The following is a 72089-nucleotide window of genomic DNA, read 5'->3' as shown; positions in this document are numbered from 1 at the left end:
CAGTATACCTAACAGTACTACTCCTAAAAGCCATTTGTGAATACTGGAAATCGTAAAGTCATGACTTACTCTCAGATGACTTTTGTGACTCAGGCTCATTGTTCTGCCATATGCCGTTCATAATGGACCCACAGAAAAGACTACTTTCTGCATGTCCCGGAGGTTGAGTCTCCATGTACATGAACATATAATTCAAATGAAGCTGACAATCTTGCACTGCGCAACAAGTGTGCCAGGGTCTGTGCATTGTAGATGGACTCTGCGCCAGGAGCATGTGATATGCAGGGGCTTGATGGAATCTGTGGTCCCCAGCGCATACATCCATCTCCATAATGGATAACAGTTGGAAATGCAATATCCACTCAAGCCCATGTCCCTACGTTGTTTTGTAAATGGGCAACAATGTGCTGTCCAACTCCATGAGTCACACTTAAGATGTTGAACTTCACAAATGACTGTCCCTAGCCTAGGCCGTAAATCCTACGTGCCACCCTGTTATCCATGCAAGTTTACTGTGCTCACATCTAAGGTATCCTGACACAATTCATCATGCCAAGTTACATGTCATGACCACACTTACACATTCAACGGACTGTCCAGTGATGGTATGAGTTGCATACAAGGTAAAAAGCCACACTCCACAATATCACCCCTGACATGTGCAACCAGAAATCAAAACTAGTAAACATTTATTATTGAAGTACAAAAATTAACAACCCTAAACTGACACTAATCATCACTACTACTAACATTATCTAAAATAACTAGGAAAAACTGGTCAATTACCTAAACTATCTACCCTAACTAATCCTAACTAATCCTAACACGCAACAACATATCTAAGACATCAATCCCCCCCCCCCCCAACCCTTAAGGCACATCATGTGACAGGACAAAGACATCTAAGCTATACATAAACTAACTACACCGTTAACCTACACAAAGATATATATATATTTTGTTTTGTAAATTTTTATTAACAACAGACATCAACCCCCCACCCAAAGGAAATGGAAACTTATTCCCAAATACTATACAATAATAAATATCTTATACTACCTTAAAATCTAACACTAACTAGACCTACACTACAACTACACTACCTAACACTTAAAATCCTTACCTAACACTATCTAAAAGACAAGATGAAACATTTGGGGAAGGGAGGAGAGGGTAATGGGGCTCAACATGTCCAGTCTTCATGGGAGACCCAGGGCTGCCTTAATGTCCATCATGTTGCTGTGAAGCTCTGTCATGTCCTTCTGTAGTTCGGCTGGCATAACATTATTGTCCAACAATGTTCTCCGGTCCCGCGCCGTGAACGGCACCACCTGATCAGCATGTGCAGGTGGCATTGTCCCTTGGGAGTGTGGTGTTGGGTGGGTTGGTAACTGCCTGTCCACGCTGGGACCCACGGCCGACGCCTGAGGGGCCTGGGATTGCCTGTGTGCCACTCTTACTCCCACGTCTTATATCCTCGGGCACCGACTTCCAACTCCCTGCTGCCCGGTCATCCTGGTACCTCTGTGCCATGTTGCAGTACCCTTTAGCGGAGGTACCTGTCCTCCTCACCTGGAAGGCATGGGATGCCTCTGGCATAATATTGTCTGTAAAATAAGATAAAAATGTCAACATTTGAGGTCTTAAAAATATGTCAATGTTCTCCATTCAAATCTGAAACACAAGTTCACTGAAACAAGGGAGCCTACACTCTAGTGTAACAATGTGAAGTCAGAGAGTGACCTGGACAATGAAATGTAGATTCCAGGATCAGTGACTACATGCTGTGGAGACTGACATGGGACATGTACTCAATCACAAAGGAGGGACTGAGGGCTTTTTAGACAGGTCCAGCATACATGCCCTAATAGTAGTAAAGATACACAGGGTATGCTGTTCCTAATTATGAGTCAAGGGAAAATTGCTTTTGCTTGGTCATGAAGTGTAGGAGGATGAGCATTCCTCCTCTTGGAATATAGGGCCCTCACACACATGGCAAGGTGTCATGCTTCATCATATGGGCTGCTCCTCGTCAGGTCGGTGCTGCAATACCTGACGGGCTCCATGTGAGGGGCTCTTTGGCAGAGATCTTTAATTCCTAATTGCCGTTTGGTACCGTGGGGCAGAGGGGCCTGATCAGTGTAGATGAATGAGTGGAGGTGTGTAACCTGAAGGAAATTAAAAACAGGTAAGGGAGTACCAGTGAAAACTATTTTAATTAACGGGTCTCCCACCCTGATTAAAAGAAACAAAGGCGTATGTCTGAGATTGTGTCTCAGGTAGTGCGCTCTATTATGCGGGCCCATCAAGTATTGCAGCGCTGACGTGATGAGGAGCAGCCAATATGATGAAGCATAACACCTTGCCGGGTGTGTGAGGGCTCTATATTCCAAGCGGAGGAATCCTCATCCTCCTACACTTCATGACCACGCAAAAGCAGTTTTCCCTTGTCTCATAATTAGGAACAGCATACCTTCTGTATCTTTTCTAATAATGGGACATGTACTGCACAAGCAAATGAGACTGTCACTGTCAAATGATGTTGTCATTACATACCCTGACTGAGGGTGACATATAAAAGGAATGGGAGGAGGGAGGCATTAGCCATCCGTGTGTAGCGCCACCCTCATCCTCTCCTGTAACACAGTGCTGCATCCTGTGTACAATTCTCATTGGCAGGCCTGCATGTCCCCCAGCGATTGTGTCCAGTTCATCAAGTCTGCGCAAACACAGGCACTCTTGCACAAGAGTGCAAGGGTGTCTGTGTGAAGGTAGGGCTTGTTAATGTGTCGGAAGGTTACCCTACTTGCACATGAGCAATCCTGGAACAGCCCTACTCACAGTTTTATCTGTGCTGCTTCATGCAGCACACATGGAAACACGTCAGGTGGCTGAACACTCACTTGTACATGAAGCGCTGGCCCTCTCTCCACCACTACATCACAATAGGTGTCACGTTGCTGCCGAGAGGGAAAAACATTGTTTCCTCAAATTTGTCAACCATCCAAGTCTTGGATCCGCTATGATGACTCCGTAGAACATTTTAACTATGCAGGCCTCTACAACACAAACTGTTACAATGCATTCCCCATTGTAACAGCACCCTGGAGTCATAATGGTTACTGTGTTGTAACGGGTAATGCTTTCTCACCAATAGCATTGTAGAGCCCTGCATTGGAAAATATATGGCACAGCAATAAATGCAGGGCTAAAGCATGTAGTGTAAATGCATGTGGAGTAATGTCATCAATTCGGACAGAGGGGCTAGTGCACCTGAGCCTGAGTCAACCAGGGAATGACCCCAAGGAGACAGCTTGACAACACGATTGCAGTGGCCAAACATGCTTCATAGGCCCATCTTTGCTAGGTGTTTGGGGAACATGCCATTGATATGCTTGGCTCAAAGCTACACACTCCTACTTCAGTTAAGCTGATATGCAGCATACCTATGAAATCACACTGCCAACTGGTGTCTGAGAATGCAGGGCCTTAAACCGACTGCCTCCTTGTGCATGATCGGGCCCACTTGAACAGTCATCTCAGTCAGGGATGTACATGCATTTCAGCTCTGCTCATACTCATCAGGAATACCACTTACATGTCTCCTCTCCTATCTGTATGCTCTGTAATCCACATGCATGTGCTGTTGTGACAGAACCCATAGATCAAATGTACATGTGTATTAATTACTAGGGATATGCAAAGTTACACCTGGAAGACAAATGCATTGCTCTAACTTCACTTACATATTTGTACACACTTCTGACTTCCACAATACATCATCACACTGTAGTCAAGGTACATTTGATACACACCCATACTGCAGACCACAACATCTTTCATTTGACCCTGACATTCATGAAATGGCACTATGCCAATTTATGATGGTCAAACTCACTAATGGCAAGTGGCTCCGTGAAGCTGTCAATGTCCCCCTGTGTGATGAGAGGTCGTCCAGCTGCGAGACATGAAAAGAAATGTGTGTTGGTATCAGACATAAAATCTCGTTGGTTCCTCCCCCTACCTCTTCTACCTTGCCTCCGGCATCAATTTACCCTCCCCACCCTGCACCTGCCCGATTCTCTAACGCTTCCTCCTCCCCCCTAATCCAACCACCCTTTCCGCTCTTCCCCATCCCTCATCCCCTTAATTCTTCTCATCTACCTCCCTTCTCTCTTCAACCGCCCCTCCCTCTTCCTGTGCTTCCTAACCATGTCTCCTTCCTCGACAATTCCTTCCTCGTCTCCCCCTCACTCCACCTGTTGCCTGTACCCCTTCAATCGCCGTTCATAACTTACAGTACTTGTCCAGTACCTTCCTCTCTTTTCTCCCCATACTTCTGGCCTTCCTTGGATCCCCCTCCCTCCCCCCTTGTACAGCACCCTCTCCTCTCTTCTCCACGTACCTTTGGCATTCATCTAACCTCCCTTCCCTGTTCAGCCTCTTCTCCTCTCTTCTCCCCTTACCTTTGGCCTTCATTTGACCCCCTTCCGTCCATCTCACTTTTAAGCGCCAAGATGTCCCCCTTCCCTAATATCCTCCCGAGGAGTTCTGTGCTCCCGCGCCCCAATAAAGCAAACCACAGTCTGTCCTCTACAGACATCTCCAACTTACTAGCCAGCTACAAGACCACCATCGTCACTCCCCCTATACCTTCATCTCCCATTAATTCTACGCAGTGCACTATTCAGACCATCTCCTCTGTCAGAACCTACCAGCCTCCCTCTTACCGGGCACCCTCATTCAAGAATCTTATCCCTGTCTCCCTTAACAGCCCTAACACCCCCATCACTAAAACAGTTGTTTCAGAGTTGCACTGCTTGCTCCACAACTGCAGATCTACAATCAAACACAAATTGGAAATTTCTGACATTATCACCCTCCAGAATCTTGACATGTTCTTTCTCACTGAGACCTATTTTAATGACTCCTCTCATACTTTGTTTGATCTTCTGGTACCCACTGACTACTCTATCCTCAGAAATGACAGATCAGACAAAATTGGGGGCGGTGTCGCTATCATCTTCAAGAATTCTCTTCAAATGAGAGCATTCAAATACCTATCCCTAGAACTTCAAATACATCATGGCTCACCCTTTAGATTCCATGCCATCTACCACCCGCCCGGTAACTGCTCTTCCTTTGTGGAGGAACTCACTGACTTCATCAGTGACCAATTTTCTCAAAGTGACAGACAGATCTTCCTGGGTGACTTTAATCTCCATTGGGGCTCTTTGGAAGACTCGGCTGCCAACAAGCTTGCCACCTTTCTCTCAGCCAACGATCTCTTCCAACATTGCTCTGAAACCACTCATTCCAAGGGTTCAATTCTGGATCTTGTTATATCCAAAGCAGACATGCTGACTACTGCTCCCCCCATCCATGTAGACTGGTCTGACCACTTCCTCGTTCCCTTCCGTTTTCATCTTTTGCACGTAATAACTCTTGGCCAACCTAAAAGAGCTACTACCTGGTACTGCAAAACTAAAAACAATAATTTTGACACTTTTTGTGACTCTGCTATGCGGTTACTTCCTAGACTTGACCCTAACGTGGATGTCAACACTCTCACCACTCAGTGCCTCTAAGTCCTAGCAGTTGAAATCGACAATGTTGCTCCACTCCAAAGCAAAAGGAAAAGGCACACCCCCTCAGCACCTTGGTTCAATAAAGCTCTCTACAATGAAAGGAAAAACCTTAGAATCCTGGAGAAACATTGGAGAAAATCTCCTTCTACCGTCAATCTGTCTCTGCTACGTTCAGAAAGATCCAAAAACCACAACCACATCTTCCATGAAAAAGCATCCCATTTCAGAACACTCCTTGACTCAGCCAAAAACAGACCCAACAAACTCTTTGACCTCATCAAATACCCACACTGTTCTCCCCTAACTACTAAGCCTGAGGACTCCACAAAGAAGGCAGCCGATTTAGCCATTTTCTTTGATGATAAGGTCAAAGCACTGGTGGATCAAGTCGCCCACACCACCCCCTTTGAGGAGCGGAAATCCTTAGTCACCTGGCAATACTTTGACGTCATCTCAGAAGATGACCTCCTCATATGCATCCTTGAAACCAAACCATCCAACCACTCTTCTGACCCCATCCCTAGCATCATCGCCATTGATTTCTACACCCATACTCTCTCTTACTGGACCGGGCTAGTTAATCTCTTCCTCAGTCCAGACTCCCTCCCTGTTGCCCTTAAATCAGGACAGGTTACCCCTCTTCTAAAAAAAAACTCAGCTGATGGAACTGACCTCAACAACTTCCGCCCTATCACCAACCTCCCTTTTCTTTCGAAAATCACTGAAAAATGTGTTGCGAAACAACTTTCCCTACATATTATGGACAATAATCTCCTCGATGTTTTCCAATCTGGCTTCATCCAAAATTGCAGCACTGAAACAGCCCTGCTGCAAGTGATTGATGATGCGTTGCACATACTCGACTCCGGGGAATTGTGTCTTCTGATTCTTCTAGACCTCTCTGCAGCCTTTGACACTGTTAATCATAGCACCCTCCTCAACACTCTTCAACAGAGAATGGGATTGGATGGCACAGTGCTTAAATGGTTTGCCTCTTTCCTCTCAGACCGATGATTAAGATAGCAAACAGTCTTTCATCTCCATTGGCTGTAGGTCAAGGTGTCCCTCAAGGCTCTATCCTGGCACCCACTCTGTTTAATCTCTGCCTGGAACCATTAGGGAACCTCCTAAGCAAATCTGGGATCCATTACCATCTTTATGCGGATGACACTCAAATCTACCTCAAGGTGTCTTCCGCACACGATCTCTCTTTACTCGACTCTACTCTCAACTCCATCCACAACTGGATGTTAGCTCACCAACTCATTCTAAATCCCGCCAAAACTGAATTCCTCCTCCTTTCGATCTCTCTCTCACCTCCTCCTGTTCAGTTGTGGATGGATCAGCCGAACCTGCTCAACAACAAACCCATCATTGTCGACAGCGCTAAATCTCTAGGTGTCATTCTTGGCAAAAGACTCAACTTAATCTCCCACATCAACTCTATTGCCAAGAACGCACGTACCAGTTGTGCCTTCTATGCGGGATCCGTCGGTTCTTCCCGGAGAAAGACTTAAAAACCTTGGTACAATCACTGGTTCTCTCAAGACTGGATTATTGCAATTCTCTTCTGACGGGCCTACCCAAATCCCACCTCTCCCCTCTCAAATCCATCCTTCATTCAGCAGCTCGCTTCATTTCAGGGTCTAAACGAAGTGACCACGTCACTCCTTTCCTGTCCTCTCTTCGATGGCTTCCGATTGAGGCAAGATCTATTTACAAAACTGCCTGCATCACACACAAAGCCTTGCACACGTCCTCCCCTCGTTACCTGGCAAATAAATTGAAATTGTCCGGAGCCTCTCGACCCTCTCGTAATGCGGAAAAGCTTCTGCTTGAGCCCCCTGTCTTCGAAAGGGAAAGATCGATGGCGCAATCCTTCTCAGGCAATGCAGTGAGAATATGGAACTCACTTCCCCCATTGCTCCATGCCACCTCCTCTACCCGGATCTTCAAAGCTGAACTCAAAACTCTTCTCTTCCAAAGACACTTTCAGAACTAATACTTTCATACTCTGGCCACTCTTGGAAGTTCGCCCTTCAGTGTAAATTTGTATTTTTTCCTGTGCATCCCTCACCCCTGCGTGCTGTGTTGGATTTTGTGTTTGTGTACCCTTTATTCTCAGGCCCCTCTTGGAAGTTCGCTCTTTGTTGTAAATTTGTATTTTTTCCTGTACATTCCTCACCCCTGTGTGCTGTGTTGGATTTTGTGTTTGTGTACCCTTCATTTTTAGTCTGTGTAATGTTATATTCTGTACCCCTTTTCTCTTGTAACATAACTAGCTCTATTGTACAGCATTCTGACACCTTTGTGTAATGTCCGCACTTTATAAAAATGCACTAAATAAATAAATACATGAAAATGCTCTGTAACTGTACTGTTGCATTTCATGTTGGCTACATGATTGGGTCTACTTTGCCTGCCATTCACACGAGACCTGTGAATGCTGAGTTGGGCCAAAAAAGACAATGGTGCTAGAAAACTTGCACATACTAGTTGCATGACATATTCACAAGGCCCCATTTGTACATGCAACATGATATAACACATGCTCTTTGTACAATAGCATTGCACAAGGCTGTTTCACAGATGTTGGTGTTGTAAGACACTCTGGAGATGTCCTATTTCCTTTGATCAATTGTTCATATCTCATACATTGTTACACGGAGCATATGTAGAAGGGGTGCGTAGCAAACGTACCAAATAATGACAAGGACAGCATTTTTACACTTCCTTTTATGCAGCACACAGGTCCCAGAAACAATGCCTTGGATTGTTTATGTACATCCACCCTTCCTCTACACAAACAATCTTTGTAATGCATGCAGTATTGAGCAAGAGTGCCAGCCTTGGAACTACAGTGCTAAGTGTTGTGCCAGCACAGTGGGTAACAAAAACCTGCACCCTATGCTTGTCGATATGAAACAGCCTTGTGTTGCTGATGTGCCAATGTTAGGCGTGAACGCATGACATCTCACACCTCACTGTGCCACATTTTTACACTTGGACATCAGTGTGTCCACACGGCATTTATGGGTTTGCGTTACAGTGTTTATATTTAAAATTTAGAGGTAGAACTTACCACACTGTAGGCCAACGATGACTCCCAGGTGGTCCAACAGGTCACCCTCAGGGCCCAGGCAATCATGCCAGAGGTGCTTCCATTGGCGCATAGTCCGGTCCACGCCAAATGCACACAGCATCTGCGCCCGCACATGCTCCCACCTGACCTTCCGCACACTGACACCACATCCAGAGAGGATCCGGCCTCCCCTCTCCACCATGAAGGGCAGGTAAAACTTGACGAGCCAGAGGAAGCCCCCAAATGCCCCCTCTGACATCCTGCCCTTCCTGCCCACAGCCACCATCTGCCTGCACACACCTAAACCCACAGCCAAAAGGAAAGAAACCCAATAGAATAGCCCCAAAAAATATAAAGAAAGTTAACTACCCCAAGACAGACACCTGACAATATTGAGGACAAGAGACAAAAGAACACGTAAAAACAAGGACACCACACTTTACAGAGACACTATCGACAGGACACAGGACACAGCAACACTCTCTAAATCACCAATCTGCACCACACAGCACCAAATCCTCCAACACTCTCCACAATCACGAGCAACGTACTCAAAAGCGAAAGTGAAAGTGCACACTCACCTCCTGAAAACAGGAAGCATGCAGACACCTCTTCCTGTGTGTTTTTGGCCCATTCTTTTGACAAAGCGGTGAAAATCTGCACGCAAATAGGCTTAGGGGTAATATATAGTTTTGTTCAATGTGTTTAGAGATGGATTTTCCACTGCGAGTATGAAAAAAAATCACGTTGACTTTAATGCGGGCAGATTTTGCACGCTACGTGCGGGTTCTCACACAAATGAACAGTCTTACATGAAATTTCATTTCAGACCCCAAAGAACACCATGAAGATCTTGTTTTAACCCCAAATGACACCCTGAAGTTCAATATTTTGCCCAAATGACACCCTTAAATTTATAATTTGCCCCAAATGCCACCCTAACATTCATATTTTACCCCAAATGACACCCTAAAATTCATAATTTGCCCCAAATGACACCCTGAAATTCATATTTTATCCCGTATGACACCCTAAAATTCATAAATCACCCCAAAGGACACCCTAACGTTCATAATTTGCCTCAAATGACACCCTAAAATTCATAGTTAACCACAAATGACACCCTAAATACCATATTTTTGGACCATATGGCACACTAAAAAGTATATTTTAGTACCAGAATTGACACCCTACAAAGTCTAGTTTTGCACAAATGACACCCTAAAAAGCAACTCTCCGTACTGAGGAGACATACCCACCATCAAATTAAAATTGTGATATTATTACCACTTTATGTTAAACTTACACTTGTCAGAGTGATGTACTTATGCAGAGGAGAAACATGCACACAGGGTATTTGTGTGGTGTTTTTTATTTGCACATATTGTGCTTGGGTCGTTTCAAACAGATATATGATTGTTAAGGACAGTCACGATGTGCTGTGCTCAGGTGAAGAAATTGTTTATGATTCGGTTCCTTCTGGCAGTTCCTGCAGCAGAAGCTGTGGGGTGTACTGCACCTGCCTCATCTTCCTCATCATCCTGAGCATCATCCGGTGCATCTGGCACTTGGATCCATGGGGCATTGGTGCGTACACATATATTGTGCAATTCACAACATGCTATTATTATCTTGTGATGTCAAGGCACCGGAAACGTGACATTAGCACGCCAAATGTGCGCTCCACAATGGCCCTGGTACAGCCTCTGGGCCTGGGTGTTAGTGGCTCAGAGGGGTGTCATCATCTATGGGGTGAGTGCATATCCTTGATCACCTGTGACATATAATGGAGAGATGTGTCCATTAGTAGTTATGCATGCTGTGTTGGCATTGTTAATAGTTTTGTGGTGTGTGATTTGTGCTACTTTGGAATTCATGTTTGCCATCTGTAGCTTCTGAAAAATGACCAGCATCAATGCAAATTACTTTGCCTCACAGTTGCTCGTCCCTCCTCCGAGCCTATTTAATTGTGTGCGCTGCGCTTTTGCATCACCACACTCCAACAGCGCACTAATGTCAAGCCTGTCTGCACATGTCCGCAAGCCTAACACCAACACCAGCAGGGACCCTAGCTTTCCTAATGTCTTGCGCTACCACCCATCCGCCCTCCTCGCAGTCAATTCCAGGAGAATGTTTAAATGCCAATGGTCCATACCAGACATGGCTCACGTTCAGGTCTGCTGCTGTCACTGCCGCCAGACCTTCCCCATCGCCCACCAGCTGCACTTTCTGATCCAAACCTGCCACAAAGCAACAGTCAGCAGCACCCTCACCTGCAGGGCCCACAGAGGGTGAGAACGCTTCGCCGACATCATCCGCATCATCACACAGCACACCAACTACTCCATGGACCATGTACTAATTCCTGTGTGGAGCCTCCACCTCACATACCACAACAACTCGAAATCCATTACCCTCTGGCAGATGCTTGCTAACATCGAACTGAGCCAATTTTTCACCACACTGAGCCACAAGGCAGGGCACACCTTTGACCCCCATCTTTGCATGTGGAAACTGCATCCACTTCATCAACACCACTCAACGCCCATGGACTGACCAGCACTGCGTACACTTCCTCATTGAAAAACCCCATGACACCCAAACCCACAGCAGGCCACACACAAAGTTACTGGAGCTGAGTAAACGAGGAGCTGGTACACTCCACCATCAACAGCAACACACACACCGCTGCAGCCAACACCAATAACGCTGCTCGGGATTTCCACACATGTATCTCCAAATGCGCATACACACTTGCCCCAATATGCTACTCACCGATATTATTATTTTTCTGTTTAAAAATTGATTCTTCAGACTTATGATTGTTGATAGCAAAGTAATGGCTAATAACTGAATGAATGATGGATTGATAAATATAGGTATGTCCTTTTAATCTTTCTTTTCTTTTCTTCTCTTTGAATAGTGTGTTGGGAGTGAAATTGTAATGTATTTTACAAGCGCATTGAATGCAGGAAACTAATGTATAGACACTTGATAAAATGAAGACGCCTATAAGGTATGACAGAATTTATTAGTCACCACCATCTTAGTCCTATCTTACTGACAAAACCGCCTCGTAAGGAGGCTCACTTAGAACGTTGCATGACAAGGGCAAAACCATTATAGAGGAAAAGAAGGGGGAGGGCGGGACCAACCAAGATTACAACACATCTCCCTGGGCAACTGAAAACAACATCCCACAGGATTGTAAATGTAACAGGTACTTTACCAATTAAGTAATAATATAGTCTTTGTGCCAAACCGGACTAGTGGTGTTTCTTGTGGAACTGCGGACACTGTCCTGGTTAGTAGGCAAGGGTGCATCCCTACCACCACCATTGCGTGGAGGGTTATATTTGACCACTCTGTCCATTCCCCATGTTTGTCCATTATCCAAATGGACAACATTCCTTCCCACACTTGCAATCTTGATAGGCTCTGAAAACCTGGAAGAACTCCTTCTTCTAGCCGGTGGTAAGTCTATAAGGACCCAGTCACCTGATTCCATTGAGGGCACCTTGACGCTCTTTTTCTGGTCATACCTCAACTTATACTTCTCCTGCTGCTCCCCAATTTTCCTCGTAATGTCCATCCTGTCTACGTTGCAGTTATAGGTATTACCCAGCCACCCTGCTGTGAGACTGGTTTTAGGTTTCCTTCCCTTCAAAGATACAAATGGTGATATATGGGTGACAGTGTTGGGTGCCGTTCTATACGACCATATCATTTCTTGCAGTGCCTGTTTGGCAGCAATCCCAGTGGCTTCTGCTCTTTGTATGCACTCTTTAATAACTCTGTTCATACGTTCCACTAGTCCATTGGCTCTCGGACAATACAACGCTGTTTTCAAATGGCTGATGCGTAGGTCTGACAAAAACGTTTTCATTAATTCTGAAGTAAACTGGACTCCATTGTCCGTCACAATGGCATCCGGTATTCCTTCTTCATAAAAGGTTTCCCTTAAGAACTGAATTAAGGTCTTGGTATCAATCGTATTCACCCATTTAGTTACCACCCATCTAGAATGGTAGTCTATAAGGACCAGGATAAAACGGTCTGTGGCTTGTTTTAGATTCAACGGCCCAATAATGTCTAATGCCAGTTTGGACCATGGACGGTCAGGAACCTCAACTGGTGATAAAGGAGGTTTCCTCGTGGACATAGTCTTGTCACTCTTGGCACATTCCACACAGTTTTTTACTACTTCCTCTACCATTCTATCCATGCTAGGCCACCAGTAACTTTCTCTTACTTTGTTTTTTGTTAAGCTCCGCCCTAAATGACCCACATGTGCCAGAGTTATGATTTTGTTCCTCATACCTTCAGGGGGTACTATCTTCTCCCCCCCTATATATAGTTCCATTGATTTCAACCATTTCATGCCTAACCTCCCAGAATTTCGCAATCAGGTCAGTTAACGTGCCCTTCTTCTCTGGCCAACCCTCACGTATGAGTTCTTTAACTGTTTTTAAGGTGTTATCAAGTTCTTGTTGTTCTTCCCACTCTTCCTTAATCAAACCTGTTACTTCTAGCACTATTACATCACTCACTTTATCTTTCCCCTCATCACTCACCTTTAAAGGAGAACGAGAAAGGAAGTCAGCAATTACATTGGTTCTCCCTGGTACATATTCTACTTTGAAGTTGAACCCTTCTAACCCTATCATCCATTTAGCTATCCTGGGAGTTAACCTTGCTGACCCTTTGGTCGTGAATACGTATGGTAGGGGTTTGTGATCCGTCTTGATGGTAAACGGTATCCCCCAAAGAAAGAATTTGAAATGGTTAGCAGCCCAAAAACAAGCTAACGCTTCCTTTTCGATGACCGAGTAGTTTTGTTCAGCACCTTTTAGAGTTCTAGATGCAAATGCTATCACTTGCTCAGTGTTACCAACTTTTTGCGTGAGACTGGCTCCTAACCCTTTATTGCTGGCGTCCGTGGAAAGGTAAGTGGTTTTCGTGGGATCAAACCTTCCCAGGAAAGGAGCTTGGGTAATGCAATTTTTTATGTCTGCAAAAGCTCCCTTGCAGTCTTCATTCCACTCAAATGGTGTTTTATGTTTAAGAAGATTTCTTAGTGGTTCTACTCTACTTGCATAATTTTGAATACATTTAGCATAATATTCGGTTAACCCTAAAAAGGATTTCAATTCCTCTACATTGGTAGGAGCAGCTGCTTCTAGTATTGCTTCCACCAAGTTCATTTTTGGTTTGATACCTTCGCTGGAAATGGTATGTCCTAAATACTTTACCGACTTTACCCCTATTTGGCACTTGTCTCTTTTTAAGGTAAGGCCTGCTTGACTCAATTTTTCCAGGGTACCTCTCAACCTGTCATTGTGTTCCACCTCATTCTTGCCAAAAATCAAAATATCGTCCTGGAAGCACATTGTGCCAGGTACATTCTTGAGTACGTGCTGCATGATTCTTTGAAATGCAGCTGCCGCTGAGGCTAACCCAAAAGGCATACGGAGATACTGAAACGCCCCTAGCGGTGTAACAAAAGAGGTAAGATGTCTGCACTCTGGATGTAACTCTACCTGGTGGTAGGCTGATGATAAGTCAAGAACACTAAAAAAACTGGCATCTTTAATTAATGTAAGAACTTCATGTATTCTGGGTAGCGGGTGCCTGTCTACCCAAATTTCTTTATTTAAGTCTCTAAGATCAATGCAAAGCCTAATGTCTTTGCTGGCAGCCTTGGACGTGATTACAATGGGAGACAACCATTGGGAACACTCAATGGGTTCTATGACCCCTAACTCCAGCAGTCTGTCTAGTTCTTTTTGTAACGGTTCATGCATTAAATGAGGAATAGGCCTCACTTTATGCGCAATGGCCTTAGCCTTGTCTTTTAGTTTTATACAATGCTGGTAGTTCTTAAGTAGGCCTAATTTATTTGTGAAAACCTCCGGGAATTTTTCACAGATAGTTTGTCCACACACTGATCTATCCACTAAAAGAACTTGGTCAGTGCTGTTGGGATCTAGCTTCATACCCAGGTCTTTTTGATGTCTCCAACCAATTAAATTGGATCCTTTCTCTGACACATAGATTTTCCCAACTGTGCTTCTGCCTTTATACTCAATTCTCATGGTAGTCATCCCCAACAACGAGATGGAATCTCCCCCATACCCTCTGGGTTTTATATCAGCTTCTTCAAGAGTTCCTAATTTGTTAGGGAATAACTCTGTGAATACTTTGCCATCTAACAAAGTGTATGGGGAGCATGAATCAGCAAAGACTTTTACCAACTTGTTGTCTACCGTGATGGTGCATTCCGGAAACTTAACTGTACTGTCCTTGTCTTCGACCTGAAAAATAAACTTATTATCAGCTGGTACATTTTCTGAATCAACCAATGAAACTGTCATAGAATTATTATTACATACCATGGCTATGTGTCCTTTCTTGCCACAATTATGGCATATAGCACTCCTAGCAGGGCAAGATGGACTATTTGCCAAATGTGCAGGATTACCACATCTGTAACATTTAATTTTGACACTTGAAGTACTCACATTTTTTAGTTTAACCTCCTTTTCCTTTGATCTGTCTTGCTTGACAATAGCATTCACTTCATGACATTTAGTATCATCCCCCACATTAATCTCTTTTATGCACTCCACTGTGTGTTCAACACTTAACGCTATATCCACTGCTTGTTTAAGATCAGGATTTCCTGTCAACAGTTTCTCTTGAATTTTATGGTTGTTCGTACACCTGACCAACTGGTCTCTGATAAGAGAATCAGTTAACCCTTCGAAATCACAAGTATTAGACAACCCCTTAAGAGCTGCAATGTATGATTTGACTTTCTCACTCTTGCCTTGAACCCTTGAGAAAAATGTATGTCTTTCCAATACAACATTTATCGCTTTACCAAACTGTTTCTCTAACTTATTCATCGTAGCCAAATACACATTGAAATCACCGTCACTACCTCCTTCATCCTCTGTATCAGGTCCTTCCAAATTATTATAAATTTTCCTACCCTCTACTCCTAAATTATGTAGCAAAATATGTTGTTTCCTGAAATTAGAAAATTTTTCTCCTCCTATTGCAATCAAATACGATTCAAATATGACTCTCCAATCTTTCCAACAAATGGCAGGATCCCCCTCTTCATTGAGAAAAGATGGAGGTAGCGCCATATTTAACGCTGCCATGCTGGGTGACCCTGACTAGAACAGCCACCTACAATAATCAAGAAAGTAAAAATTGGTGACCCAACTATAACCAAGGCAATTACTCAGTATTACCATACAAGGATGGAAGACAATTTTAGCGATAAAAGGTCTTAAAATGCTACCACATGTGAGAAAGTCTTGCATACAATATGATGGAATGACACACAAATTCGTATAACCTCACAGCATTGATAGGCAAAAGACAGCTGTGCCTATCAGCGTGTAGAAGAAGGTCACTGTCAAACTAGGAACTAAAATTTCCGCTATATAAAAGGAAAAAGCTGTGCCCATCAGCGTAGAGAAAATCTGGAAACTGAGAAATCGAAATGGAACTGTTTTTACTTGGCAGCTGATAGAACGATGAATCTGCTGAAGAGAAATATGAGCCACACGGGGCGCTCTGTGCGACGAAATCTCCTCAGAGATGCACCTCGCAGATGCGAACACGGACACCACACAGAAGAAATCTACGCCGCTACACCCCCAAAGGTCGTCCAACATCAACAGCACGCTCGGCAACACCCAGAAACTGCCAAAGGAATCGACGAACTGCTGCTTACTGCAATGGTTGGAACCGCAACACCAACGCGCACAGGAATCCGGTGAGGGGAAAGCGCCACAGACAAAGCGATAATTCAAAGCTTCGCTCACAGGCACTGTGGGGCATCTGACACCCTCACCCTCTCCCATTGTGGTGGACGAAACAGCGCCACAGAATTGACATCCAGCAGGGAGCACTGCACAGTAGAACCAACGGCCACAGCGCTGCACACTCTGACCAGGCTGGACCGAGTAGCAGGAACCGTGAGGGTACTGCAAGACCCCCGGCGAAGGAAGAAGACACCGAAGAACTGGAACAAGGTCCCGGAAGGACGGACAAGAATTGCTGAACAGCTGGGGATGGTGGTGAACTGCCCCCACGCTCTTATTCGTCGCCAGTGATAAAATGAAGACGCCTATAAGGTATGACAGAATTTATTAGTCACCACCATCTTAGTCCTATCTTACTGACAAAACCGCCTCGTAAGGAGGCTCACTTAGAACGTTGCATGACAAGGGCAAAACCATTATAGAGGAAAAGAAGGGGGGGGCGGGACCAACCAAGATTACAACACCACTTTTCTGAATCATTGTGGTCTGGGATATTGTATTTAGAATGGAGATAGGCAGGAGATCACTCGATCGTGACAATTGAAAAAATTGGGTTTGGGTTTGAGTTTGAAATGTAATGTTCTTTGTGTGATGACTATCAATTTGCAACACTGACCGGTGTGTATATATATTTTCCTTGCAGCCCTGATGACGTCCACCAAAGGAAGAAACGCGTAGGCTGACAAGAATAATTTGATATTGAACAGATGATGCTGTCATTTATATTTGTGGAATTAAAACTGAATATTTCTTCACAACGCAGACTTGGCCTGCCATTCCTTTTTGTGGGCTAATTGTCAAAAAAAACTTTGGACTGAAATAATTGTTGCAATTTTGAGAGCGCCCCTTTCCCATTTGTAGTAATTGTTGTTAAGATAGGGGGCTTGGGCGGTGGACCACGGGGGTGAGCGCTCACACCAAACTTACTAAAATTGATAACTGTATTGTGCGCACCAGTTCTATGCCCTCATCGCCAGTTGTGTAATGTATAATAGAATAATATATCATGTTCAATTGCCCCAGTCCCTTATCTTTTATACAACGTGAGGAACCCACACTAACCACACACTAACAACATAGGTGCCGATTCGGATCCTGGAAAAAATTTCCCCGTACGACTCGTATCCGGTCTTTTTACCGTACGAATCGTACAAGTGCCGTACAAACTGCCAAGTACGATTCGCATGGGAAAAAGTCCATACGAATCGCATTGGGAATATTTCCCCACAAGTCCTCGGGTCGGAAAATGTGTCCGACACGTCCCCGGACGATTTACCATACAAATGTGAAAAGTGAAGTCCGACCGCGCAAGTACGATCCATCCCGTGCGTCCGACGTTACAACCGTATGGAAAAAACACCGTCCGCACCGAACTCCTAGCAACCATGGAGACATGTGCCCGCCTACTCGCCGAACACCACCCCCAGCCCCCGTATGTATGCACCCAACCACCCCCACAGCCCTCGTATGTACGTGCCGAACCCCCACCCGTGCATGTACACCCCGTGTATGTATGGAGCGTACCCCCACCCCAACAGTGGATGTACGGACCGTACCCCCAGCCGCGTATGTATGGAGCGTACCCCCACCCCAACAGTGGATGTACGGACTGTACCCCCACCCCAACAGTGGATGTACGGACCGTACCCCCACCCGCGTATGTATGGAGCGTACCCCCACCCCAACAGTGTATGTACGGACCGTACCCCCACCCGTGTATGTACACCAGTGTATGTACGAACCGTACCCCCACCCGCGTATGTATGGAGCGTACCCCCACCCCAACAGTGTATGTACGGACCGTACCCCCACCCGCATATGTATGGAGCGTACCCCCAACCCAACAGTGTATGTATGGACCATACCCTCACCCGCGTATGTACACCAGTGTATGTACGAACCGTACCCCCACCCGCATATGTATGGAGCGTACCCCCACCCCAACAGTGTATGTACGGACCGTACCCCCACCAGCGTATGTATGGAGCGTAACCCCACCCCAACAGTGTATGTACGGACCATACCCCCACCCGCGTTTGAATGGAGCGTACCCCCACCCCAACAGTGTATGTACAGACCGTACCCTCACCCGCGTATGTATGGAGCGTACCCCCACCCCAACAGTGTATGTACAGACCATACCCCCACCCGTGTATGTACGGAGCGAACACACACCCCACCAGTCTAAGTACGGAGCGCACCCCCGGCCCCAACACCAGCACCCTCACCCAACATCGCGCATGTACAAGTCGTACCAAGCCAGAGACAAGAACAGCAGTGTATAACAAAATGGCCGATGTACGCACCGTACAGACGCTAAAAACACACATACACAACCAGGACAAAGCAAAACAACACAAGAAGACGCCATTCGAATCGCACAAAGCCACAAAACATGTCCAACAAGCACAAATACAGCCTATTCACCGACCTGCAACTGCCAAACTCCCAAACAGAGGCCCAAAACACAACCACTCCTTATAACACACCCACCCAAAGTTCAAACACAGCCACACCCACCAATGGACCAATAAAAAGGCCCAACACACACAAACCATGATCCTTTGCAACAGACCCACTGCTGCCAGACCACACAGAGAAACAACTGCACCATACTACAACCTCCACTACACCTTACACCTGCACACCTTCACACAACCACCTTCACAAACACCCCCTCATCACATTCACACACACACCTGCACAACTACACCCACAACCATCCACACCCACACCCCCCACAACCATCCACACCCACACCCCTCACCATGCCCACTAACAAGAATCCAAAGTTCACTAGCCGAGAGTTGGAGGTCCTTGTCGACGAAATCATCAGAGTCGAGCCACACCTCTTTGGAACATTGGTCAGACAGACCAGCATTTCCGAAAAATCAGCCATTTGGCAGACGATTGTCAATGCTGTGAATGCTCTTGGGTCCACCAGAAGGACCAGGCATGAATGCCAAGCCAGGTGGTACGATCTGCGGAGGACGGTCCGCCGCAAAATGACCGATGACCACAACCAGGCCAACATCACTGGAGGCGGGCCGCCCCGCAGACCGGTACACTACCATCCCTGGGAGGAGAAGGTGATGGCCATGCTGCCGCTGGTGGGAGTGGAGGGAGTAGAAGGACTCCGAGAGCCTGGTGAGTACACAAACAACTCACCTCACATGGGGGGAACGTCATCCACAACCAAACTCACAATCATGCACGCAACCACCCCAAAGCTATCGCATGACTCAACCACACTCCATAAACACACACATGCCACTAGTGCCACCATGCCCCATGCACCCAGCTAGACAATGCCAAGTCACAGGCCACAGAAAACACCAACACAAGACACGGTAACCCGGATGGCGGGAGTGTGGGCCTCAAAAATCACATAGTGCAACTCAGAAGCAGACAACAATGCCCTCAGCCCATATGGCCTAGGTCACAGCCAGACAAACAGTGTGTCCCCACACAGGAAAGACTTGCCTGCAAATGGCGGACGCCTTGCATGAAGACATGGGGGTGAAGGCACTTTTTGCACATGACAGCAGCTAATGAACAGCCAACACTGTGAAAGAGTGGCAGCACACACCACCACAGCAGCAGCGCAGCCACAGACACTACACCCAATGGGTGCCTGGAGATCAGAAACAAACTCACATGAACAAGCCAAGGGCCATTCAAAGATCTGCAAACAGTGTGTGCCTAGGAAGCTGGGCTGAGGTGACAGAGGGTGACACACAGAGGGAGGGAGAGGGGGAGAGAGAGGGAGGGAGACACAGGGAGACGGACAGAGGGAGGAGGCTGACACAGGGAGGGAGGGAGAGGGGGACAGAGAGGGAGTGAGAAAGGGATACACAGGGAGACCAATTCAGCCTTGGGTGGTGTGGGAATGTCTGCTCGTCAGCAGGTGGACTGCGTGCATGTAGACAAGGGTGGCCAGTGCCTGAATCCCCCTCTCTTCTCCATGGCAAAACACAGGGCCATGTCTCAACCTGTGCACGAGCACAACGCCAGCTACCTGCATTATATAAGTGTGTTGAACATCTCCATTTGCCCACGTACAGTGCAACACGGAAGGCGCCAATGCATGGCTCGCCACACCTGCTCACTCCACTGCTGACTGCAGTCACAATTGACGCAGCAAGTAAGACTGTGTCACACATAGGTAAAGTCTCAAAAGCTGTGGCCAAGGGACATACCCATGCACAAGTGCACTGTGAGTGGAATGCAAGACATATCCAAATACCCAGAGGAAATGTGCCAACTTTGAAACGAATGAAACATGGATGTTGCATGGAACAAAAATAACATTGTTTCTCTCACGCACAGGTCAACGTCGTGGATCACCCCCCAACACTGGGGGGGAAGACTCACAGGACCTGTCTCTGCGGGATGACGATCCCACCGGCAGCGACGACTCTCACCACTCTGTGGACGACCCCGACCAACCTGGCCCCTCTGGTGTCCAACCACCTGCAGCACCTGCGTCAGGTACAACTGGGCCAACCACCACCCCCACTCCTGCCACATCCCAGGAGACACCCAGGATCCCTGCCCCACCACCACAATGCAGCCAGGCTGACCAGGAGGGACACGGTGTACCGGGCACCCAGGAGGAGGCAGGCGACAACGCAAATGCCACCCCTCAGGGGTCCCGGAGACCCGATGTGACCACAAGGGCAGGCCAGGCGCAAGTGGGCAGGGGTGGTGGGAGTGGAGGACGGCGGAGGCGCGAGCCTGACCAGTTGGCTGCGGAACCGGTATATTCCCATGTAAGAAACATCCTGGACACATACCGGCAGGACACCATGGGCATGAGCCAGGTTGTGTCCACCCTCAACGAGATGAAGGGGACCCTCGAGGAGATCAAGACCCAGCAGGCCCAGCAACATGCGGAGCAACATGCCTGTCAACAGCGACACCAAGGACGGATGGAGGACAGACAGGCTGAGCTCGTGACGGTGCTCACGGGAATTAACCGTTCACTCCGTCGGATAGCCGACAACATGGGCAACCCTCCCTGTGCCACCAGGCGAAGAACATCACCACCCACAGGGAGGGATCAGGAGGAGGAGGATACATCCGACGGAGCATCCCAAGCATCGTCACGGCCTGCTTCTGAGGGTTCCCGCAGGAGGGCGGGTCGTCCACGGAAAAGACCGCGAGGGTCGGCGCAACAGCACCATCTCCCAGGACACCTGGCCTGGCACCTGGCCCACTGGCCCAACAGCAGCACATCAGCAAATGACATTCTCTGCCACATGGAGTTGCTGGTCACTGTCTGACCAATGTTGACAAAGACTGTTGCATGGACTCTGATGATTTCCAATGGCAAGGATACCAACTCCCCCAGTGAACTTTGGATTCCACACACCCGGAAAGCCCCTCTTGTCATACCCCCCCCGCCAACACGTACCCCAACACAAATAAAAACTTACACGATCAAGAGATGATGCCTACATTTTTCATTATTACATTACATGTGTCTTGTAAAGTCTAACCATGCCTGAGTTCTCATATGACTTCAACCATCCATACCCTGGGGCCTGAGTCTGGCACAGGACACACATGGGTCACAATGTATTAGGCAAGACAGACATGGAGCACCATACACACCCGTGATGGGCCCAACCAGCTGAGGGGGTGGCCGCACAACCGTGCCGACAGACATATTGAGTACAGCAACAGTCATGCGCAGAGGTGAGGGATCATGTGGAGTGTCCTGGGGGGCACCCAGGTATGTGTAGACAGGTGGCAGAACCATGTCCTGCAAGCTTGAGTCAGGTGGATGCAGAGAATGGTGGCCTGGCCAACGTTGGATGCATGGGGATGGCACATGTCACAATACCCACACAGTCATGGACATTATGCACAATACAGAGTCTAATCCCAGACAAACAGCTTGCATCTTGCTACTCTACACATAGACACATAGCCACTATCACTGAGAACCATGCTAGACATGCCGTATGCACCGTGGCAACACACTTGCATTGACTGAGAAGAGGCACCTTGGAGGCATAGGGACACCTTTATTAGTCATGTATTCCGGAATGCAGAGGCAACTCGGAGTACACATACACAGGTCATGTGGAGTAACATGTGGGTCCAACACTGGCACCCCCCTTCTGCACCACAAATGCTTGATATCCATGGAACTGGCACACAAGTGTCGGGTAACAGCTAAACACCCCCTGCTGCTCACAGAGAGGATGCCATACACCATTGATCCTCTGATGTGGAAGTCCCACACCATGTCAAGCCAATGCAAACCGTATGTGTCCGAGGGCAGTGTTACACACATTGATGCCTTCATCACAATCCACTATCCCATTACAACAAGTCTGACCATCTATTCAGGTGAATCCAGCTACATGTCATGTGTCCCATGGTGATGCGACATGTCTGCAGAGGAACCAAACATCGACAGGGGCAGTGTGCACACATCGTAAACAACTGCCACACCCAATACACCCCTGATGCATCCCTTACCCTAAGGAGACTTCAAAACTTGTCCGTGCGTGTAACGCTGAGTCAGTACACGATGACGTGTCCATGAGGAATAGCAGTGCCACAACAATGCAACCAGCAGACGGCATGCGCAAGTACCTGGGGATGAGAGACACACAAGAAGTCAGCCACAAAAAGCTCATCCACTTGCATGTGCATGTACACGACACATATAAGGATGACAACATGCTAGGTCACAATTATGTCTGCGGAAATACACTCATCACTGGCACCATCACTCGAGTGACACATCCACACACACCTCTGACTCACGTGGTATGCATGCAGATGGACACACACATTGCAACACATGCCACACACGGACCAATGCGTGCACACTCAGACACTGGTACTCACCACTAAGCAAAGAAGTCGCGTATGAGACGACTCCGGATGTCCTCTTGCGGCTCCACATCCTCCACATCACTAGCCCCATTGCCAAGCCCTTCGTCCTCCACGGGTGGATGGTCCTGATCATCTTGATCCAGGATGAGTGGCACAGCTTTCTCAACTGCCATGTTGTGCAGCATGCAGCAGACCATGAAGATTTTGCAGACCTTCACCGGGGCATATGGGAGGGCGCCGCCGGTCTTGTGTATGCACCTGAATCGGCTCTTCAGGAGGCCAAATTTCCTCTCTATCACTCGCCTTGTCCGGCCATGGCCGGTGTTGTAGCGGAGCTGGGCCGGCGTGCTGGGGTTGCGGAGAGGTGTGATCAGCCATGGCATGTTGGGATAGCCTGCGTCCCCTACATGGAAACCACATGGACATAAGTAGGACAGGAGAAGCAGTCGGGCAGGAAGTCTACGCAAAATACAGGACAGACAGAGTGTACCCACCAACAACACATGCTCGTTCGTTGCGCAGCTGCGTCATCATTTCAGGCACCCTCCTACGCCTCATGATGTAGGCATCGTGTGCTGATCCTGGAAAACGAGCACAGACATGTGAAATCACCATGTTGGACAGACACACCACAAGGGCATTGATGGAGTGGTAGTGCTTGCGATTCCTGTACGCTACCTCCTGTGCCTGTGGTGGTACCAAAGCCACATGTGTCCCATCTATGGACCCAATGACATGGGGCATCCCTCTCAGGGCATAGAATCCACGCTTGACACCTGTCAACTGTTAAGGAGTTGGGAAATTGATAAACTCATCCAGGTGAAGCAACATGGCCTCTAAAAAATCATGCAGCACACGGCTGAACATGGTCTGGGACATGCCACCAACATGAGCTATGGTATATTGAAAGGTACCCGTGGCAAAAAAATGTAGGGCTGCCATTACCTTCAGCTTGGGTGTCAGTGCCGTAGGATACCTGTGCAGCGGTTGGAGGTGTGGTGCCAGCCTTGCCGTCAACTCCTCAATCAATGGTTGGGGGAAGCGGTAGCAGCGTATACAGTCATTCTCCCGCATGTCAGCCAAGTCCGGAATTGGTCGGGGAAGAGGCGGCGCTCTGCAGTAATTTGGAAGTGACAAGGAAGAGTGAGTGCACTACAACAACAATTTATATGTACTGAGCACATGTTAATCTGTCAATACACATATGCTACATACGGCGTCAGGTATGTGCTACATGCCCTGGACACGTATGGCTGCCAGGTGACAGTCCTACCAAGACCCAGCTACACACGGGGATTTTGAACCTCCACATCCCATGGCATGGGACTAGTTGTGTCCCAGTGTAAGTGAACAGCCAGACGCAATACAGGAGTGACATACATCAACATATCAGCAGATGTAGGATGTTGATTGCAGAGACAGGTAGCGGAACACTAGAGCCACAGGTCACATGACATAACACTAGGACAGCCCACACACCTCGCCATGAAGGTGTACATGTCATGACTGATCACACATCACACATACATTGAGAGTATGCAGACAGGTCCTTGTTACGCTACTCCGTGTCCCATGCATACATACACACCTTACATCCGATACCACATGTGGCCTGGTGTGCGTAACAGTGTGCCATGGCCATCTACACACAGACACATGTTGGTTGCAGCAACTGCAGATGCATTTGAGGGAACACCAACATCAAGCTAATGGGAACACACCACACATACATGACATAGTCACATCGTGCAACGTGGGTAGTCACATGTCAGGTGTGGTAACCCCTGTAGCGGGCATCAGGGGACACTTGCGTGTGTTGTTGACTGTGCCATGCCAGTGACGCTTATCTCAAGTGTTCTGTACGACATGCACACATGTCAAAGGAGTGAAGGGCATGTCTGGCACATAGTGCACCATCACACATAACATCTGTACACATCTCATCATACATCTATTGCCTTCACAACTCAGGAGTAATGTGCCACATCACAGCCTTTAACACCTGTGCCCCACACATGTAGTACTGCACAGACAATGCCTTGATGTCCATCCATGGACAAGTATGTCAGCTCTATTCCTTTCTGTGTGCTGCCTGTCACCACTGTTATGTGTGAAAGGCACAGTACATTCGCTCTGAGGGCGTGTGTACGTTCCCTATCACTATGGGAGTGCTGCCGTAGGCCTACCCATAGTGATAGTGAGCATACAGGCATGTGTACGGTCCGTATCACTATGGGTACGCATACGCGAGCACACCCATAGTGATAGTGAGCGTACACGCGTGTGTACGGTCCGTATCACTATGGGTACGCATACGCGAGCAAACCCATAGTGATAGTGAGCGTGCACGCATGTGTACGGTCCGTATTACTATGGGTACGCATACGCGAGCACACCCATAGTGATAGTGAGCGTACAGGCGTGTGTACGGTCCGTATCACTATGGGTACGCATACGCGAGCAAACCCATAGTGATAGTGAGCGTACACGCATGTGTACGGTCCGTATCACTATGGGTACGCATACGCGAGCACACCCATAGTGATAGTGAGCGTACAGGCGTGTGTACGGTCCGTATCACTATGGGTACGCATACGCGAGCACACCCATAGTGATAGTGAGCGTACACGCGTGTGTACGGTCCGTATCACTATGGGTTTGCTCGCGTCAGTGTACCCATAGTGATACGGACCACACACATGCCTGTACGGCCCGTTACTATGCATTTGGGTGCCCTAGGGCCCCAGAACGCACCGTACCTGTGTGTGAATCTCCAAATTACATAGGGGACACATGAGGGACAAGTATGAAGCCAGAGATGCATGCTGGTTGCCATGGAGACCGAGTTTAAACTTTGAATTTGTTTAATGAGGTGGCCTGCAAAAGTCGGTTTGAAATAATCTACTTTGTTGCAAAGTTGTTGTTGAAATGACATCATGCTGAATTCTAAAAAAATCTAACCCCCTCACAGGGGTAGGTTTAAATGGATTGGAGGAAACATAGGATGCAAATGTGAGTGACCAATCACTCTGTACTCCTGTGCATGAAACAGGCCAGCAAGGCAGATATAAGGCAGCCAGGTCCCATGAGAGAGCACTTGCCTGCACATCTTTTGATTCCACAACACTGCTGCTGCTCGTGATTCCCTGGCACCATGTCAAGGTCTGTGGAGAGGGCCCAGCCTTTCACCCTGGAGGAGAATTTGGCATTGCTGGATGTCATCCTCCCACAGTACCCCATGCTGTATGGCCGACCAGGGTTTCAGGTGAGTGCTGAGTCCACTAGCACAGACTGTGGGCCTTTTTTGTGACTGTGACTTCTGGCATTGTGTCCAGGTGTGACACAGATGCATTGTACTGTAGGGTGGGTCCCAGGGGGGGAATGCCTAATGTCTCCCAGCCAGAGCATGCTGTGGTGCATGTCTGCCATCCTCACTTGCATTGTGTTCACTTTGACAATCACTGCATGGTGCATGCCACATTCTGCCTGTCTAATCCTCCTGGGAATGTTACTTCTACAGTCCTCATGTGATTTTGTGGTCACCCCAGTGTGACAGGTGACTGTACCCACAGATGTGTGTTTGTTTAGTGTACCTGTGCTGAGAGTCTCCACATGATGTGTTCGTACCCTGGACATCGGTGTGTGTGTAAGTCCCCTGTCATGTGGGTGGGTGCATATGTGGAGTGTAGCACCCCAGCTGCATGAGGGATGGATATACCCTGCCCATCTGATGTGAGCAGGGAGCAGTGCTGTGTGTCTGACGTGCAGAGCCAGCCCCACACCTGTGAGCGCCCCCAGTCTAGTGGCACATGTGCAGAGTGAGGTTTGTAGCTGCAGTTGGCAATGGCAGGTGAATATCCTGTGCCTGTGTGTGTCTGTGTACTCTGCTGAGGTAGCGTCAGTGGCCTGTGGCATGTGACTGCTTTGAGGTACTGCACATAATCCTGGTGTACCTTCTGATGCACAGTGTGAGTCTGGATCATTTATTGTGTCGTACCCCTCATGCCACCTGTGTACTTTCAATGGCACGTGGTGCATTTGCCCTTGCACAGAGGAAAATGTCCCTATGACAAAGGTGCAATGCTTTGGCTGCATACTATGCCTTGTTGAAACCAGCAAAATTGTTCTAATGTGTGTCTCTGTGACATGTGGCAGCTGTATTGATGTAGTCTCACTTTTTCAACCCCACAGGTAGGCGCCTCTGCCAAGGAGCAGATCTGGAGGGACGCCGTCAGTGCCGTGAGGAGGACGGATGGTCGCAAGCGGCGCCTGGCCCAGGTGAGAAAACGCTGGCAGGATATCCGGTGCTGGACGCGGAGGATCGCACGGGTCCTGCTGGGGGACTCACCTCTGGGCCCTAAGAACCATTGGCGTCGCCGTCTGACCCACATCCACAAGCGTGTGCTGGCGGTGGTCTTTCCTGACATGGACAGGCGCTTACGGGAGAAGCAGCAGCAGGAAGGGGGTAGGTACATGTGTGTTTGTTGTGTGTCACCAGCATTTGTAAGTGCGCAGTTGCATGGATACACTGCCAGTGTTTAAATGTGCGGTGCAGGTCTTGTCACCCACAGTATAGCGGTGCTGTCCTTCCTCCCTTCCCCTCCTTGCCATGTGTTCCCTGGTCTGTGTGTAGTCACTCTTTCACAAGGTCATCTGGGCTGGCAGTTTATCCCCGTGACCAATGCTTGCAGCATCATGTGTGGGGGTGGTGTGTAACAGGTTTTGGGACCTTGCCTGTGCCCTGTCCAGTTCAGTTCTTGTGGGGTCCATGTCAATTGGCACTGATGCTGAGTCCAGACATAGGAGTATGTCTCTGAAGTGTAATGCCTTACAGCAAGCATGTCCTATGTTGTGGACTGTGACATGATGTGCATGAGTGTGCGATACGCAGAGTGCAGGGTTGGTGGCCTGTGTTGCAGTCATTACCATTCAGGACCATTGAATATTGTGGCCACTACTGTCCCCTGGGGCATATTTTGCTAGGTATCATGTGTGTCATCACAATATGTGGACACTCTCAGTGTCTACAGCATAGGATGTGCTCTGTGCCATTGTCCCCTGGCACCATGTATATTTACGTAACATGTTCTACAAGTGTCCACTGTACAGCCTGACCTAATTTTCCGCGTTCATACTCACGGTGGCCAGTGCCTGTGTGTCTTGTTACAATTATCTGATGATGGCCATTTGTAAATGAGATCGTTGGACAGGCGCACATGGGGTATTTTGGGTCCAATATGGGTTTCTTGCAGCCCATGTGTATTTCTCCCAGACTAAGAGATGCAAGTGCTTCCTGTGTCTCATCATATTGTCTCATGTAGGGGGTGGTTGGTGCGGGCAAGGCCTACATGTCGACACCTGAAATCTCATTGCTCGGTCTGGCCAGTGTGTGATGTTTGTCTGGACATACACTCAAGGTGCAGTGACCCATTCATGTTGGGCATGTCTTTAAGTATTACCTTTGCAGCATGTGCCTCAAGTTCATGGAGATGGTCCCTGCTCATCCCTAGTTACGGCAATGCTGTGTGGTGCAGATGCAGTGCTGGATTGTCCCCAGAGCCTGGCACCTCTGTCCAAATCCATATCATGTCATTTGCAAATGTGTCATGCTCTCCATAGTTTCTCAGTGGCATGGTGGGTGAACCAACTGTGTGTTGCAGGGCCTATCTATGTACCTTGTATTGTAGATGTTACTCATCTTTCTTTTCAGGCGATGCACTGTAACCTATGTAGATTTGACTCATGTGACATATGTATACAGGTGTCTGATTAATTCCTGTTTCTTCACCTTGCCCACAGCATCGTCGGGGGACACGGATGGAGACACCGGCACGGACCGTGCGGAGGGACCGAGCACCAGTGCCAGCAGTGACATCTTAGCTGGCACATCGAGTGGAACTGAGGCAGAGGGGAGTGAGCCGGAGGACCTGTCCACTGCCACCACCGAATATGAAGCTGACGGGTCCGAGGCTGAGCTCTCCGAGGGGGCGGAGGCTGCTCCAACAGCTGACAGCAGCACAACATCTCTCCCCGCCCCCTCCATTGCCATCAGCGGCCTCCCACTTGCTCGTGTCCCTTCCCGGCGTGCTAGGTCAACACGTGTCTCCTTCCTGCCAGGCCCCGCACCCCCTGCCCCTGTCTCCACTGCTGCCGCCAATGCCGAGTCTGTGGACATCCTGCGGCAGTTGCAGGTTGGTCAGGCTGCGATGCTTAATGTCCTCCATGGCCACAGCCGAGTGCTCAACAACATGGAGGCATACTTGGAGGGCATTTCAGCATCGCAGGCTGACCAACGCAACTTGCTGCGGCCTATTGACTCGACACTGACTGCAGCAGTGGGTCTCCTGCAGCACTTCGTCCCACCCCCTACCCATGCCCCATCCACACTTCCCATTCCCATGCCTGTCCCACGTACACCCAGACGTCAGCATGCACACACCCCACCAGACACAGGCACCACACCAGCAGGGAAGGACAAGCGCACACCTCCTGGCACGCACACACAGGGTGAAGTAGGCACACCCACTGGGTCGGGGGTCAAACGTAAGACACGCAGCCAGAGTGGGAGTCCGCATTCTACAAAATCCACTCCCTTCAAATCCACTCCCCTCAGCTCTCCTGGCCACAAATCCAGCAAAGACTCCTTCATGGCCGCTCTGTCCCTGAGCCCCACAGTGACACCACCCCGCAAGCGGTCAAAGGAGTCCCCGGTCAGGGTGGTTGAGTTCCCCCCGGTCCACACCCTCCCCGGGTAGCGCTGCGATCCATCCCTGTGACCCCCCCCCCCCTCCTTGGGGCCTGTGGTTCCTACGGGTGCAGGGGAGACGCTGGGCGACCTGGCAGTAGTGTGCAGCGCCGTGCTCCAATCCACCTTTGGCGCTGCCCCACCCCCTGTGTTGGAGTCGTCCGTCCCTGCACCCACAACACCTACCCTTGCCCCTCCTGTCCCTGCGGTGCCTGGTCCTTCCCCCCAACATGATGCCCCCCCCGTGGAAGACAAAGGAGTCTGACTGTGCAGGCAAGCTAGGGGACACACGTCCCACTGTGTCCCCCATCCGGATTTGAGTCATGGACTGCCCTATGGGCCTTGTATATATTGACATTTATGATGAATCTTACTTACATCCTGCTGAATAAAGCCATTTGTTTTTTCCATGGAACACTACTGTTTATCTGGTATTGCTGTTGGTGGACCTGCTCCATGATTTTGGGTGGTGATAATGTGTTGGGTGTGTGGGAAATGTAGTCTTGTGCTGGTCATAGGGTGGACCCTGGTATCTGTGTGCCATCACAAGCTGTTGGCTAAATTACTTTGTTCATGTAAGCAGTTACTGCATGGTGACATCGTCCCAAGGTGTGTTCCTTCCTCTGTGTAACCTGACATCTTCCCTGCAGGGTGTTTCCAATATGTGGTGCTGAGCTGTGTCTACATCAGCTGGGTGTGTGACGGACTCCTTCAACTTTGCGCATGCATGCTGAGCGATGTCTCCACCTGCATCATTCGTGGCAATCTTGGTGGTCACTGTACTTGTGTATGTAGACTGTTGAAATGACTTCATGTGGACATGTTCTCTATTAGGCACTATGCATGTGTGTACTCCCAGCCTCGCACACATGTGGTACATGTACTGCAGGGTCTTTGTGCACCTGACTGACATTTGTGGGCATTGTATCTGTGGGTACTCCACCCTTTGCGTTCCATGGGCACTGCTGGGAGGACTCTACACCCACCCCTCCTGCGTCTGGGCACTGCTGGGAGGACTCTACACCCACCCCTCCTGTGTCTGGGCACTGCTGGGAGGACTCTACACACACCCCTCATGCGTCTGGGCACTGCTGGGAGTACTCTACACCCACCCCTCCTGTGTCTGGGCACTGCTGGGAGGACTCTGCACCCACACCTCCTGTGTCTGGGCACTGCTGGGAGTGATGGGCACCCACCCCTCCTGCGTCTGGGCACTGCTGGGAGGACTCTGCACCCACCCCGCCTGTGTCTGGGCACTGCTGGGAGTGATAAGCACCCACCCCTCCTGCGTCTGGGCACTGCTGGGAGGACTCTACACCCACCCCTCCTGTGTCTGGGCACTGCTGGGAGGACTCTACACCCACCCCTCCTGTGTCTGGGCACTGCTGGGAGGACTCTACACCCACCCCTCCTGTGTCTGGGCACTGCTGGAAGGACTCTACACCCACCCCTCCTGTGTCTGGGCACTGCTGGGAGGACTCTGCACCCACCCCTCCTGTGTCTGGGCACAGCTGGGAGTGATAGGCACCCACCCCTCCTGTGTCTGGGCACTGCTGGGAGGACTCTACACACACCCCTCCTGCATCTGGGCACTGCTGGGAGGACTCTACACCCACCCCTCCTGTGTCTGGGCACTGCTGGGAGGACTCTACACACACCCCTCATGCATCTGGGCACTGCTGGGAGGACTCTACACCCACCCCTCCTGTGTCTGGGCACTGCTGGGAGGACTCTGCACACACCCCTCCTGTGTCTGGGCACTGCTGGGAGTGATAGGCACCCACCCCTCCTGTGTCTGGGCACTGCTGGGAGGACTCTACACCCACCCCTCCTGTGTCTGGGCACTGCTGGGAGGACTCTACACCCACCCCTCCTGCATCTGGGCACTGCTGGGAGTGATAGGCACCCACCCTTCCTGTGTCTGGGCACTGCTGGGGGGACTCTACACCCACCCCTCCTGTGTCTGGGCACTGCTGGGAGGACTCTGCACCCACCCCTCCTGCGTCTGGGCACTGCTGGGAGGACTCTGCACCCACCCCTCCTGTGTCTGGGCACTGCTGGGAGTGATAGACACCCACCCCTCCTGCATCTGGGCACTGCTGGGAGGACTCTGCACCCACGCCTCCTGTGTCTGGGCACTGCTGGGAGTGATAGGCACCCACCCCTCCTGCATCTGGGCACTTCTGGGAGGACTCTACACCCACCCCTCCTGTGTCTGGGCACTGCTGGGAGGACTCTGCACCCACCCCTCCTGTGTCTGGGCACTGCTGGGAGGACTCTGCACCCACCCCTCCTGCGTCTGGCCATGTATGCTTCATACATACACGGGTGGGGGTACGGTCCGTACATACACTGTTGGGGTGGGGGTACGCTCCATACATATGCGGGTGGGGGTACGGTCCGTACATCCACTGTTGGGGTGGGGGTAAGCTCCATACATACACGGGTGAGGGTACGGTCCGTACATACACTGTTGGGGTGGGGGTACGCTCCATACATACGCGGGTGAGGGTACGGTCCGTACATACACTGATGGGGTGGGGGTACGCTCCATACATACGCGGGTGGGGGTACGGTCCGTATAAACACTATTGGGGTGGGGGTATGCTCCATACATACACGGGTGAGGGTACGGTCCGTACATACACTGTTGGGGTGGGGGTACGCTCCATACATACGCGGGTGGGGGTACGGTCCGTACATACACTGTTGGGGTGGGGGTACGCTCCATACATATGCGGGTGAGGGTACGGTCCGTACGTACACTGTTGGGGTGAGGGTACGCTCCATACATACGTGGGTGGGGGTACGGTCCGTACATAAACTGTTGGGGTGGGGGTACGCTCCATACATACGCGGGTGAGGGTACGGTCCATACATACACTGTTGGGGTGGGGGTACGCTCCATACATATGCGGGTGAGGGTACGGTCCGTACATACACTGTTGGGGTGGGGGTACGCTCCATACATACGCGGGTGGGGGTACGGTCCGTACGTACCCATGCCCACGCTGTGGAATGCTTGTGCGGCCCGTACCCAGGCCTTTGGCGCATGGGTACGGCCCGTACCGCCATTGTTGGGGTGACGTAGGTGTGGGCATGGTACGACTCGTACCCACGCTCTTAAGGCGTGGGTACGGTACGTACCTGTATTGTTGTGTTGCCGGTTCGCGTCGTCGCCCACTTCCGTTGTGGCAGACGCTGGCGTTGCTGGACACGCCCCCACCCCCTCGAAGTGACCAGGGCCTGGAGGTCAGGTATGTCCAGGGCATGTGTGCTGTGTGACTTGGGTGGGGGTTTTGTGTCCTGCCCCTGCCCCCCCCCCCTTTGCCCCTGGGTGTTGTTCTGACCTTCTGCGGCGTCTGCGTCGGTACCTGTAGAGGAGGTCGACTGCTATGAGGGCCGGGATGACACGTTGGTTCGGGTCCATGTCTGTCCGTCGCGTACAGGTGCTCCTTGTGCGCGTCGTCCTGATTTCCCGGCAGTTTTTGGCTGCCGGGAAATATTCTCCGTGCGGGATGACGTCGGTGCGAATCGTACTTCCTGGTTCGTGGAACGCAGGCTGCATGCGTCCCGACGTGACGTCGGCGCTTTTCCGGATGCCATTTGTATGTTTATTTTCCTCGGTTGGTGTTTTGTACGACTCGTACGGAAATAGTGTTTCCGTGCGAATCGTACTTGCATGTTTGTAAAGTTTTACAACCGGGTACGAGTCGGACGGAGAAAACCCTCCGACCGACGGTTCGTACCCGGTTTCTCCAGGATCCGAATCGGCACCATAATGTGTTAGAACCTCTAACCCCCCACAATACATATCATTCAGGGACATTCATTTAACTATTTACCATAAGACAGCAATGAACTTTGAAGTGTCAAAAATACAATGGCAGGTCATTGTGGGCCTCATGTGCCTGACTGGAATGCTTGTTTATCTTGCTTTTAGGTTTGGTAACAAAATTTTGCCCCGGATTCTGGCTTCCTGTTCCAGGACAATCCTGACAATAAGAGTATTCTGCACAAGTAGGATTTTGGGACTAAATTTGATTAAGAGTATGCGACTTTAAGGTCAGTCATTGGAAATTACAAATAAAGTAGACTGACTGCTTGCTAACAAAAAGACGCTTCTCCTGAATAACCGTAAATTATAGTAACTGATGCCAGTTTGTGACGAAGTCCAAAAATATGGGAAAAAAAGTCAGTTAGCAGTAATTGTCCCATGCAGTTGGTTGCTGTCGTGAGAAAGCACTGAAGAATCACCGGCAGCATACATAAAAATAAACCTTAAGATATATTATTTAGAATTCTCGTGTTTCTATTTCTGCATTGCACAATTTAAGCAAGAAAGTGAAAACAAATACAATTATACTTCAATGATTTCTAAATAGAAAGCTAATAGCACACATAAAATACAAACAAATGAATGATGTATGATAAATACACTTGTTATGTTATGTTAGAAATTTATACAGCGCACAAATACCAAATGTGTCTTGGCGCCAAGCGGTCAAGAGGCAAGCAGGAGCACTATTCAACAAACAACCAGGTCATAATGGCTTTTCTGAAGGATGTCAAGGAGGGAAGGTTTCTGATGGTAATAGGGAAGGTATTCCAGAGCTTTGTAGCCCCCACCCAAAACTTCTACCGCCCCATTTTGATTTGAAGAACCTCTGAGATAGTATCAATTTTGCTCATTGTGATCGAAGGCATCTATTTGGAGAATACCAGTGCAGTGACCACTTCAAGAATTGAGGACCGATACCGTGTAGTGCCTTATATGTAATGCAGAGGGTCTTGACTGCAGAATCTGTAGGTGTTTTCCCACTGACTGAAATTTGGAAATCCCTAGGAGGAGCCTAGCTGCCGCATTTTGGATCATCTGAAGCCTATGAAGTTGCTTCATGGGGATACCGAGATATAGCCCATTGCAATAATCCAGTTTGGAAAGGACTAAGGACGTAACTACAGTTTTCCTGCTTTCTATTTGAATCAAAGGTAAGATTTTCTTGATCGCTTTGAGTATAAAGAAACTGAATGATGAGACTGCCTTGACATGTGCTTCGAAGTCCAGTTTCTCAGCTATCATTATACCCAGATTTTTAGTTTTGGGGACTGGGGTCGGAACTGTTCCCAGGTCATCTGATCATCAGATCTGGGACCAGGAGGGGGAGTAATTACCAAACAGTATAACCTCAGTCTTCCCTGAGTTCAACTTCAGGTAGTGTGAGCTCATCCATGAATTGACTGCTATCATGCAGTCCCTGAGTCTTTTTCCATGTCCCTTGTTTCCACCCATTTAACAGCGATGTGGGATGTTTCAGTGTAGGCATTGGAAGTCAGTAAATTAAGTATTGAACAATTTGTATTCTACTAGACAGTGTGGGTTAATAGCTAGATGGTTGCTCTAGGTGCTAACAAGGACTGCCTCATTAAATCAAAAAGAAGCTAAATATTCTGCAATTTGTGATAAATTAAAACCAGAATGCAGTTAGTTTCAGTCACAGCATAAAGATGTTGATAGTAATTGTTTGCATGTAATCCATGTAAGTGAATTTCATAAAGCATGAATCTGCCAGGAGCAGCTCCTCCATTAAGGCGGAGGAGCTTCGCCCCACTCATTCACATGCCTCCCATGCCCCAGGGATGAAAAATAAAATGGTAATACGGTTAGTGTATTACCATCTTATTTTTCTAAACCCTCATCCCAAGCAGAGAGTCAGGACGGGGGCGCGGCAGCTGCTGACTGGCAACAACAGAAAGAAGTTATGGGCAGGGCACTTATGTTTAAAATGCACATGTCCCTTTAGCCAGCACCGACCTCCCATTTTCCCGCCTTACCACTCCCCGTAGGTGGCAGCCGCCACTGAATCTGACACGGAAGCAAGGGAGTACTGCACAATTGCAGGGAGGTGAGTTCAGGGGTAGATTCAAGGTCCTCTACATCAAGGCAGGTAGGAGATGAGTTGCTTCTGTGTAGGTATTTCCTTCTCTTTTCCTTTTCTTCTGAAGGTTAAATGGAGAAGTCTTGCTTTCTGAGTTTTTTTCATGCTCATTTTCCTCTCCAATCTGTTTCCTACCACCTACTAAGGAGGTGTCTATCCAAGATGGTTAGTTTCCTGGTCAGGAAAGGTGCGGCATTGTTTATGATGTCCTAGTAGTTTCAGCAACTGGTCTTGAAGATGATGTTGGCCTTGAGCGGGAGCGAATGTAGTGCCTGTAGAATTTCGGTGATGTGACTGAAATTTGATACAGAGAGGAGGAGAATACATCATGGAGAATGTCTTTGAGGGGTGCCAGACTGGTGGTGTCTAGTGTACAAAAGTGACTCTTTTGGTATGGTCGTCCCCTAAATCCTTGGACTAAGTCTTTTGTTTTTTTATTCTGATGTTCACTGGGACCAACTGACAAGGTGCCTGTGCATGTGCTTTGACCCTTCAAAGTGTATGTGAAATTAGCTAATGGGTGATTGACATATTTAACATGCCTATATGTCCCTAGTATATAGTACAAAGAAACCCCAGTGTCAGTAAGTTAAATGTCACTAGTGGACTGCAGCACATATTGTGCCACCACTACAGTGACAGGGCTCTAAATGAACCCCTTTGGGCAGGTCAAAACCTTTCTTTTTTATATTGAAGGCAGTGTGAAAAACATTAAAGAGAAGGTTATGTTTCTTTTATTCTTTGCATGCCCTGCTAGTGAAAACTCAAAACTGTTGTTTTCACTGTAGCGCAACTGGTGTTCGATTGACTAATATGGAGTTTCATTAGCTCACGTGCTAAGTGCTAACTTCCATTTGGTAACAATTCGGGGGTTGAGCCTATACTACCGCCCAAGCTAGGCCACAATAATAGTTTACAACAGAGGGTTGTTTGGGCGTGCGTTACAACCACTTTCGCAACCAAAGTGAATGGGTGTCTTTATTTCACCTTTCTATTTTTCATTTAATTATAGAATACATTAACCAGACAGGGAACACACCTGTTTGGGTGGGAGAAAAGTAAAAGAGCTGGATCCTTCCAGTACAAAACCTATGCTAGACTCAAGGAGACACCCTTGCACCATGGCGCAAAGGTGTCACTGTGGCGCACGACAGCTGATTTCAGCTCCTGTCGCTAATGAGAGAGGAGAAGAGTACCGCATTTTAGTAAATAGGGTGCTCTCCTATCTCCTTTTCACGTAGCGCAGCGCAGCATTTGCGGCGGCTGCAGTGTGCTAGGTGAAAAAATGGTAAATCTCCCCCAGAGTAAGCTCTACTGAGTTCAAGTGCATGATGCAAGTGTCATGGATGTGATGATCAATGGGTCTTCTAGTAATAAAATACATTTGATTGTCTTCGCTAGGGCAAAGCTGCATCTGCTGCAATGTTGTTGATTTCTATTTCAGAATCTATGAATGACAATTATGTACCAAGCAGACTAAACATTAGGTAGACTGCATTCTTTATGTGATTTTCAGTTTAGCAGTGGCTAATGCATATTTTGCAATGCCGGCGCTACAATACTTTTGTGCGCTAGAGTCAGACCCAGAGCGATTCATGTGAAACAGCACGAATATGTTTAGACAGACACAATTAGTTTATTTATAAAAGCGAAAGAATGCGATCTAGTCAAGTTTACAGCTGTTTATATGTCAGAGTGTGTTGGATGTGGCAGAATCCTACTGTTCATGCCAAAGCTGTGCAAATATGAAATGCGAATATTGTGAATGAGATCAAAGCCCCCTGTTCCGACAGCTAGAAAAATAGTTACAATGACATTTAAAGTGAAAGTCATAAGATAATAGGAACACGATTGTTATCCTTAGAAATATATACTTGGGATTTATTCAAAATGAAAAGAAAGTATTTCACCAGTAATACAAGTTGAACTAAACTGAGAAGACCCATTCAGCTCCTAACTTTGTTTTAGATTGCATTCAAGTAAGTGTTAATCACGTTTAAAAACAGTAATGTGACAATGTAATGCTTAATCTTATGCTGTGTAACATAGCAACACAAAAAGATGATGGATGAAATGCTAAACATTGTCAAACATTCACCCACGGTCACAGACAAGGGTTAAATCTATCGTTTTTTTGCTCACCACGTTACCCCAGTTTGGACCTAGCCATAGGCAAATCAGTCTTGACCCGGATCCCCATGGGAACAGTCTACTCCGAATTGCCAGGCCAGGTCCTCCCTGGACCAGAAAACAAGCATCCTGGGACAGGTTTTGGGGTATCACCCCTCATCAGCTATGCTAGCTTGAATCCAGAGGCATTGCGAGCACAGGACCCAGGAGGTATGCAGCTTTTTGTGTGAAGGCAGGACACAGCCTATTCATGTGTAAGTGGGGCTGTGCCCAGCTCCTCCCTCCCATCCTGCTAGTAATGGATAGGGGTGGGCGGAATTTGCGAAATTAACTTTCGCAAATTATCGCGAAAATGTTTAAAATTATCGCAAACAAGCGGAAATATCGCGAACATGCGGAAGTTTTTTTCCGGCATGTTCGCGAGATTTTCTGCATGGTTGCGGGTCGCCAACTTACCCATGTGGTTGCTTGCGGGCGCGGCCATCTTGTTTTGAGTTGTCTCGCGGTGCATGATCGCGAGAAGAAAGACGTGATCGCGCGACGCATGACGTCACTGCGGGCGCGAACTGTCGCGAGACAGCGCAAATGGCTAAAAACAATACAACATCTCATAGAGAACGCGACCGGATCAAGAAAACTTGTCGGCGAACGCAGGGATTCAGGTAAGGCGATCGCGCGTGCGCGAGAATGTATTATTTTACAGCACGAGCAAGAAACAAATTATCGCCAAGCTGCGGAAACCGGAACGCGAAAATGTCAAATTATCGCAATTTCCGCGAACGGAACGAAATTTTCGCCCAGGCCTAGTAATGGACCATTTAATCACAACTAAGCTCCCATTGTGTGTGGCTGTCTAGGAAGAATACATAAAGCCCAACTGTCAACTACACCTAGTCATGTGACCCTGGTGACCCAGAAACAGTCTGCAGGCACCAAGTGGCTAAGGCAAGAAAATGCCAACTTTCTAAAACTCCAACTTCACCATAAATTAGAATTATAAATTAGGATGCCAGAAACACCAAACTAGTCATCTCATCCCATTTGGAAATTACACTTTTAAAATGTAATGAGGCAACTCCAAACTTATCCAGAGATAGGCCTTGCAGTAGTGGAAAGTGAATTTAAGAGTTTTTCACTACCAGGACATATAAAACTTAAAAGTAGATGTCCTCCTTTTTAAATGTTTTGCACCCTGCTCTTTGGGCTGTCCAGGGCCCTCACTAGGGGTGAATTATAGGTATTAACGAGGAAGGTTTGGGCATGGCAAAAGGTTAATTTTACCAGGTTGAACTGACAGTTTAAACTGCACTCTCAGGCTCTACAATGGCAGGCCTGAGTCATGTTTTAAAGGGCTACTTGAGCGGGTGGCACAATCAGTGCTGCGGACCCACTAATAACATGACATACTTTAATGTCTTATGAACAAATGTAAGCATAACTTACTGATATACTGCACTCAGTATCCATAGAGATAAAGTGTATTGTATAGCACCTTTAGCTGTGGACAGCCGGTTCTGGATTGAGGTCCTTTCCTGTTCCCAGAACCTGCTCGAACAATCACACCACCGTGCTTGCTGTACATGGTTTCAGCCATGCAGAGTGGATTCCGAGCACAGGGCCTGACCTTCAGGAAGGCCTTGCATTAGCCCCCACTTCACTGGGGCCACTACATATTGACTATGACTGTGTGTAGAAGGATCTGAGAAAAGGTTACGGTCTGTCGCCAGGCCCTCTGCCATCCTTTTACCATGGTACCCAATGTGCATAAACGTTACTTGAACATAGCCGGCACTGTATCCAGGAGGCAGGGAGCCGGAAGAGACTGCGGGGGCCTTGAGGCTCCCCCAGGGCCCAACATTGGCAGTGTGTGCTCTTGTTTGGAAATAGGGCACCCACACTACAGGCCGGCCCCCAGGGGGATAGGGTCCCCGGGGCCAAAATAGGCCTGGGAGAGGGGCTGGGCATCTTGGGAGAAATGTGCATGCATGGGCGCGTGTGCACGTGCAGTTCTCACAAGGATTAGCGAGACGGAGAAGAAGAGGAGGAGGGCAGCCCGGGGACGTTGCATGCCAGGTAAGTTGTTTTAAAATTATGTTTTCATAATATTTAATTTCCATTTATAATTGGGGTGGAGGTGGCCAACTCTGCTCCGCTGGAAAGTGTGTGGAGATTTGCCTTCTACGCGTCCTCCGCAGAACACGGAGAAGGCAAATCTCTGCACACTCCGTGGGCAGAGCGGAAACCTCCGCCCGGGGTTCATCTGAAATTACATCACTGATGACATCATCCACAGAACCACTCAGATACCTACACACACCCCCATACAACCTCCCAAATGCCCACTCACACACCTGTACAACCACTGACATACCCATTCACAGAGCTATACCAGTACTCACACACCCACTCACTCACTCATACAGCCACTCACACAACCATTCACTCACCCATACAGCCACTCATACAACCAGTTACTCACCTATACAGCCAGTCACATAACCACACGGTCACCCATACAACTACTCACACACCCACCTATTTACCTAAAAAATCAAACACCCACTCACTCACCCAATCAGCCACTCATTCACCCATACAAGCACTTATGCACTCTCTCACACAACCAATTACATACCCATTAAAACATCCATACAACCACTTGTACATCCCTGTACTTACCCATACAGCCATTTACACAGGCACTCACTGTCTAATACTGTCACAGACACACAAAGTCACGTAACAAAACACGTACTCAAACATCCACTTACTCACCCATACTGCCCAGTCACTCACTCATACAGCCATTCAGATGAATATAGCATGTTACAACACATGCTATTACATCGCGTTCTATTACAACGCAGTTGTTAGAATGCGATACCTTTCTATTCCAACTCCAGCATGCGCAACAGTAGGGAAGGCGCTGGAATAGTAAATAATACTATTCCTTAGGTTAGAGCACCTCCTACAGCAAGTCGAGCTAATGACTTGCGATGTAAAGATATCATGTTCTAACAATGCGGTCATTGTAATGACTGCGTTGTAAAAATAATGAGATATAATGGCAGCATTGTAAACACTGTTTCCCATTCAGACACCCACTCACCCATGCAGTCACTACACACCCACATACCCATGCATAGAGCCACTTACACCATCATTCGCCCAACCATACAGCCACTGACACACCCTCTCACTCACCAATACAGCCACTCCCACAGCATCTCACTCACCCACATAGCTATTCACACAACCACGTAAACACCCATACAGCCACTCACACACCCATATGCAAAAGTATACATACATTCACACAACCATTAACATGATATATATTAAAAGTAGTATTACTCATTAGTAGTACACTGCTTTAACTTATGTAGTACATTAGTATATATGTTTAACAACTATAAAACAAGTATGTTGTACCGTAGTATGTATGTTTAACAATCATAAACTCATATAAAATACTTACACTCACAGGAACATGTCATCAGTGATGTCATCAGTGATATCCCTGACTGTCATGAGTATAGTAATATGTGAGGTCATAAGCAGTGCATTGTGGGGGTGTATGTTATAGTTAGCTCAAGTAACTATAACTGCCGAATTTCTCTGATTTTGTATGAGTAAAATCTAACCCTAACTATAACGTCCCTGTAACCTTTGATTTTTCCAGTATATATATATATATTATCTACTGGCGGTCGCCAGTAGATAGTTATAGTTAGGACCGTGTTTCTATAGGAAATCTGACAATTCTATTTTGAATAACTTTGGTGCCGGTTGACGAATCCTTGCGAATTTTTCAAAATAGGTGGTGCGCTCCGCTCCGCTCGTACCCTGAAAGTCTCGGGGTGATTAGTCAAGCGGGGCCGAGAAAAAAGGGGGGTCCCAAAACGCGTTTTCCCCATGCATTTTTCCATAGGGACCTTTAGTCCAATGTACAGCCCGAACTGCTGAACAGAATTTCTTGAATTTTGGCAGAGAGGTAGTCCTCAGGTCAGGGATGTGCCTTTTGAATATCTGGAGTCAATCTGTTCAGTAGTTCCTGAGAAAATTTCAGTTGAAAGTACATATATATCTATAAGCGCGCACCGTGCACGGTGACGTGCGCGAGCGCAATTGTTAGATGTCAGTAAACATTCTAATCAGTCGAAATCAGGAAGTGTCGGCCGCCATTTTGTCACTCGCAGTCTGAGGCAGTGAAAAACAAAGGTGGAGAACATGAAAAGGGGGCAGGGTGGACAGTTCCTGACCCCCTAGCCTTTGTCAGGGGGTCACTGAAGGACCCCCAAGGGTGAAAAAAACATTTAATTTTTTGACGAAAAAGCGCGGGGTGTGCGCACCGTGCACGCACGGCACGCACAACGCATCGTTGGCACTCGGTGCGCGAAGTGCACCGAGTGCACCACTGCGCGCGCACGGTGCGCGATGCGCACACTGCGCGCACGGTGCGCGCACGGTGAAAAACCTGAAGAAAAATATTAATAAATACATAACTTAGCATTTAAAAAACTGTACAAATTCACTTAAAAAACCATAGGTTTCACACACGTTATAGTTAGGAATTAGCATATAAAAGACCTTGCAAATTCACTTAAAAAACCATAGGTTTCACACATGTTATAGTTAGCTGGACATTTCCCTCGTAAAAAACCAATGAAATTCCCCCGTTATAGTTAGTGCAGGCAACTATAACTCACGCGACCGCAATCCTCTGCTGATGACGTCAGATATTACATCACTGATTACATATGAGTCTTTCTGAAAAATAAATATTTGTAATATATGCATAGCTAAAGATTAATGGAAGAAGACATGGGTAAATAGGTGTTTAAATACAGTGATGTAATATCTGACGTCATCAGCAGAGGATGGCGGTCGCGTGAGTTATAGTTGCCTGCACTAACTATAACGGGGGAATTTCATTGGTTTTTTACGAGGGAAATGTCCAGCTAACTATAACATGTGTGAAACCTATGGTTTTTTAAGTGAATATATATATATATATAAACTATTTAAGATTCACCAATTGAGAAATAATAACACTAACACAATAGGGACAGTTTTACCTACCCCGTCGCCCTCGATCGATGACACTGAGATTTTAATAACTTTGATTAGCCTCAGTGATGAACAAACCACATTCGATCCACAACCCTTAAGTTTACTGGAAGAGAGTACGAACACTCAGGGTTCTATAACACAGATTCCTGATGGTACCAATATTGAGTCTACTTTAGGACCAGACATTGAGAGATCTGTTGTTACAACCTTTAAGGGTAAATCAAAATATAGACCACAGACTCCTAAAGATAATATTGACATCTTTCATGAAATGGTAAACCAAGATATTGTACATCTCTTAAATTAACTTACCCCCGATACCAATCTTAGCAAACCACAGAGAGATACATTAAGGAATCTACAAAATGATAACAGTATAGTTATCAAGCCATCCGATAAGGGTGGTAATAAAGTCCTATGGGACAAAAAGAACTATATCCAGGAAGCCATGAGACAACTGAACAATGTAACATGCTACACTAAGGTTGACAAATCATACATTAGTAGATTACAGGACACCTTCTTTACTCTCCTTGACAAATGGGCAGATGAGAAACTTTTGAATTGGGATGAATTGAAATTCTTATAAAATGAGACACCTACCATACCTACTTTCTATCTCCTCCCCAAAGTGCACAAAAACCCCACGCAACCACCAGGCAGACCAATAGTTTCCTCCAAAAATAGTCTGTTTGAGAATGTCTCTATGTACGTAGATTTCTTCTTGTCAGATTATGTGAACGATCTAACATCGTATATTAGAGATACGAAAGATTTCTTACAGAAGATTGAGAATATACATTGGGACAGAAATTATTGGCTTGTATGTTTAGACGTGGAAAGTCTGTACACCAACATCAGGCATAGAGATGGACTTAAAGCATGTGAACACTTTCTCAGTTCTAGGAGTATACATTTGTCGACACATACATTGATGTTATTGCAAATGATTGAGTTGTGCCTTGTAGAAAATTTATTCACTTTCAATGGAGTTCTATATAAACAAGTACAAGGATCTTCGATGGGCACCTGCTTCGCTCCTAGCTATGCCAATCTTTTGGTCAGTTGGTGGGAGAAGCAGGTGCTCGAGAGTGAATTGATGAAACAATGGACAAGTAAGATCAGTATCTAGCTGAGATTTATTGACAACATTTTCTTTGTGTGGGAAGGTGGAGAACAAGAACTCTTTGAGTTCTTAAATGAACTAAATGAAAATGCTCTTAACTTAAAATTTACCATGCAACATAGCCAGGAAACAGTTGATTTCTTTGACATCAGATTGACAGTAAAAGACAACAAACTAGAGACAGATTTATTTAGAAAAAGCACTGCGGGAAACTCGGTACTTTATGCAACTAGTTGTCATCCTCAGAATTTTAGGTGGAGCATACCGTTCGGTGAGTTCCTCCGTGCAAAGAGAAACTGCCGCACGGAGGAATCATACGAAAGAAACAAAAAGGAAATGTCAGAGAGATTTCTAGCTAGAGGGTACCCCCATGGAATGCTCAAAAAAGCTGAGTAAAGAGCAGATGAAATTAAGAGAAGTGAGGCACTCTACAAAGCACCTAAGAAAAAACAATCTGAGACAGATTCACCTATTAGACTTATCACTACCTTCAATTCCCAATCTAATCAATTCAATCAGATAATCAAAAAGAGATGGGATATCTTGATCCAAGACAGGGTACTGAAAGAAAAGCTTGGCCCATACCCTTCAATAACCTACAGAAAGGGAACCTCTATCAAAGACATGATTGTAAAAAGTCATTTCAGTAATCTGAAACCAACATGGTTGGACAGAGTAGGAGGGTTCCATCGATGTGGTAAGTGTAAGGCGTGCAGCCACAGCGAAAATGTCAAAGAAGTTGTCCTAGAGAGAACCAAAAGAAAGTGGTATATTCGCAAGAACATACAGTGCAGTACAGACTTTGTAATCTATGTAATCACTTGCCCATGTGGCAAGTGGTACATAGGTACATAGTACATAGGTACAACAACTTTCCCAGTGAAAAAGAGAATATTGGAACATTGGCGTGCCATCACCAATATGGACTTTAGCTACAGTACAGCAAGACATTTTCATAATGAACACAATGGAGATTGGACAAAGGCTAAATTCTTTGCCCTTGATACCATTACAAAGAACCCCAGAGGAGGGAATAGAATCCAAGCCTTACGCAGATCAGAATCGAGATTTATCCTGCAAGCTGGAAGTGTAGCTCCCTTTGGGATGAACAATGACGAAGAGATGCATGTACATCTTTAAATCAATTAACTCAGATCAATATAGCCTTCGCCTTCTACCCTTTAGAAACTCCGGTTCCTTTTTATAGGAGTTGAGTCTCTTTTTTTTTAATCAGTTTACGTTAGTCTTAAATGTGTACTTGCAATGACATTGATTATTTAATTCCCTGTTGTCTGTTTTTTCTTTGTGACTTTTTACATGTTGATTTCATGCACATTCTCGTTGGTTGTCTTCATGGCACTTGTGTTTTGGAATATATTGAATGCAAATACTGATAGGTATTTTTGCCTAATCTGACTTTTTTCTATGACTTTAAGTCTTTTAGTTACCCGAGCTAAACTTTTTTGTCTCATAATCAGAAATTGGAGTATGTATTATCATTATTGGATTTTGTACCTGCATTATGATTAAACCTTTGTCTCATCTTTTGTCTTTCCCCTGTAGACTGGACCTATGGAGCCCACAAGCACTACTGTTACTGCTAAGTGATACGAGCACGGAGTCTTAGGGGGTTGTCTTACAACCACCTTCTCCTTTTCTTTTGGGACTTTTAGGAACATGGGCCACACTATTGTATTGCACCTTTTTGATTTAAGATAAGTGCACCTTATACAAATATATATATATCTTGTGTTAATACATATAGTTGGGATTGTATATAGAGACATAGGTTTTTTGCTAATTCTCCATCCACACTGAGTATTCTTATTATCAATTGGGGTACTATACCCTTAATTTCCTGATTTCTTGACATCAATAATAAATGAATGCTTTCCCTTTTTTATAAAAAATATATAAAAAAGAGAGGAAAACCAATTTCTTGACAAATAGGCGATTATTTAACTAAAGTCAGCGACCGATTTATGGCAATAGGAGGTCCGAAATGCAGTCTAAACGAGATATGTTTTTTTTTTTTTTTAATTATACATTTCGAATTTTGCCATGAGATGCATATGTAATTTTGTAAAGAATATTTGCAATTATGTAGATCTTCACTATCGCTTTAATACGCTGTGGTGCATGAATTTAATTGAATATTGTTTTACTGTTACAGAATTAAGGAACCACACTGTTTTACTAGTCTTTTGTTTATGTCCTTTGATTTTCTTTAAAGAGACTGAACTCTGAACCTTATACTATTTGTATAAGGTGAACTTATGGTCATGTGACCAAGAGCTTGTGTGCTCGAAACGCGTCTTTTTTTGCCCTTTGAATAAATCAAGCATTATTGAAAACTGGATTCGTGTGGCTCGTGCTTGCATCAAGAAGGTATTTGCGAGCTTTTGGTGGATATATATATATATATATATATGTATATATATGTATATATATGCGTAAACGGGATCAGCTCTTCCTGGGGATCTCGCCCGTGGTTGGGTGGCGCGTAAAGCCGGTAGAGCTACCGCCGGCAATAGTAATCCAAAATATATGCAAATAAGCCACGCACTCTCAGTAGCAGTTACGAGTAACGAGTTTAATACACACTGTTACGCGTTTCGGGAGTCACGCTCCCTTGGTCACACAGTGAAAATTACGAACACAATCCTCTATAAGTGCATACATAGTCACAGGACTCGGGATCATAGTCATGTGTAAACAAAAGTGACTTTGGCGGCCATCTTATAGTGAGTACATTCTGTTATGCAAAGGGAAGCAAACTTATTGCTTGTAGTCAGTTTCTTTCAAAAAACACAGTGCATTTATCAGAACACGTAAGAATCGTCATAGTGGCTAATGAGCATCGGAAGTCACGGGGAACATTATTTAAGTTGGCGTCTTAAATGCGTGCTTATACTGTCAATTACTCCTGTTCACGTCATGGTGACTACAAGCAATAAGTTTGCTTCCCTTTGCATAACAGAATGTACTCACTATAAGATGGCCGCCAAAGTCACTTTTGTTTACACATGACTATGATCCCGAGTCCTATGACTATGTCTACCATTATGTATGCACTTATAGAGGATTGTGTTCGTAATTTTCACTGTGTGACCAAGGGAGCGCGACTCCCGAAACGCGTAGCAGTGTGTATTAAACTCGTTACTCGTAACTGCTACTGAGAGTGCGTGGCTTATTTGCATATATTTTGGATATGTATATATATATATATATATATATATATATATATATATATATATATATATATATATATATATATAAGAACAGGTATCTCTCCAACTTCCAACCAAGGTGAATAGAGAGAGACTGACCACTGCCAGTAGATAATATATATATATATATATATCAGGCTCAGTGGGGGACCAAAGTTTTAAGTAGCACTCGAACTCGGCACGTTTTTTTCCCCACCACCACCCCAGGTCGAGGGGGCCACTGGGTCCCAGCATTGTGGGGATCTGTTGTGGAGCCCGGCACAAGGATTTAGCACAGCTTTGTTCTTGGGGCTCATGGAGAGCTTGTATTCAGCATTTAATCACAGGAGCATCCATCCAAGGACTATATTTAACGGACTACATCCCCCATAACCCTGATGTACCGTCTCATACAGAGCAGCTGAATTACAGCGTATAATGTGGGTTTAAAAGGAAGGTGTGGCCCGGCATGCTCCTTCGACCGCTGCAGCCTCTGACGAAGTGAAGCCACGAAACGCGTAAGGCTGCGGTCGCATGCGGTAAAAGACTGGGAAGCAAAGCTGTGTATGCCATTAAATGTTTTTTTATTGGGGAAAAAAACGTGCCGAGTTCGAGTGCTACTTAAAACTTTGGTCCCCCACTGAGCCTGATATATATATATATATATATATATATATTATCTACTGGCAGTCGCCAGTAGATAGTTAGAGTTAGGACCGTGTTTCCATAGGAATCTATTTTGAATAACTTTGGCGCAGGTTGACGAATCCTCGCGAAATTTTCAAAACGAATGGGGCGCTCCGCTCAGCTCCTACCCTGAAAGTCTCGGGGTGATTGGTCAAGCGGGGACTGAGAAAAAAGGGGGGTCCCAAAACACGTTTTCCCCACGCATTTTCCCTTAGGACCTTTAGTCGAAGGTACAGCCCGAACGGCTGAACAGAATTACTTGAAATTTGGCAAAGAGGTAGTCCTCAGGTCAGGCATGTGCCTTTTGCATATATGAAGTCAATCTGTTCAGTATTTCCTGAGAAAATTGCAGTTAAAAGTACATAAATATCTATAGCCGCGCACCGTGTGCACACAGTGCGCGCACCCTAATGTGCGCGAGCGTAATTCTGATTGGTGGTTACATGTCAGTCAACGTGCGAATCGGTCGAAATCAGGAAGTGTCGTCCGCCATTTTGTTTGTTTTGGGTGCGACAGTGAAAAAGAGAGGTGGCGAACTTGAAAAGGGGGCAGGGTAGAGAGTTCCTGACCTCCTAGCCTTTGTCAGGGGGTCCCTAAAGGACCCCGAAGGGTGAAAAAAACATATATATATATTTTTTTTAAATCGTGGGGTGCCCACACGGTGTGCGCACGGTGAAAAACCTTTCAAAAAAATATATAATAATACATACATAACTTAGCATTTAAAAAAATGTACAAATTAACTTAAAAAACCATAGGTTTCACACACGTTATAGTCAGGAATTAGCATTTAAAAAACCTTGCAAATTCACTTAAAAAACCATAGCTTTCACACATGTTATAGTTAGGTGGACATTTCACTCGTAAAAAAACAATGAAATTCCCCCGTTATAGTTAGTTGAAATAACTATAACTCGCGCGACCAACACTCTATCACAAGGATGATGTCATCAGTGATGTCATGAGTGATGCCACTGACCATGTCATGAGTGATGTAATATGTGACGTCATGAGCAGAGGATTGCGGGCGCACGAGTTATAGTTATCTCAACTAACTATATCGGGGGAATTTCATTGGTTTTTTACGAGTGAAATATCCACCTAACTATAACATGTGTGAAACCTATGGTTTTTTAAGTGACTATATATATATATATATTCACTGAAAAAACCATAGGTTTCACACATGTTATAGTTAGCGGAAATTTTACTGATAAAAAACCAATGAAATTCCCCCGTTATAGTTAGTGCAGGCAACTATAACTCACGCGACCGCAATCTTCTGCTGATGACATATGTGTCTTTATGAAAAAAAAATATTTGTAATATATGTATAGCTAAAAATGTATGGAAGAAGACATGGGCAAATACAGTATTAGCATCAGCAGAGGATTGCGGTCTTCTTTGGAAGGGATCTAAAGACAAACTGATAGAGTACATAACAATACTAAATCAGAACGACGTTGGTCTAACATTCACCTTTAACATCCAACAGAAGGAAATTGAATTCTTGGACACCAAGGTGTATATAAAATGCAACAAGATACACACTAATCTATTTCGTAAAAAAACAGCTACGAATAGTATCCTCCATGGAAATAGCTTCCACCCAGAGAATTTAAAAAGAAGTATTCCTTACGGAGAATTTCTAAGAATGAAAAGAAATTGTTCCGAACCGGAAGAAATGGAGGCTAAATTTGAAGACACCAAAAAACGTTTTCTTCAAAGGGGATATAAACATAAGGATATTACAAATGGTGAGATCAAAGCTAGACAGAAATCAAGAGCCCAAACTTTAACTTGCAAAGACAAAAACAAAACCAAAGCATCGAATAATGATCCACCAAGACTCATCCTGACATATTCCAAAGAGAGTTTTAAAATTCGTAAAACAATAATGAAATATTGGAATATAATCAAAAAGGATCCTGATATTGGAACAAAAATAGGAAACCAACCATTGATTTCTTATAGAAAAGCACCTTCAATTCACGACACACTGGTTCACAGCCATTTTGAGACCAAAAAAACAGAGACTTGGCTTCAAAAAAGACAACCAGGATTCACCAAATGCCTCAAATGCAAGGCTTGCAAAGTGGGAAGAAATCTACGAACGATCAAAGACCCCAAAGGCCAAACTTTTGAAATCAAGGGCACCATCACCTGTGAATCCCAATTTGTCGTATATCTAATTGAATGTTGCTGTGCCCAACGATACATAGGATCAACAATTTGTCCATTGAAAAAACGCATATTGGAACATATTCGAGCGATTCAAAATAAAGATAACACCTACGCAATAGCAAATCATATCCAGCAACATCAGGGCAAAACTTGGTTAGACATTAAATATTCAGGTCTAGCATCAATACCAAATCATGAAAGAGGAGGCAATAGAACTCAAAAACTACGACGACTAGAATCCAAAGTGATGTCATCAGTGATGTCATTTGAGATGTCATCAGTGATGTCATGAGTGATGTCACTGACCATGTCATGAGTGATGTAATATGTGACGTCATCAGCAGTGCATTGCGGGCGCGCGAGTTATAGTTAGCTGAACTAACTATAACGGGGGAATTTCAATGGTTTTGTACAAGTGAAAAGTCCAGCTAACTATAACACCCCTGAAACCTATGGTTTTTTCAGTGAATTTCTGAGGTTTTTTAAATGCTAATTCCTAACTATAACGTGCCTGAAACCTATGTTTTTTTCTGTGAATTTCAAAGGTTTTTTAAATGCTAATTTCTAACTATGCCTACAGAGATAGGACATGTGAAGAAAGAAGAAAAAATGCACAGAAAGAAACAAAAGAAGTGCAGAAAGAAGCAACAGAAGTCCTCAAATACGAAGATAAGTGCAGGAAGAAGGATAACGTGCAGAAAGAACAAAACGAAGAGCAGAAAGAAGCCTTATTGCAAAATCATCCTGTACCCTCAACTTTTTCAGACGGATACTGGTGGTAACTGAGTCTGACTAACCAGTCCTAGAGCCAGTGCTATGTTAAAAGACACTTAGAATACAGTGAAAACACCTACATACACTAGGGAACATTATGCGTTGGGGTCCCCCTGTGATTAGCATGACCTCCTCTGTAAGCCCCTGGTGTATAATAGGGCATGGGGATTAAAACTACCTCTTAAAACAGGCCACAGGGCGTTTTTGCACACGTTAACTCAGGCCTCGTCCCCTCCCTTCACCACTGTGTAAACACGCCCTGTGTCCATTTTTAGTTGGGAGATTAAGTTCATTTGAATCCTGAGGGTCCCTAGGGTCCAACTAGCCCACTAGGTACCTCCAGTAAGTGCCACAGAGCTGCGTTGCAGAGAGGTGTAAAAAGTGGCACGGCCTGGACCACCTCTCTGCAATGCAGCTCAGTGGCGCTTACTGGAAGCACTTGGTGGGCTAGTTAGCCCCCAGGGGCCCTCAGTATTGAAGGGAAATTATATCCCCAATTTAAAACGTGCCATAGTGCGTGTTTGCACACGTCACCTCAGGCCCCGTCCCCTCCCTTCACCACTGTGTAAACGCGCCCTGTGGCTGTTCTAAGTTGAGAGATTAAGTCCCCCTGAATCCTAAGGGTCCCTAGGGTCAAACTAGACCACTAGGTACCTCCAGTAAGCGCCACAGAGCTGCGTTGCAGAGAGGTGTAAAAAGGGGCTTGGCCTCAGAACACCTGGCTGCAGCGCAGCTCCCTGGCGCATACTGGAGATGCCTGTTGGGGGCGCGTTTGCAGAGTGCTGCACGGAGGGGGCATGGCCTCCGGCACGATGCCAGTCTTTTATTTATTTTAGTTTTTTAAGAAGGGGGGCTGTTTGGTTCCCCTTCTTATTCTAATTTATTGGCCCTGATGACCCCATCCCCCAGGGCCAGTCTCCTAATTATATTTTTTTGACCCCAATCCCCAGGGCCGGCCACTGTTTTTTATTATTTTAAAAAAATATATATTTATAGACACACCTAGGACATGCTGGACAAACCGTACGTACCTATCACCATGACGATTTGCGTGATATTCATTAAAAGGCGACTATGCATGCAATGAATCCACGTGGAATGTATTTACACCACTAGTGAAGCTCTGACATGTCTGATGCCCTACCGTGCCTAATCCTGGTAGACACCCTTGTCGTTTATTTATACAAACATGGGTAGCTATTGACGGGCACATTTAATACACATGCACACCAAGCCATTCAAAGGGGATTCGACAAAAATTCGACCAAAACTATGCAAGAAACCCCCCTCACGGTTAATAAAACACACATCCACTGCCGGATGTGTAATACTTTTTATTTTACTCTCTGGAAAGGGGACGAACATCACTTGAGAGTCACAGCGTGCTCCTGACAGAGCCCAATGCTGTGTTACACCCACCATTGCCTGCCGAGTGCCACACACCTCTGTGTTGTATTCCACTAGCTAGTGCATATGCTATGACACTCTCTAGCCCATGTGCACTGTAACACCACCCCGTGAATATGTCATGCCACACTTGTCTTCGCACGGGTTATATTGCCCCATCTAACGTGCCTTTCTCGATGCCTATGTTATAACGCACAGTGCTATGCCATACATATTACAATCTGGGATCCATATCTTTGTCACAGTGCATATGCAACGTTACACTCCCCAGCACATATTTTATATTACAACTTTAGAGACTAGTTAGGTTACACAACACTGCCCTGTGCATATTACACTCCAAGGCGCATATCGCATAGCACGCGCTAGTGCCTGTGCTATCTCGCGCTCTCCCATGAATCTGTCATTGCGCACAATGTATTGCATATTATATTTCACGCCCGGTTCATCTTATATCACACTTTTTGGTGCATAGTTTATACCATACACTATATCTAGTTTTCATTTTCAATCGTGCTCTCAGGACTATGTTCTATATAACACTGTGTTCACCTACCCTTTTCACGGGCATTACATTTTGCGATAGGGGGTGGAGGGTCAGGGGGTGTTTCTGCCAAGTGAGCCCGGAGTCACAGTCACAAACGTCCTCTTCTTCCTGAATAAAAGTGAGATTATGCTGCATACTTGTTCATATTTTAAGTAGTTCGCACAGACACAATGTTTTAAAAACAATAAAGTTCCTAATACCCGCCTTCTCTGAACAGTTAGCTTGCTGCCCCATCCCCTTCCTCCCTATCCTCTGTTGTGTGAATCCATGGACTAGCCTCCTCCCTCCTGCCATGCATGGTCTGATGTGCTGCCACTGCCCTCAATTTAGTATGATGTACCAGTCCACTCCTCCTGCCCTCCATTGCCCAATTCTATGCCCCATCATTGACCTCCTGCTTAAACTCTGTGCTTAGCTTGCTGCCCCTATTCTCCTTCCCCCTGCCCTCCGATGTCTTTGTGCATGCCCCTGCTCCATCCTTTTTGCCCACCATGTCCCATGGACCTGCCACTCCTATCTACTCTGAGTGTTCTGTTGAGCTGCCACTCCCCTCCCACCTGCCTAGCATTGTCAGATGACTGTAACCTGTCCCTGCCACCTCCACCCTGCCTGTCCACATGCCATGCCCCTATCCTCTTCCTCCTGTCCTACATGGTCCATTGTACTGCCACACCCTTCTGCCCTCCCTGGTCTGTTGTGCTGCAACTGCTCCTCCTGCCTGCCCCGTGTGGTCTGTTGTGAGGTCCCTTCCCCTGAACTTTCTTGTCTGTGCACAGGTCCTGACCCTTCCTTCTATCCTCCATCGTCCTTTGTGCATGCCCCTCCACCCTCCTTCTTGCCCATCATAGCCATTGTGCTGCCACTAACCCTCCCACTTGCCATGCATGGTCTTCTGTGCTGCCATGGCCCCTCCCACCTTCCCTGTGTGGTCAGTTAGCTGCCCCTGACCCCCTCCCACCTTCCCTCCATGGTCTGTGTGTATGCCATCACAGTCTCACTGTTGCTCTTCATGGTGTGTCTTGCTTCTAGTGCCCATCCTGCCTGACCTCCATGGCTATCTTGCTGCTCCTGCCCTGCCCCCTTGCCCCCAGCCCTACTCCCTCCCTCCTGGCTTGTCTGTTCCATTGTAATGCCCCTGATCCGTCCCTCCTGCCCTTTATGGTCTGTTATACTGCAGCTTTCTCTCCTGTCTGTCCATTATGGTCAGCTAGCTACCATTGCCTCTTGCCCCTCTGTTCTCTGTTGTCCATGTGCATGGTCCTGTCCCCTCCCTCTTGCTTTCTATGGATTGTTGTGCTGCACTCCCGTCCTGCATGCCCTGTGTGGTGTATTGTGCTGCTGCAAACCCTGATGCCTGCCCTGCAGGGTCAGTTTGGTGCACCTCTCCATGTCCCTCCTGTCCTCTGTTATCCAAGTCCATGTCCCTATCCCATTTCCTTCCATGATTCAATGTACCATACTTGCGAACATTTTGAACTTGGTAAGAGGGAGATTTTGAAAAAAAACTGGGGTATTGATTTTCCCCTTTGAGTTACATTGAAAAAGAGGATATTGTAGACAGGAGACAGATCAAATAAAGCCCATTTGAGCTTAAAAACATTGGATGTTTCCTGGCTGAATCGGGTCTGTTGGCATGTATGGTTGTACTACCATTGCCTCTTCCTTCTGCCCACAATGGTCTATTACATTGCCACAGCCTTGAAGGAGGGTAGATTTTGTATCACAGGGGGCCCCTGGCCCGTTCTGTCCACACCTGAAGTATGAGACCCTTGTCCTTGCCCTTCCAGCTGCATTTGTAGGCCGTATTAAATTGACCAGCGGGTCCTGTGTTGCTATATAATTATCCTGAGACATCCTTACCACTCAGCCAGCATAAAACCCCTGTTTAGGCCCTTCTGTTCAATATGTAGGCCTCTTTGTTAAATTGACCATAGCTCTGCAATTTTAGTGTATAGCAGTCTGAAGGCAGGTCTGCGAGGCCTTCTGATCCAAACTAGTAGCCCCCACCCTACCCGAGTGCTCCGTGCTCGGTATCAAAGTTCAACATCCCCCTGAAGCTGTCGACATACAGTAGGCTGCATCCTGGACTGGTACTTGCTTCCTGGGCAGGTTTCCCGCTTTTAAGGAAGTGGCAACCGCAGAGCGTCAAGTTAGGAGAACTGAGGAGATTTTATACATGAATATATTGAATTCCCGTACAATACCCATTATTTTCTGCTTGCTCTATGGAACTTACGATAAGCGATTGGCCTGAGAGACTGACCTTTTCACCCAGTCCATTGTCAGCATTAAGTGGGTAAATGACGAAATGTCTGGTAAAATCTGCAGACGAAGCTTTTGGGTAGCATACGTAGGTAGATGTAGCGTGCAAAGGAGCCCACAAAATGATATAAAAAGGGAGCACCCAAAGATATCGACGGACTACCTCGCCGTCTGTATGTAGGTTAAAAGGCAGTGCAGGTTTTCCCCAAGAGCTGGGAGCTCTTGTCTTCCTTTGCTTAAAATGTCTTGCTCTGCTTTGCTTGAAGTATCTTATTCTATTTTACCTATATGAAATGTCATGTTATGTTTAACCATTGTTCTCTTTACTTTTGCATTTAAAAGATTTTGTATTGTAATTGCAGGAATGCTTGCTCTAAGAGTAAACGTGAGTGTTCCTAGGTAACATTTTCCTTGGTGTAACTTGTTTCTCATGATGCATTTATAGATGTGTTTTCTCTCTCTCTCTGTCAGTACATTAATTGAGATACAGAGAATATTATGACAGCTGTATGATTATCTGGATTCTGTATTTTGTACTTTATGTCTCTATTCTGCGGTTTCTTTGAAGTTGCATCTTCTCATTAAACTGCCATTGTATTCTGCCTCCAATTCCATGTCTCATATGTCTGTTTTCTTCATTTTTGGAGCAAGCGTTCCTAGGCACCCCGGCTCAAATTAAGGTGCCCCTTTTGTCCCTGACTCACTCTCCTGCTCAGTTCTGTGGTGGCTCCCGGGGATCTGGGGACCGCCCCTATCTTCCTTGACCCGTAATAGATCTTCCCTCCAACAGCCTCTGTTGCAAGTCCTGTATTGTTGGTTTGTTGCCCCTGCCCCCCTTTCCACTGCCCTCCATAGTCTGTTGTGCTTCCACGGCCCTTCCTGCCTGCTCAGTGTGGTTAAATTGTTGCCTTTGCACCCTCCTACCTGCCTTCAATTTTCAGAGTCCGTGCCCCTGGCCTCTGCCTCTCAACAGTATCCTAATGAACAACTAGATTGCTAACATTCTATATTTATTACAAAAGTGTGGAACGCCTGACATCATCTTGATGTAATCAAAACTGTAATACCTAGAGCATTTCCTTTAGAAATTACATATATGAGAGGGTCTTATTGGCATCAAAATTATGGTTAGTGCTCTAAAAGACTAAAATAAGGACATATTTTCTGAGTTTTCAAATAGCGAAAAAGCACTTTTAAATTATTTGTTATCTTTATGTTTTTTTATCCAGTTGACCACTTGATTAAATGTTGCACTTAGGGGAGAGGATGTGGTGTTACTTCCAGAACTGCAGACTTTGCAACTGGGGAACCAGGTTGAAGTTTCTGCTTCAGCTCGACATTCTGTGATTCTGGTCAAATCACTTAGTCTCCCCATGTCTACAACCAAAATGAATTTGTTCTTGTGTGATGTAACCAATGCTCATGTAAAGCACTCCAATACCTGACAAGTCTGCACTATATAACACTGCAAAAACACAAAATAATAAGTGTTTTGCACACTTCTGTCATTGGGCTATATTTGGGCTACATCTGGGTGATTTTGGGCTACATTTGGGCTCTTTTGTCTCCGGTGGCCATCTTGGGAGATTTATTTGTTATGAAGTTTCCTAATTTCCTCATGTACTGCAGTCTCCTCAGTAGGAAATGCTTTCAGTTTTTTACTTTGATTCCATCATGAAGGTATTCAGATATGTCACACATTTGCCATAAATTCTGAATGTTAGCACTCTAGTTGCTCATTAGATCACTGTAGTAAAACTACTGCACCATGGAAGTCTGCTCCTGGTATTAAAAGTGCATGTTTCAGTCTGCATGTCAGAATTTTTTAATGAAATAGAAGAGGATTTGAGAAGTCACTCAAAATGTGCCCTCATTTTCTTTCTTCAGCATTAATCATAATTTCTATGGCAAAATGAACCTCCTCATTGTGTTCCTTTTTAAATTAAATGTTTTAAGTGTTACCAGTTTATTCCAATCAAGATGGCTTCAGGTGTGCCTTACTTTTGTCATAATGAAGACAGGAAGCGCTCTAGTTGTTTTTAAGAACATTCTGGGACATTCTGTCATTGGGCTATACTTGGGCTACATCTGGGTGATATTTGGGCTACATTTGGGCTCTTTTGTCTCTGGTGGCCATCTTGGGAGACTTATTTGTTATGAAGTTTCCTAATTTCCTCATTTACTGCAGTCTCCTCAGTAGGAAATACTTTCAGTTTTTTACTTTGATTCCATCAAGAAGGCATTCAGATGTGTCACACATTTGCCATAAATTCAGAATGTTAGCACTCTTTTTGCTCATTAGATCACTGTAGTAAAGCTACTGCTCACCAGGGAAAACTGCTGCTGGTATTGAAAGTGCATGTTTCAGTCTGCATGTCAGAATTTTTTAATGAAATAGAAGAGGATTTGAGAAGTCACTCAAAATGTGCCCTAATTTTTCTTTCTGCAGCACTAATCATACTTTTTATGGAAAAATGAACCCCCTCATTTTGTTCCTTTTTAAATTAAATGTTTTAAGAGTTACCACTTTAATACAAGCAAGATGGCTTAAGGTGTGCCATACGTTTATCATAAGTAGGACTGTTAGCGCTCTAGTAGTTCTTTGGAACACTCTGGGAAGCTGCAGTAGAACACAAAGGAATCAACTGACAGTCTCTGCCCTTGTTGGATGTACATGTTTTACTGAGAATGTCAGACTTCATTCTCACATGACTGAGAAAGATAATGTGAATTTACAGAAAATAAGCTCTCAGTTTAGCCTATAGATCACCTTCCAAACCTCTGTGGTAAAAGCATGAGAAAATATTTTTCTCTCAATCATGATATCCCAGCAGAAGGCTTTTTCACATGGTGAAATCACCTTAGAACATACCACAATTCCTAAAATGAGTATGGTACCATCAACAAATGATTTATAATGTAACTAAAGTCTTAAAACCTTCTAATAACTGCAATGCTTTTTAATGAGGTGCTATCATGTATATTGGTCCCAAGATGGCTGCCAACACTTCTTGGATGAAGTGCTGACAGCCAATCAGATCTCAGGATGAGATGTGTGGTTAGGCTCCGCCCACATATATATATGCTTTTAAATGCTATTTTCTCAGGAAATACTGAACAGATTTACACCAGACCTTATGGCTACCTCTCTGCCAAATTTCAAGTAATTCTGTTCAGCCGTTCGGGCTGTAGCTGTGTCTAAAGGTCCTATGGAAAAATGCATGGGGAAAACGCGTTTTGGGACCCCCCTTTTTTCTCGGCCCCTGCTTGACGAATCCCCCCGAGACTTTCAGGGTAGGAGCGGAGCGTAGCGCCCCACCTATTTTGAAAATTTCGCGAGGATTCGTCGACCGGCGCCAAAGTTATTCCAAATAGAATGTTGCGGATTTCCTATGGAAACAGGGTAATACCGCCAGTAGGTAATATATATATATATATATATATATATATTACCTATTGGCGGTCGCCAGTTGGTATTTATAGTTAGGACCAAGTTTACATAGGAAGAGCATTTTTTGTTTTGCTTATAACTTTGGCGTCGTTTGATGAATCTTCATTAAATTTTCCAAACTAATTCTTTGTTCTTATCAGCTCCTATGTTTAAAGTTTAGGGGTGATTCGTCAAGGGGGGCAAGAAAAAAGGGGGGTTCCAAAACGTGTTTTCTCTATGCAATTTCCATAGGAAAATTCAGACAAGGCTACAGGTCGAACGAGTGAACGGAATTACCCCAAATTTGGCGGGGAGAAGGGTCTTGGTCTAGAAAGCACGCTTTTGTTTATTTGGTGTAAGTCCGTTCAGTAGTTTTGGAGAAATATCGAAATTTATAGATATTGATATTTGGGAATTCTACCATCTGATTGGCTGAGGCGTTACAAGCACGAGCTTGCTGCTTATTGGCTGCGAGCTGTTGCAACTAGGAAGTGTTGGCAGCCATTTTGTGATTCCGTTGAAACGAGTAAGGGGAAAAAAGGGCAAAAAGAGTAGGACAGAGGAGGATATGAGCACTGTAAGCTCTGTGGGGGTGTGCGAAGCGAAGCACTCACTCCTATCGGCCTGAAAGTGCGGTGTTGCTCAGAGTGACATGGTGCTGAAATGAGATGCTGCTACACTCGGGTGTGAAACCGAGAGCCTAAACCGTGAGCTCATTTCTGTAAAGTGATGTGTTCTGGTCTTTGTAGCATACCTGTGCAAGTAGTGTTAGTAGGCGTTTATACCATACAGGGAGTCGGAAGCGAACTACTGACCCCTACCATGCGTTTATACTATACCCGAAGTGGGAAGCGAAGTACTCACGCCTACCGGTGTGAAGAGTCGGACATCATACCGAGCTGATTGCTGTAAAGTGATGGACTCTGGGCGTTGTAGCATACTGGCCGCTGTAGTATAACTGTGTAAGTAGTGTTAGTATGCGTTTATACTATACAGGGAGTGGGAAGCGAACTACTCACCCCTACTGGACTGAAGACTCGGGATTAAACCGTGAGCCTAAACTGTGAGCTCATTGCTGTAAAGCGATGTGCTCTGGGCGCTGTAGCATACCTGTGGAAGTAGTGTTAGTTTGCGTTTATACAATACAGGGAGTGGGAATTGAACTACTCACCCCTACCAGTCTCAAGACTCGTGGATGAAACCATGAGCGCATTGCTGTAAAGTCATGTGCTCTGTGTAGTATTCCAATGTAAGTCATAGTAGAATGTTAGTATGTATTGCTACTAGAATGTAATGTTAGAATGTAGGGCTGTCATGAGGGCAATCTTGGGGAGTTCGTACACAGTGCTGGAGAATTTATCTTTGCTATTACAGGGCGGGAGCATGGCTTCCACTCTGTGATAGCAAATCCTTGTTTGCCTCGTTGAAGCGAGAGGAGGAAAACCTCGTATCGCTTCAATAAAGCTGATCCGGATGCTAAAAATGGAGAAAAAAATATGAAGCGTGGTCTCACCCATTCATTTAAATGAGCCCCCTGGTGGGTAATGTTTCTGGGCCAATCCTATTATTATATTGCGGGGTCTGCACAGCACTGGGGACCTTAATCTCACATGTAAATTAGGCACGGGAGGGCACAGAGACATTTTGCAGCCTAGGGGATCGCTACCTCCCCGGGTATTGTTTACTAATTGTTCGGGGGGCTTCGAGGCCCACTCAAGTCCGGAGATCGGCATTCTCCGTGCCTTTACTTAAATATGCAGGGTGGGCATCGCCAGTCCCTGAAGCCTTGGTGGCCCTAGGCAGTGCCTTATTGGTTCTGTAATCACACAGGCAGTACTCATGGTGTTATAAAGTGATACACTCATAGAACCCTTGCAGCTGTAGAATTACCCAGGCTTCATTTATGTAATAGTCTGTTGGTTTATATTTGGTAGGTGCACCACAAAATTACAAATGTTTTCCCTCATAACCTTCTATCAACCGCCGATTTTCACAATAAACTACAGACAAGTGTTATCAGAAATAGAAGACCCATACACACTTATTTATTGGTAAAAAAAATAACCTTTATTAAAACAACACAAATAAATGGAAACGCAACTTTATTCGAAGAAACAACAGTATAACATGAAATAAGTGGGTGGGACTCCTCCGGAAGCAGCGTACAAAACCTGCAAGACAAAAAAGAAACATAAGTATGTGTGCCATGTCCAAGAGAAAAAGAAAGGTAGTCAGAATGAAAGGAAGAAAGTGAGAATGGGACAGAGAGTGAGTGGGTGGAAGAGAGAAGGGGAGGGAGAGTCAAAAGAACAGAGGGAGGAGGAGACAGAGCATCGGCCTACTGCTCCCAGCCCTCACTATTCACCCAAGTGTCTCGGACGCTGGGGTCCGCGAGAAAGAGTGCAGTCCAGCAAGTCCTTAAAATGAAACAGAGATATGAATGAGGTCAGAGAATACATTATTATCTACGACAACATCGCTTGCCTGCACCTGTGCGCCCAGGCTGCTGCACCCCAGCCCCTTACCCCTCACTGTGCTCAATTGCAGCTCCTGCGCACCGAGGCTTCACTGCTCACCTGCCACCACTGGTGTGTCCAACGACATGCCGGTGTGAGCTCTGACTCCGGGGTGCCTCTCTCAGGGTGGCACAGCAGGTCTCTGGTCTGGGACGGTGTCTTGATACCACGATGGAAGGCATCAGAATGCCCAGGGCATCATCACAGGCTGAGCACCTGCTGCGCTCATTTCTCCCTTTTCAGTGTCTGAAAAGGGAGAAATAATATAATGCTGGAAACGTCTTGAGGTAAATGAAGGTTTAGTTCAAGCTTAATAGAGAACACCAGTTGAGTGCATCTTTCCTTCTTGAAGTACGATCTACCAACTGGTTGTGGTAATCGTGGTTCAAAGAGGAGTTGGAGTGCATGAGAATACACAAGGTTAAATAATAATATGTTATGCAAATGTTCACATAAAAAGGAACAGAGCGCATGCTAGAAGCATAATGTGCACGTGTAATGCAGTGGCGCAAGCCTGAAGCATGTACACTTAGTAATCAGCTCACTAGAGTGCCCCAAAAGCCAATGCCATGTGTCTGTAGGGCAGCGCTGCCCGCTGGCTCAGGCCTACAGTACGGTCCAGCAGGTCCTTAAAATGAGACAGAGATGTGACTGAGTGAGGTCAGAGATCACATCATTATGCACGACAACATCGCTTGTTCGCACCTGCGCACCCAGGCTGATGCACCCCACCCCTCCCGCATTACCGCGTTCAATTGCAGCCCCTGTGCACCAAGGCCCCAATGCTCAGCTGCTGTCATTGTTGTGTGTCCAAACGCGACGGCAAGCAGGGTTCACAATTCAAATGGAGTTTTGATTGCGAGGATGGTGTAGACCTCATGGATCCTTTTTTTTTTATTGCACATTGTGGATGCGGCCATATCACCTGAGGCAGTGTGGAAGAACTGGGACATGTGGCGTTGTCGTTATCCTATTTATACGTACGCAAAGTGGACTGGGCTTGCGTACGCCAGGCCAGCGTAGGGGTGAGAATAATTATTCCGGGGACCTGGGTGTTGTTAATTTCCTGCCTGGCCAGGAAGTGTACTTATGTGTGTCCCTGTTGCAGTTTTGACGTTGCACAATCCGCAATTTACATTAATGTAGCATGTACCGGGAGGGCGGCAACTATCGGTAATGAGATGCTGTCTGAAAACATTGAATGGCCAACATCACATGTCGTTGTCAAGCTTGTGGATATGCGCAGACACGCATGTCAATGGTGTGCGGTATTATTGAAAGTGTTGCTATCGCGAAGCGCGTGAATGTGCTCGGATGGACAGAGCAACAGCAGTGAGGCTACGCCATACACAGTGATAACGCTCATTATAGTCAAGCAATGCATGTCAAATGTGAATCTGAAAGTCTCACATATGAAACACTACTATACTGGTAAAGCCTGACAACAGAGCATACTGCAACACAAATATACACATTACTCTTTACTGTTTGTCACATGTGATCTAGGATGATACCCCTTCGAGCCACCAATACCCAGGCCGAAAGGCAGCACAATAATGCACACACACACACACACACCAGGGGCATCGTGTAACACACATTTGTTTTTTAATGTGACGTTTCAGATGCATGGCCATCACACATGGAAGGCTACTGTACAGACCAAGAATATTGATCAAGATGATCGTTGCATGTTGTGTGTAGTATAAGATATGTGTACACAGCAAAAAAAGATCAAGAAAGCTCTCCAAGCAGAAGAGGTGTCTCTCATCAAACGCTGTAGAGACAATGACTAAAATGGGTGGGGTCCTCCAACTGTTACAATGGGAAATGTTATGAACCAATCAAATGCTTTTTTGTAAGGTCGCATGGCAATCATGCATGGAGTGCGCAAGGAGGCTGCACCCGACCCGATTTTGAGAAATATATTTACCATAATATAAGTTTATTACAGTTAGAAATATATAAATGTTTAAAATATTTTAGATTATCGCTTGCTCTCATATACACTTTAAACTTAGTTAGATATTGTTTTAAGACATGAAAATATAGATATGAAATGCGCATCATTTACGAGTTTAGCAATATGGCGGATAGGATTCACGTGCTGATGGAGCTTGGTACACTACCGGTACGGGACTCCAATTTTCTCCCCCCCCAAAAAAAAAAAAGATATACATATTTTTGGGGGAAGATATAAAACATTACATAATTTTTAAAGTTAAAAAAAAGGATAATAGAGTTCCAAAATATTACAAAAAAAATAGAAAAAATATAGGTTTTACAAATATTAAAATATGAAATTAACATTTAAAAAGCCTTTGAAATTCACTGAAAAAACCATAGGTTTTACAGACGTTATAGTTAGGAATTAGCATTTAAAAAACCTTTAAAATTCACAAAAAAAAAAATAGGTTTCAGGGACGTTATAGTTAGTTGGACATTTGACTCATATAAAACCATAGAAATTCCCCGTTATAGTTAGTTGAGCTCACTATAACTCGCGCGCCTGCAATGCACTGCTAATGACGTCACATATTAAATCACTCATGATATGGTCAGTGACATCACTGATGACATCTCAAATGACATCACTGATATATATATATATGTATATATATATACATATGGAACGAGAGGGCCATGTTGACGGAACATTCACGTTCAGCTCGGAGAGATGGCCAGAGCCTGCCTAACCCACTTGGGGAATACTGTGAACTATAATTTTAGGTTAGCACGGCACCCACTTGGGCATTTTATTTCCAAAAGGACCACAAGTACCAGCATGCCAGGAGGCATACGCCCACAAGGGCGGGACTTGTATTGGGCAAAAGACTCTTTGAACTGCCGTTTGCTGATCTTTACTCTGCCCGTGAACAAGAGCACAGGAGTGTTCGAAACGCGTTGGGCTTTTGAATTTTAAAGAGGAGGTGTCTGTCCTTTCGCTGAGCTGGTTTTCCGCAATTAAAAGGTGATTAACTTCCCGTTGTGTGGCGTTTCCTCATTGAGCCAAACTTTGTTTGTGGATGTTTAGCGGCCCGGCTCAGGTCGCGGAGACGCCCTGCCGAGAATTCAGCGGACCGGGTGTTTGAATTTCAACCACTATGGAACGAGAGGGCCATGTTGACGGAACATTCACGTTCAGCTCGGAGAGATGGCCAGAGCCTGCCTAACCCACTTGGGGAATACTGTGAACTATAATTTTAGGTTAGCACGGCACCCACTTGGGCATTTTATTTCCAAAAGGACCACAAGTACCAGCATGCCAGGAGGCATACGCCCACAAGGGCGGGACTTGTATTGGGTAAAAGACTCTTTGAACTGCCGTTTGCTGATCTTTACTCTGCCCGTGAACAAGAGCACAGGAGTGTTCGAAACGCGTTGGGCTTTTGAATTTTAAAGAGGAGGTGTCTGTCCTTTCGCTGAGCTGGTTTTCCGCAATTAAAAGGTGATTAACTTCCCGTTGTGTGGCGTTTCCTCATTGAGCCAAACTTTGTTTGTGGATGTTTAGCGGCCCGGCTCAGGTCGCGGAGACGCCCTGCCGAGAATTCAGCGGACCGGGTGTTTGAATTTCAACCACTATGGAACGAGAGGGCCATGTTGACGGAACATTCACGTTCAGCTCGGAGAGATGGCCAGAGCCTGCCTAACCCACTTGGGGAATACTGTGAACTATAATTTTAGGTTAGCACGGCACCCACTTGGGCATTTTATTTCCAAAAGGACCACAAGTACCAGCATGCCAGGAGGCATACGCCCACAAGGGCGGGACTTGTATTGGGTAAAAGACTCTTTGAACTGCCGTTTGCTGATCTTTACTCTGCCCGTGAACAAGAGCACAGGAGTGTTCGAAACGCGTTGGGCTTTTGAATTTTAAAGAGGAGGTGTCTGTCCTTTCGCTGAGCTGGTTTTCCGCAATTAAAAGGTGATTAACTTCCCGTTGTGTGGCGTTTCCTCATTGAGCCAAACTTTGTTTGTGGATGTTTAGCGGCCCGGCTCAGGTCGCGGAGACGCCCTGCTAAGAATTCAGCGGACCGGGTGTTTGAATTTCAACCACTATGGAACGAGAGGGCCATGTTGACGGAACATTCACGTTCAGCTCGGAGAGATGGCCAGAGCCTGCCTAACCCACTTGGGGAATACTGTGAACTATAATTTTAGGTTAGCACGGCACCCACTTGGGCATTTTATTTCCAAAAGGACCACAAGTACCAGCATGCCAGGAGGCATACGCCCACAAGGGCGGGACTTGTATTGGGTAAAAGACTCTTTGAACTGCCGTTTGCTGATCTTTACTCTGCCCGTGAACAAGAGCACAGGAGTGTTCGAAACGCGTTGGGCTTTTGAATTTTAAAGAGGAGGTGTCTGTCCTTTCGCTGAGCTGGTTTTCCGCAATTAAAAGGTGATTAACTTCCCGTTGTGTGGCGTTTCCTCATTGAGCCAAACTTTGTTTGTGGATGTTTAGCGGCCCGGCTCAGGTCGCGGAGACGCCCTGCCGAGAATTCAGCGGACCGGGTGTTTGAATTTCAACCACTATGGAACGAGAGGGCCATGTTGACGGAACATTCACGTTCAGCTCGGAGAGATGGCCAGAGCCTGCCTAACCCACTTGGGGAATACTGTGAACTATAATTTTAGGTTAGCACGGCACCCACTTGGGCATTTTATTTCCAAAAGGACCACAAGTACCAGCATGCCAGGAGGCATACGCCCACAAGGGCGGGACTTGTATTGGGTAAAAGACTCTTTGAACTGCCGTTTGCTGATCTTTACTCTGCCCGTGAACAAGAGCACAGGAGTGTTCGAAACGCGTTGGGCTTTTGAATTTTAAAGAGGAGGTGTCTGTCCTTTCGCTGAGCTGGTTTTCCGCAATTAAAAGGTGATTAACTTCCCGTTGTGTGGCGTTTCCTCATTGAGCCAAACTTTGTTTGTGGATGTTTAGCGGCCCGGCTCAGGTCGCGGAGACGCCCTGCCGAGAATTCAGCGGACCGGGTGTTTGAATTTCAACCACTATGGAACGAGAGGACCATGTTGACGGAACATTCACGTTCAGCTCGGAGAGATGGCCAGAGCCTGCCTAACCCACTTGGGGAATACTGTGAACTATAATTTTAGGTTAGCACGGCACCCACTTGGGCATTTTATTTCCAAAAGGACCACAAGTACCAGCATGCCAGGAGGCATACGCCCACAAGGGCGGGACTTGTATTGGGTAAAAGACTCTTTGAACTGCCGTTTGCTGATCTTTACTCTGCCCGTGAACAAGAGCACAGGAGTGTTCGAAACGCGTTGGGCTTTTGAATTTTAAAGAGGAGGTGTCTGTCCTTTCGCTGAGCTGGTTTTCCGCAATTAAAAGGTGATTAACTTCCCGTTGTGTGGCGTTTCCTCATTGAGCCAAACTTTGTTTGTGGATATATATATATATATATATATATATATATATATATATATATATTCAGTGAAAAAACCATAGGTTTCACACATGTTATAGTTAGCTGGACATTTTACTCGTAAAAAACCAATGAAATTGCCCCGTTATAGTTAGTTCAGCTAACTATAACTCGCGCGCCCGCAATGCACTGCTGATGACGTCACATATTACATCACTCATGACATGGTCAGTGACATCACTCATGACATCACTGATGACATCTCAAATGACATCACTGATGACATCACTGATGACATCATCCAGTGAATGTGTGTTTTTCTGATAATTAAATATGTTTTATATATGTATATCTCAAGGTTGATAGAAGAATAAATGGGTATATTACTGTCTAAATGGATGATTTCTTTTTGAAAAATTGATTGTGTAACTGACTGATTAAGTGTATCATAGTGAATACATGGCTTAGTGAGTAATATTTAAATATGTAAATATCTGTATCATTTTTTCACGTTGTGTATAAGTGGCTGCATGGGTTGGTGAGTAGCTACATGGGTGTCTATATAGGTTATTAGTTGGTTTTTTTGAGTATTAGTCTGAGTGTCTGCATGGTTCGGTGGGGGGTATGACGTAGTGCATAGGTGCATGAATGAGTGACTCACTGTTTGTATGTGTTGAACAGAGCATGTGTGCAGGACTGCATGGGTGGATGCGTGTGTGTATTGGTGTGTTAGTGAGTGAATGACTGTCTCAATAGTGTCTTTATGAGTAACTACATATGTTTTAAACTAGTATATGTGACTATTGGTGTATATATGTGAGTATATGTGAGAGGGAGAGATTGAAAGAGTTCCTGTATGAATAAGTATGTGTTTCTATAAGTGATTGTTTAAAAGACTAAGTATGTGTAAGTTTCCGTAGAAGTAAGTGTGGTGGTGTGTGTATAACTGTATATGCAGGTGAATGTATGTTTGATTCTTTACTAGCATGAGTGACTATGTGTGTGAGTAACTCTATGGATGAGTGGCATTATGTAACAGGATGTATAGGTGTATGAGTACATATGATGAGTGAGTACATGTATGAGTGACTGTATAGGACTGTTGGTGAATGAGTGGATGTGTATGTTGATCTTAGAATTACTGAAGAGGTTGTTGTAACTGGTATTGGTATGTCCATTGTTTTGAAAATTTTAGTCTCTATTTTTGAATGTGTGTATCAAAGGTTATATTAGGGTGAGAGGAGGTCTGCCACTCTATCACAAGGATGATGTCATCAGTGATGTAATCAGTGATGTCATTTGAGATGTCATCAGTGATGTCATGAGTGATGTCACTGACCATGTCATGAGTGATGTAATATGTGACGTCATCAGCAGTGCATTGCGGGCGCGCGAGTTATAGTTAGCTGAACTAACTATAACGGGGCAATTTCATTGGTTTTTTACGAGTAAAATGTCCAGCTAACTATAACATGTGTGAAACCTATGGTTTTTTCACTGAATTTCTAAGGTTTTTTAAATGCTAATTCCTAACTATAACGTGTGTGAAACCTATGGTTTTTTCAGTGAATTTCTAAGGTTTTTTAAATGCTAATTCCTAACTATAACGTGTGTGAAACCCATGGTTTTTTCAGTGAATTTGCAAGGTTTTTTAAATGCTATTTTTTTTTTTTATTCTTCATTTTTTTCAAACATATTTTTAATTTAATTTTCTTACCTTTTATAAAGACTATGCTTAAATTTTTAAAATCATTAAATATTTATTTTTTATAAATTGTTTGAAATAAACATGTAAAATGTATTTCCAGTTTTTTTTTTTTTTTTTTTTTTTTTTTTTATAGTACGCGTACCGTAAGCTCACGGTAAGCGTACGGTTTACGCAACGCCCGTAATCTATCTACGCTGCTTGCGTATAGTTACGTACTTTGCGTAGCCGCGCGTACTGCGCGTGGGTCGCGTGCGCGCTTACGCCACACGCGCACGTTACGCGGAAGTGCCGGGGAGTGACTGTTATGCGCATGCGCGCAAGCGCGTGTCTTTTTTACGCGCATGCGTACTTTTTGCCGTAAGCGCACCGTAAGCGCACCGTAAGCGTACCGTAAGCGTACGGTAGGTCATGTGATCATGAAACACAACTTTTGATTGGTTGAAAGTACTTTCAGTTCTAGAACTCTCCTACACCACACCCATTCCCCTCATTTCTGCTTGTGATCCCTTGGGAGAAGGAGCTGGTTTGTCTTTGGGATACGATGGCAGAACAGCAGAGCTCTTCTGAGAGTGAGGCTAGCACCAGCAGCACTGTCTTGAGGCAGAGAGCGAGGAAAGTAAAGCCTTCTTATGTTTGGGATTATTTTACTTTTCCAGAAGGCCAGCAAAAGGTGAATGCACCCTTAGTTACTTGCAAGCTGTGTAAGCGTGTACTTTCTAGAGGTAATCCTAACAGGAAGTATTCCTTTGGGAATCACACCATGAAGAGACACCTCCAGGATGTACACAGAAGGACACATGGTCATCTTTTTGGAGGTAACTCTTCAGAAAGACGAGCCAGTACATCCACAGCAGCTCAGCCTGGACCATCACCTGCAGGGCTTACTCCTTCTTCTGCAGGTCAGGTGAGCCCTTCATCTGTGGGGGGAGAATCTCCTTTTGCTGGCCCTCTGGAAATGAACCTTCGATTTCGGAAGGTTGATATTCATTGCACATTTTGTAAAGGTCTAATTTGTCATAGGGAGACCAGTGTTTCCCTAGTAAACAACAAAATAGATCAGCACATTTGTAGCTTTGAATGATTTTCCCATGCTTCCTTTCCTCTGTCCCTGCATGAACACAACGGTTCTTTTAAGAGCCAACCTTATCTTCCATCTTTTTTTTACTTGTTTTTAAAAACTTTTGTTTTTTTTTTTTTACCGTACGCGTACGGTAAGCGTACCTTTTTTTTTTTTTTTTTTAAAAAACACTAAAAATCAATAAACACATTACAAGGTCCTTGAGAGACTACAATTATTATTATTGACTTACCATACTCACTGAAAAAATATTTATTCATTTGTTTTTTTTAAAAATAGTTTTAAAAATGTTTGTAGTTTTCGAAAATTTTCTATATCTATCTGGAAAAAAAGAAAAAAGTATTAATATTTTTAAAACATTTTATAATACAGTACACATATTTACATGGGTGTGTGCTAAGAGTCTGCTTCTTCCCCCAAAAATTCGCTCCCCCTTTCCATCTAATGCAACTGTGAAATCACCAGAGCAAGACGCAATAAATCTCTGCCTATAATTCTTCTATGCACACAGAGTCATGTTTTCACATTAGTGCCAAAACGAAATTTCTTTGCCAATTTGAAAGCACACTTACTGCTCTTTTTTTTTTTCGGGGCAAGTGTAAATCACTTTTACACACTGACACATTATGAAACCACCATGTGTAACTACAACAAAAACAATTCCCATTTCTATTATTCATTTCTTAAGTTACCACATACATCCCCTCTCAAACTGTAAACTCACCTTTAAAATTAGTTAGTTGTGAAAGAAATGTGACACTCAAACAGCAGATTATCAGAGCCAGGATCTCTGTTCTGTTCACCTCTCTCCTCTCAGCAGAACCAGATAATGGCAAACTTTCCCTCTATTTTTCCACACATATACATGTAAGTTTCAAATCTCAGTGCTTCCCCCTTTTTTTCACATGTATTCACACATTTCTATTGGTTGAAAACCAACCCTTTTCCAAAAGTACCCTGCCCCCAACTTGACTTCTGCCTAGTACCCTTCCCCCAACTTGACTTCTGCCTGCTACCATAGCAACAGCTCATGGAACACTGCTGTGTGCAGTTAGGTCAGAAGTTCGACACACAATGTTTCAATTCCACAGAGCAAGAGTGCTTGACTTTTCAAACCTTACAGCAAATCCATAGTACTGTTCTTTGGTTACACATTTTTTTGTACCAATACAAAACATGCTTCTATTAATTTTCACATACAGCCTAGTTTTTATTCTAGAATGGTATGAAACAGCCAATCAGTTCTTTTTGTTTTAAAAAAATATGTATGCCTCCATTTCCAAACTGTCTTTCTTTTCTTATTGCCATTCTACTGAAAGACACCTCCTGAGTGCATCCAGTTCTCCTTTGAAGATGTTCACAGTGTGGATTGTAGGGCACAGCTATGTCTTCTGGAGTGAAAAGTTTGCAGAGAAAACAGATATGGTGAGAGACCTTGCTTTGCCAAATGTAGACATTAAATGGATTGGTCAGAGAGGGTTAAAGTGGCACCAATTGATGCCATTGGTGAAATCCTTCATTCAAATCCAACACCCTGACCTCATAATAGTGCACTGTGGTGGCAATGACCTAGGCACTTTGACTGGGGTAGGTCTGGAAATGCTTATGAAGGACACCTTTGCACAACTGTTTACACTTTTCCCTAAAACTGCCTTTGTGTTTTCCAACATATGCCAAAGGCAAAAATGGAACTGGTCCAATCATTTCTGTCCACAGATTGACAAAGCAAGAAAGCACGTCAACAAATCTGTTTCTGCTTTCCTCCGTGACTATGGTATGGGTGCCATTTACCACAACAACTTGCGTTATGACATGCAAGACATTTATAGAAGAGATGGTGTGCACTTCAATGATGAAGGGAACAGAGTCTTCCTCTTGAACCTTAGACTCTGCATCGGTACTTACTTGTAGGTACCACTAAAAAAATGACTTCATAAACACAACAGCTCTTTTTAGAGCTCCCTAATTTCTAAACTCTTAAATCTGCTTTTCATTTATCTTTTTTTTTTTTTTTTTACCGTACGCTTACCGTAAGCTTACCGTACGCGTACCCCGTGATTTTTTTTTAAATCAATAAATGTTTTTTTTGTACTTTTCTGTCCTTCTTTGACCCCCTTACAAATGTTAGGGGGTCTGTAACTCTCCTCATTGCCCCCTTTCCTTGTTTTCACTCTTTTTTTTCAGAGTGAAATACACAAAATGGCGGCCGCCGCTTCCTGGTTTCGACCGATTCGAATGTTTACTAAGATCTAAGAGCCAATCAGAATCGCGCTCGCGCACGCCGCCGTACGCTTACCGTAAGCGTACGGTAAGCGTACCGTAAGCGGGCTCAGATATATATATTGATTTAAAGGCTATTTTCTCAGAATCTACTGAACAGATTTACACCAAACCTACAAAAGGCACTTCCTTGACCTGAGGACTACCTCTCTGCCAAATTTCAAGTAATTCTGTTCAGCCGTTCGGGCTGTAGCTCGTTCTAAAGGTCCTATGGAAAAATGCATGGGAAAAACGCGTT

Source organism: Triturus cristatus, chromosome 4_1 (assembly GCF_964204655.1).
Source record: "Triturus cristatus chromosome 4_1, aTriCri1.1, whole genome shotgun sequence".
NCBI lineage: Eukaryota > Metazoa > Chordata > Amphibia > Caudata > Salamandridae > Triturus > Triturus cristatus.
This window is presented reverse-complemented; position numbering follows the sequence as displayed.